This window comes from Apodemus sylvaticus, chromosome 7 (assembly GCF_947179515.1).
Source record: "Apodemus sylvaticus chromosome 7, mApoSyl1.1, whole genome shotgun sequence".
NCBI classification, from domain to species: Eukaryota; Metazoa; Chordata; class Mammalia; order Rodentia; family Muridae; genus Apodemus; species Apodemus sylvaticus.
The window spans coordinates 46,298,488-46,370,576 of NC_067478.1; the positions used below are offsets into that span (position 1 = coordinate 46,298,488).

The window sequence follows — 72,089 nt, forward strand, 5'->3', positions numbered from 1 at the left end:
CACAAAGCTCAAGTCCAAGTGGATCAAGGACCTGAACATAAAACCGGATACACTGATTCTAATAGAAGAGAAAGTGGGGGAATGCCTAGAATGCATTGGCACAAGGAAAATTTCCTTAATAGAACACCAATAGCTCAGGCTCTAAGATCAACAGTTGATAAATGTGATCTCTTGAAACTGAGAAGCTTCTTTAAGGCAAAGCATACTGACAATAGGACAACAGAACAACCTACAGATTGGAAAAGGTCTTCATTAACTCTACATCTGATAGGGGGCTAATATCCAAAATATATAAAGAACTAAAGAAGTTAGACTCCCAAAAAAAACCCCAAACAAACCAAATAAAACCAAAACAACAAAGCAAAACAAACAAACAAAAATCCCCAAATAACCCACTTAAAAACTGAGATACAGAACTAAACCTGAGAATTCTCAACAGAGGAATCTCAAGTGGTTAAGGTTTATGGGACATATGGGGAGGGGAGGGATCCAGGAAAGGGGAAATCATTTGGAATGTAAACAAAGAATATAGAAAATAAAAATATTAAAAAAAAAAGTAAAAAAAAAGTAAAAAAAAAAAAAAGAAGCCCTTAAATAAATGTTCAAGCCCTTAGTCATCAGGGAAATGCAAATCAAAACAATCTTGAGATTCCATCTTACAGCAATGAGAAAGGCTAAGATCAAAAACCTCAAGTGGCAGTACATGCTGGGGAGGATATGGAGAAAAGGGTACACTCCTCCACTGGTGGTGGGATTGCAACTTTTGTTTTCTTTTGTGTAGACTTGAGAATGTTATATATAATTTATTACATGCTTTATTATTTACAAATTGCCCCCCTAAACCTATATGTTTATCATTCCATGTTTGCCCCATTTATGCCTTTACTGGGTACTCTGTGAATTCTTTCAGGCTGGCTGCTTGTGTCATTATGTACTTACAACTGTCTTTGATGATATAACTGGTTCCTATATTTTATTAATGGAATATTCTTTTATACATTCAAGTCTTCTGAGGATCTTCTTCATCTGCTTGATTTATTCTTATTCTTCTAGTTTCCATTTTCTGATTTTTCTTACATTTTGCATCATTTAAAACTTTTTCTTAACTCCTTCCAACTGAGTGTTTTATGCCTTTTCATTCACCTTGAGAGGAAAATTGTTTTGATTTCTGAATGTCCTTTTTTGTTGGTAGTTCACAACTAACCTGGACCCTTGGAGGTTCCCAGAGACTGAACTATCGATGGATAATTTCTATGATACATGAATTACATCTTAATAAAACTTCCAAAAATATACTTAGCATCTCTTGCCAAAAAAAAGAAAAGAAAAAGAAAAAGAAAAAGAAAAAGAAAAAGAAAAAGAAAAAGAAAAAGGAAAAAGAAAAAGAAAGAAAAAGAAAAAGAAAGTACTGACTTGGGAACTTTCACAGAGAATGAAATACTATCATTTCTTTTTAAGAGGGTTGTCTTCAAACTCTTTTTGTAATTTTGGTGCTACTTTTAATTCTTACATAAAAATATTGTATTTTGCCACGTCCTCTGTGTTTAATGTTTAAAGGCTATTGTCTTTTGAGCTCTTATATTACTGTTTCAGAATTCTGGTTTCCCTGCGCAGTTTAGTTGCCCTTTTCTATGGGTAAGACTAGGCAAAATGTTAAGGCCTAGGTAATTGTTACCTGTCTAGCCTGCCATTTTGTGCTGTTACTATGAAACTTTCTCATATGTTGTTCTGTGCTTTGGTGTTTTTGGAAACCGATCATAATAGAAGTCAGTTAGAACTGTTTTGTATAGGTAGCCACAATAAATTTGGACCAGAACCAATGCCCAGGCAGCACTTCCTACACCTATATATAAGATTTTATGATGTTTTTCCTTTATCAGCTGCCCCTGGAATGAACCCCAACATAAAAGATAAAAAGCTATTTGGATTAAGACTTCTATTTTGAACAGGGATCAAGTAAAGTTTAATTTCCAAGACCTCTGTGGGAATTTCTGCTTGGCAGAAAGAGACACCTATGTAGGTAACTGACATCATCGTTGGGAAGTTAAGACATGAATGTTTTGATCTTAGAGCATATGCTATTGGTGTTCGGTTCAGAAACTTTCTCCCTGTACCGATGTCCTCAAGGGTCTTCCCAGTTTCTTTTCTATTAACTTCCGAGTATCTGGCTTTATGTGGAGGTCCTTGATCCATTTGGATTTGAGCTTAGTACAAGGAGACAAGGATGGATCAATTCGCATTCTTCTGCATGCTGACCTCCAGTTGAACCAGCACCATTTGTTGAAAAGGCTATCTTTTTTCCATTGGATGATTTCAGCCCCTTTGTCGAGGATCAAGTGGCCATAGGTGTGTGGGTTCATTTCTGGATCTTCAGTCCTGTTCCATTGATCCACCTGCCTGTCACTGTACCAATACCATGCAGTTTTTAACACTATTGCTCTGTAGTATTGCTTGAGGTCAGGAATACTGATTCCCCCAGAATTTCTTTTGTTGCTGAGAATAGTTTTAGCTATCCTGGGTTTTTTGCTATTCCAGATGAATTTGTTAATTGCTCTTTCTAACTCTGTGAAGAATTGAGTTGGGATTTTGATGGGTATTGCATTGAATTTGTATATTGCTTTTGGCAAAATGGCCATTTTAACTATATTGATTCTACCGATCCATGAGCATGGGAGGTTTTCCCACTTTTTTGAGGTCTTCTTCCATTTCCTTCTTCAGAGTCTTGAAGTTCTTGTCATAAAGATCTTTCACATGTTTGGTAAGAGTCACCCCAAGATACTTTATACTGTTTGTGGCTATTGTGAAGGGGGTCATTTCCCTAATTTCTTTCTCAGCCTGCTTATCCTTTGAGTATAGGAAGGCCACTGATTTGCTAGTGTTGATTTTATAACCTGCCAGTTTGCTGAAGTTGTTTATCAGCTGTAGGAGTTCTCTAGTGGAGTTTTTTGGGTCACTTAGGTAGACTATCATGTCATCTGCAAATAATGATAGTTTGACTTCTTCCTTTCCAATTTGTATCCCTTTGACCTCTTTATGTTGTCGAATTGCCCGAGCTAGTACCTCAAGTACAATGTTGAAAAGATAAGGAGAGAGGGGGCAGCCCTGTCTAAAATGGGACCTCATAAAATTACAAAGTTTCTGTACGGCAAAGGACACCATCCAAAGGACAAATCGGCAACCAACAAATTGGGAAAAGATCTTCACCAATCCTACATCAGATAGAGGGCTAATATCCAATATATATATGAAGAACTCAAGAATTTAGACTCCAGAAAACCAAACAACCCTATTAAAAAATGGGGTACAGAGTTAAACAAAGAATTCTCACCTGAAGAACTTCGGATGGCAGAGAAGCATCTTAAAAAATGCTCAACTTCATTAGTCATTAGGGAAATGCAAATCAAAACAACCCTGAGATTTCACCTTACACCAGTCAGAATGGCTAAGATTAAAAATTCAGGAGACAGCAGGTGTTGGAGAGGATGTGGAGAAAGAGGAACACTCCTCCACTGCTGGTGGGGTTGCAAATTGATACAACCACTCTGGAAATCAGTCTGGCGGTTCCTCCGAAAGCTGGGCACCTCACTTCCAGAAGATCCTGCTACACCACTCCTGGGCATATACCCAGAGGATTCCCCACCATGTAATAAGGATACATGCTCTACTATGTTCATAGCAGCCCTATTTATAATTGCCAGATGCTGGAAAGAACCCTGGTATCCCTCAACAGAAGAGTGGATGCAAAAAATGTGGTATATCTACACAATGGAGTACTATTCAGCCATTAGAAACAATGAATTCATGAAATTCTTAAGCAAATGGATGGAGCTAGAGAACATCATACTAAGTGAGAGGTAACCCAGACTCAAAAGGTGAATCATGGTATGCACTCACTAATAAGTGGATATTAACCTAGAAAACTGGAATATCCGAAACATAATCCACACATCAAATGAGGTACAAGAAGAAAGGAGGAGTGGCCCCTTGTTCTGGAAAGACTCAGTGAAGCAGTATTCGGCAAAACCAGAACGGGGAAGAGGGAAGGGGTGGGTGGGAGGACAGGGGGGAGAGAAGGGGGCTTATGGGATTTTCGGGGAGTGGGGGGCTAGGAAAGGGGAAATCATTTGAAATGTAAATAAAAATATATCGAAGAAAAAAAAAAGAAAAAAAAAGAGAAGCCAATATGTTGTGCAAAAAAAAAAAAAAAAAAAAAGACATGAATGTTAGTTAAGGCTAGTCCTCTGCCACAGGTGAATACCCAAACCAATGGGAACAAGATAAATGTACAACAAAGACATGTTTCTAAGGAAATCAACCCCCTATTCCCAAGTACAGATGTTTTTGGATTTTAGGCTTAAAAGCCCTATAGGATCTTAGGTCAAAGTCACAAGCAGCTTGAGTTAGGTCTTCAGCCCTAATAGATCAGTCTTGGGATGAGTTTCAATAAACATCCCTATTTGACTGAGATTGTCATCTGAGTGGTTTTTGTGATGATTCCCAGACTCTAACAGTCTTCTCTCTTTCAAAATATTGATATGCTTTCTTTTTCCTCTCAGAAACCTTTGATCTTGCAATTCAGGTTAAAACTATAATGGAAAGATGAAAATGTGGGTATAAATACTGGAGGCTGAAACTTTAAACTGGGTTAGGGAAAAGGAATGGTGGGGGATGGGATAAATAATACTAAGGATGTAGGAAGAAATCTTTTGAAACTCAACTACTTTTTAATGTTTTTAAAACATTTTAAATGAGTTTATCATGGTCTGATATTGGGATTTTTGTTAGATGGTCTTTGCTCTTGGAGGGAACATTGTCAGCCCAGATGAGAAAATTTCATTTAAACTCTATTTATATACAAACTTACATACATCGTGGGGATTATTTTAGGTTGCTAGTTAATAGTATGATTCCTTGTAATATTTTCAGACATCCTTACTGTTATTTTACCCTCATCTCTCCTCCTTCTGTGTTTATTTCCCCCCTCTCTTAATTAGAGCTCCTCTACCCTTTTTCTCTGATCAGTTCATTCACACCCTGCTAGTCTCTGTTCTAGTTTTCTTCCCTCTTCCCCTATCAATTGTCTTTCTTTTCCTGGTTTCTGCAGTTGGTCTAGGTCCTAGAATCTAGAATATATACATCTGAAAATTTGAAGCTAGAATCCTCAAAAGAGAGATAGGATGCAACGTTTTTCTGTCTGGGTCTGGATTGTTTTAAGAGGAGTGAGTATATTGTAGGTTTTGGAGTTAGGAAAAGGAAGAGACATTGGTGTAATTATATTATAATTTCAAAAATTAAAGAAATTACAAATAGTTTGAATACACCTGGTTCATTTTTTATTTTATAAGACATTAAATGAAAATCTCAGTACCTATGACTTATTGACAGAGTTCCCCCTCCCTCGTAAAGTGCTCAAAACTGTACAGGCTGATGTAAAGAAATTTTACTCCAGGAACCTGGCTGTTCTGACTATATCCAAAGACCTTCTAGATCTGTGTGATCCAACTGGAATGGAGATGCCACACAGCTTTAATCCTTCTGACTGGAATACAGACACAGCCTTCGTACACACATTTAGCATTTAATTAGATTGTATAAGGACACAGACATGTTTGAAAGTGGCATCTAATTGAGGGACAGACAAATTGACAATCATAGAAAGACTTGACAGAATTCTCAGCCCTATTCTCAGGATTACAGCACAGGAAAGAGAGGCTATTTAAGAACAGCAAGAATGAATCAGTTGGGAGTGAGTGCAATGAGTGCTGTGCAGTGAGGTTGAGTTCATTCCCGAATTCATGCAGTTCAGTGCAGGTCATCAGAGGCAGTTGAAGCAGAAAATAAGAAGGAGCCTGAAGACAAATTGCCAGAGTTAGTTTGAGGCCAAGAAGAACAATTCAGTGGGAAGCCGAGAGAAGCCAGATTGAATGACTCAGCTTTGTAGAGGAGTTTGAGCCAGAACAGCTGAGTTGAACCAGCTAGCCAGAGTTCAAAAAAGACCTACAAAGGATGAGCTTATTTAGCAATAAACCTCTGAGACAACAATTACATCAAGCGAATGAAAGATACTTTTACAGGCAGTTGCCATTGCTCTTGTTGCCCACCGTAACTAGATAGTAAGACGCTATTGTTGAATACATCACTTTGGTTACAAGATGGGGAAAATCAATTGAGCACTGATGAAGAATCTCTATATGCTAGCTACCTCTCCTAGTTGTAGAGGGGACTCCTGGGACTCAAGGCGCCATTGGCACTTGATAACAGCGGAGGGAGTTTGTTTTCTTCAGGAGTGTGGTCACTGTTAAGCTCTCCAGGCACTCGTACATGATTGGTGCCATGTTTACAAGGGCAACACTGATTAGACACAGTGACTTAAAAATGCATTAATTAATCACAGATTATAAAAATAGGACATGGGAGTGAGATGTAAGGGGAGTCTTGGGAAGAAAGTGGGAGGACAGAAGTGAGAGATGGATATGATTAAAATATATTGTTTCTGTTACTTTAGCTATGTAGGAATGATGCATTTATTTGTTGACTTATTTGTAGCAAGAAGTCAATGGATAAATTTGTTTGCTTTTCAAAATTCATGCTAAGAGATCTCAATGCTTCTGTTATGCTCTTTATGTCTGTGTAAGGACTATGATACATACTCAGCCCTTAAGCGGTACATGGTTAGTATACAAGGAAAACAGTCAAGCAACACAGTTTAGTTAGATGTTTTAAGCCCCACTCTCTTTTGAAATTAAGATTTTGCTTAAGAATTATGCTAGAATTGAGTTATGATAGAATATATTCCAACAGGATGTTGATTAGAGGTTAACATCAAAATATAATTTATTAGCTATTTTATGGAAAGAAACATGAAAATTACCTTTTTCAGTTGACTTGAAAAAATCTTAGGTTCGAAGGTTGTTTATATTAACACATATAAGTACTGAGTAATTTTGATTTCATAAAACTCCCATTTTTTTGGTTAGCAAGAATTTATTTTTTAGCTGATGTATTATAGGAGGCTATTCTGTGATGTATTATATGTATACAACATAAATTTGTATTTTTAAGATCATGGATATATAATTTCAGGTCTTTTAAAATATAGTTTCAGTATGAGTGTTCCTTATCTTAGTTTATGATACTGAAAATATAGTGGCGAGATAATATCCTAAGATTGTATTCTGCATCTATGTTTTGTGACTCTTCAAATTTCAAACTTTTTTTTTGTCCTGGTCACTTATAGAAATTTCTTATTTTTGGTATTTTTAGGCACCCAGCTATTATTATTTAATGTTATGGTTATTTTGCTAGGATGTATTTTTTTTTCTGCATCACTTGCCGGCCTGGTGCCTGTGGAGGCGAGGAGAGGTCCCCAAAACTGAAGTTGCATATGACAGTACATTGCTATATGGGTGATGAGACTTAAACTTTGGTCTTCTCGAAGAGCAGCCATTGCTCTTAACCACTGAGCCATCTTTCCAGTTCCATTATTTACTATTACTTCCTTTTTGTTTTCCATCAGTTCATGCACTCTAATTCTAGGTTTAGCCCATTATAGAAGCAAATCTTCAACAGACTCTGTTCATTGTTGTTAATATCAACAATGTGCTTTAAAGATCTATTAGATAATAAGAGAAAAAGCAATTTAAATAGAATATTCAACCTGAAGGAAAATATGCCATGTAGTTACTGTTTATTTACAAGAATCACAGAGCAGTTTTATTATATTTTTAAAGCATTAAATATTATTAAAATAATAGTTTTGAATAAAAGCATGAAGTTCAAGGCCGATGATTATCTTTAAAATTTACAGAGGGGATGGATTGAGGATTAAGTTTATATTTACTGCATTATAAAATAAAGTCTTTTTCTAAAATGACTTTAAAGTTCTTCTAATAAATAATGAAAGTAAAAATCTATATTTAGAATTGGATGATATTTGATTATCATTGAGAAAACTGGCTCATTTGGGTGTTGAAGGAGTTGAACAATATTTGTTTAGTAACCTCCCTCTACAGCAATTTATTATTGTTTCTATATGGTTCTAGCTGTACGTAAAGTCATTTCATTGGGAAAGTATCCTGAACAAATGAAACTCAGGCCCTGGAGCTCCTAAAGCATAGTTTTATGTATATTGCACTCAGATCAAATTTCATGGTTCAGTATGTAACCTAAACTCTCCATGGTCCAAAAATAAAATGCATTTCTAAAATTAGCACCAAGCAGTTAATGTGGAGTTTTGTGAAAAACAGCTTTATAAACCTTAAGGCCTATGGTGCTGTGTGGGGATAATTGTCTCACTTTCTATAATAAATTTATTCTTATATATAATAATGTTCAATTTTAATCTGTATTAAACATCTGTGATAGTTACTGCATCTATGTATAAGGGTGGAATTAAAAAATGGATGTTCAAATTTCTTTTCTTGAACACCCCTATTAAAAATTAAGATTCTGGCATTAAATATTTCATTACTTTTACTGCTATCATTATTATAGAGTTTTGGTTGACATATGGCATATTTTAATAAAATGATTCGTGATCATGAATTCTTATATCTATATATTTTTCTAGTGTGTCTTCTGAGAAATTTGGATCAACAAATAATGTATTTGTTGAGTTTCTACAAAATGAGATATGGCATTTAGCTTGGTTCTATAATATAACCTAACAGAAAACTTTTGAAAAGAATAAAATAGAAATGATAAGAAATATCAAATAATGAGGTTGTAACTATAGAAACTAATACATTTAGAGAATTTGGAGATCAGAACAGTATTTGAGGGCAGAGAACATCCAAAGTAATGTGGGGAATTTGGACATGTAGACCAGAAGAGGTAGAAGATTCAAAAGAAGAAGTTTTCAAAGGGCATAAGAAAGGAATACAGAGGTTAATAGAAAATTTGCCTGGTAGATACAATGCATAAAAAGAAAAATATCATTTTATTAAGACAGAATACTTCATGCAGGATGACTGCAGGGTAAGACATATCACCAATGGTACTGTTGTTCACCTACCCTCTTATTGTTACCTGACAATGCTCTACTATGCTGGTAACATATGGGCATACCTTGGTGATAAACCTTGGTAGATCCTGTGAATAACCATGCAGAAATTTGGTGCTCAGAGAACCACAGATAGACCCTGAAACTTGTACCACTTTATATGGCAATATTTACTGTAGTTGTTATTGAATTAAGCATGTTGACATGCGAAGATTATGTTGTACTATTTTAGTGATTATTTATATATATATATATATATGTCTGTATATATGTACACTCATATTTGTATATTTAAATATAACACTATATGTAATATTTATCTCTATCATCTATCTATCATCATCATTATCTGTCTGTCTATCACCATCATCACCATAATTATCTATCTATCTATCTATCTATCTATCATCTATCTATCTATCCTTAGATGAGAAAGAAACAACAAATTTGATGGCAGAAAAAAGGCAATGTGATGACTAAAGTATCAGTTAAAGTGATGTGGTCACAGCTGAAGATGATGACAGACACTGAAGCTAGGGGAGAAAGGGAAAGGGCTTTTGTCAAAAGGAGACAGAGTTTTGAAATACTGAGTTTATATCTGTGTGACCAAAAGACTCCAGAGCTAAAAGAAAACACATTTCTGTTGTCATATTGTTGTTATAACCAATAGTCATGGCAAAAATACAAAATGTATATGAAGACACAGATTATCAATTTCCCAAATATCTATTTTGAGCAGATGAATTATTATTATTATTATTATTATTATATCTTTTTATAGTCCAGTTGTTATTCCCTCCAGGTCTACCCTCTGACTGTTCCTCATTCCATACCTCCTCCCCCATCTCCAAGAAGATGTCCCTACTTCCACCCCCACCTCACTAGACCTCCCTACTCCCTGGAGCCTCAAATCTCTTGAGAGTTTGGTACATCTTCTCTCACTGAAGCCAGACTTGGAAGTCCTCGATTGTATGTGTTGGGGGCCTCATAACAGCTGGTGTATGCTGCCTGGTTGGTGGCTCACTGTCTGTGAGATCTCTGTGGTTCAGATATGTTGACACTGCTGGTCTTCCTATGGGGCCACCCTCCTCCTCCTCAGCTGATCTTTTATGGAATTTATTTCTTTGTGGTTTCTCAAATCCGAAGATTCATGGATAAGAGTCTTCATCTATAATATCTCAATTATAGTCATTTATAATATCTCAAAGATAAACTCCTTCTGGGTTTTGTTGTGAGATTTTTTTTCTATTTTGAAACATTTCACCTTGAAATTCTCTCATTAAGACATACGATGTTTGCAAGTAGGGGTAACAATAGGAAGTTCTAAGGGAAGATGAAACTATCTATCCCATAGAGAATCTCTTTAAGAGGCCTGAGGATAACTCTCAGACAATTCAAGCTACCTGAAAGACTCTCAAACAAGCAGAGCTGCCTACAAGAGGCTCAGATTGTCCAAGCTGCCTAGAAGAATCATAGACCATCTGAGCTACCTGGGAGAGGCTCAGACCAACAGAGCCACCTGGAATAGACACCTATTGATCCGTTGAGCTTCCTGTGCAATGTGCTCTAGGTTTCTTGATTTTTGTAACCTGCCCTCTGTGCTTGGGTAACATGGAGTGATTACAGATATCTTTGTTGAGTCAGTAAGCGACCCCCTCATCTTTGGTCCTTTAAGTAGCCCAAATCAAAATCATTGTTCACCAAGACATTCAGTAGACCTTGGTGGTATCCCCTCCTTGGTCTGTTCCTTATTTGAGGTGAGTAGATGTTTTTTCATGTCTCCTAGGAATAGTGGCACATAATAAGATTTTAAAAACAATGTCTCCTTCACTCCATGATTCTTCAAGGAGTTCTAGTACTTGGGAAGCAGAAATATAGCATAAATAGATATTGGTATTTTCTTACAGGGAAAGCTTTTCACTGTTGCACAAAAAATAACCCTTAGAAGCTTGTTTCTTCAGCTGTAGAAAAAACAATATTACTCCACATACTTATATAGATCTATTAAGTTCCAATAGATCCAGTTCCTGCATCCCCTGAAACTTGGTGAATATATCCTTTGCTGTATCTTTTCCAATACCTACAATGAGCCTGAAAGCCACAGACTTTGATCTTGGCATTTGGAGTTCGAAGAAATCATTGATTGATTCTCTTTCAAGTTAATGCATTGCCTTTGATCAACTAAATCCTCCTTTTGAATAAGTTCTTAAAACACCCAAAGGCTATGTTTTATCAGTTGTTTACACAGCTTTTGAAAGTTTCTTTGAGCTATTTTACTTTGCATTTCTAACTTTAACATGACAAATTTCTGTAGATCTTCCTAATTTATGGAGTGATGGTAAGATCTAGAATACCAGGCTGAAGAAGCTGGTTTGACAATTCACATAGAGATATCCCAACATTATAAATGAGTATATCATGACTAGTTTCTGAATTCAGTTAGGAGAACTAACATATGTGTCAGAGACAAAGAGTAAATCTTAGGAATCTTTGATATACTGATCAAAATCAGATTATGATGACAAAAACTAGTTATAAGAATCAGCCTAGAAGTGGATCTGTGAGGTAGAATGTTGACCATAGAATAGGAAATTAAGGAAAATTGTCTGTAGGTAAATATTTACCTTCGAAGTTGAGACCTGTGTGTGTGTGTGTGTGTGTGTGTGTGTGTGTGTGTGTGTGTAAACAAGTATTAAAAAACAAGTATAGTAGGGTCACAGATCATTAAGCCCACAATTTAGAGAATTTAAAAGAGTAAAAACCAAACCAAACCAAACCAAACCAAATGAAAATAATTCTCTCCATAAATTCAAAAGATGCCTTTACTATGAGAGGTAAAAGGATAACAGCCAGAACACTGAGAGTCAAAGTTGTGTAGAGGTTGTCAGTGAGCAGAAAAGACAGAAAATTGTAGAGAACATTGGATAAGCATGTGACAAGTAGGAAATTGGAACTGACTTGGTGCTAAGATGAGAAATGAGAGGATGGTTTAGAGACAGAAAAGGTGATGGTCAGAGATTGTTTGCACGTTAGGAGCATGATATTTGGCAGCAAAAGGCAAGTTTCCTGGGTGACAGAATGTGAGTTTGTGGGTGGGTTATAAGACACATAAGTGTCACAGACTGAAGTTTTCAGAGTCCACTGCTAGGTCATCCTGTATCATATCTGTGTATAGAAAGTAATGTGATTCAACAATGCCTAGGAGGTAATGCTCTAACCTAAAACGAAATAGTGAGTGTATATTTCCTCTAGAAATATTTCACTTCACCATGTATATTAAATTGTGCTCAAGAATTTTAATTTTAACTGAAACATCATGTGTTTTCTTCATGAACAGTCTTTCTTTTTAGGATTTGGTATTATCAAAAATTTGGTGTCTTTCAATAATACTCATCTTACTAATAACTTTTATTTTACTTGTTTTATAATTGATGATATCACTTTATTCATCCACTAAATAATAGAGTCGTTGACAAAATACAAGTGCTCTTCCTCACAAAGTCTAGAAAAGTGTATTTGTTAGCTAATATATCCTAGTCACACCCCAAATTATTGTTAAGTGTTAGTGATATATTCTGTAACTATTGTGTATTTAAAATATTGCTCACAAATTTACATGTATTGTAAGTATAACACATATTCTGGATTTTGTAGGTTTAATCAAATATAAAATATCATATAATACCTCTTTTTCTTTTACTGAAAATAGTTTATATATATAAATATATATAAGATATTCTGATGACCATCTCCCCTCTATCTACTCTTCCCGATTCCTTCTAACCTCCTCTACCATCAAGCCCTTTCTCTCATTAGTAAAGAAATAGGCTTCTAAGGGATAATAATAAAATAAAATAAGATAAAATAAAAACTAACACATCATAATAGAAAAACAAACAGAAGGAAAAGAGCCCAAGAAAAGGCACAAGAAACAGAAACACGTTCATTTGCACATTCAAAAATTCCATGAAAACACTAAGCTGGAAGCCATAATATATACCCAGAGGACCTGTAGGGTAAGAACAACGAAGAGAAATGTAACTGCCCGCAGTTACATCAAAGGGGTTACCTGGAAGGGAAGCTGGGGATGTATGGGAAGGTGGTAAAAAAGAGACAGAGACCAAGATAACACCTGTTGTTCAAGGTCTCAAAATTTAATCAAGAACTCCCGATATATATATTGGAAGTTTCTCAGCAAAACTAGTTCAGTTGCTCCACTGGTGGCTAGTGTTTCTCAGGAGACTGCAGGTCCTTGAAGAACAATAGGCTTCATTCACCTATTGTCTGAGCACTCAACCCTAGGCGGAGGGGATTTTGGCTGACACAGGCGTTCCCACTCAGATCAAAGGCTGGGAGAGGAACTTCACATGTGATCGATATCAAGTTCCTGCCTCTGGCATGGCACCTCAATAAGGCTCTCTACAGACAAATATGTAAGTAAAATAAAAATAAAATAAAAATAAGTATCCTTATCTTAAAAGTAAGGTTTTTTGTTTTTTGTTTTTAAATGAAAATGTCCTGACATTATGAGACTAGGATACAGTTTTTTTGTTTGTTTTTTTGTTTTATTCCGAGACAGTTTCTCTGAGCAGCCCTGGCTGTCCTGGAACTCACTCTGTAGATCAGGCTGGCCTCGATAGGATACAGTTGTTTTTTTTTTTTTAATTAATTAATTATTATTATTATTTTTTTTACATTTTCATTTTACATCCTGTTCACTGTAGGCTCCTGGTCACTCCTCTCACAATACTTCCCTCATTCCCGTCCCCTTCTCCTCTGGGCAGGTGGGGGCCCCTAAGTACCTCCATAGGTATCCCCCACTCTGTCACTTCAAGTCTCTGTAAGGCTAGGCACTTCCTCTCCCACTGAGGCCAGACAAGGCAGCACAGCTAGAAAAACATATCCAACATACAGGCAACAGCTTTTGGGATAGCCCAGGGTTGTTCAGGATGCATATATTGTCCAAGTTGTACATCTGCTACATATGTGTGGGGAGGCCTAGGTTTAGCCTGTGTATGTTTTTTCATTGGTGGTTCACACTGAGAGTTCCAAGGGTCCAGGTTAATTGACCCTGTTGGTCTTCCAGGTTAGTTGACTCTGTTGTAGAATTCCTATCCCCTTTGGGACCCACAACCCTTCCTCCTATATTTCCATAAGAGTCTCCAAACTCCATCCACTGTTAGGCTGTGGGTACCTATATCTGTGTGAGTCAGCTGCTGGGTGGAACCTCTTAGAGGACAACATACTCCTAACTGCAAACATAGCAGAAAATCATTAATAGTGCAACAGACTGGTGCTTGCCCAGGGGTTGGGTCTCAAGTTGGACTGGTTATTGGTTGATCATTCCCTCAGGCTCTGCTTCTCCATTATTAGAACACAGGATAAATTTTGGGTTGAAAGTTTTGAGGCTGAGTTGGTAAGGAATCTTTAAAGATGCTGCTGAGTTTATTTTCTGTGGGGTATTCAACAGAAGTAGTTGGGCATGCGGTCTAGCCTTAAAAGTAGTTTCCCCCACCAAGTAAGATACCACTGAAGAAAATTAAATTTCCATCTGCAAGTGGCTATCAATTGCAGATGGCTTCTGGGTTAGAGATGGGTCCACGCTTTCACTTCTTTCAGCACTAAGACATATCTTGTCCAGATCCATGCACTCCTATTGATTTAGAGGGTCTTGGTTATTTGGCTTCCTACATCTCTTCTGTCTATTACATTCTTTCTGTTGCTTTTCTAAAGAGTTTCTTTGGGAACTGAGAGGAGGATTTGATGGAGACATCCCACTCAGGGCTGAAGGCTCCAAAGTCTCTCATGTTCTATATATTGTCTGATTGTGGGTCTCTATTTGTTCCCATCTGCTATTAAAGGAAGCTTCTCTAATGATGACTGGGGAAGGTACACATCTATGAGTACTGTAGAATGTCATTAGGAGTCATTTTATTGCTCTTTTTTTCTTTTTAGAACAGAAGTATTTGGTTTTTCCCTAGGTCCCTGGACTATCTTATAGTCTAGAGTTCTTGGTCCCCCAAGCATTATAAGTTATGGGCTCCATCTCATAAAGGCTTATCTTAAATCAGTGATTGGTTGGCAACTTCAATAAGCTTTGCTCCGCTATTTTCCTAGCATTTCTTGTGTGCTGGCTACCATTGTAAATAAAAGGTTTTGTGGTTACATTTTTCATTTGTTAAACTTAAGAGTACACTCCTGTACTAGAGGTGCTAGCATGCAGGGGTGAAGGCTCTGTGGAGACATCAGCTTGGTGTCACTTATTAAACTAATTTGCTGCTCAAATTGAAGTGATCTAATCAGAAAATTCTAGCTTGTTCTTTTATTTAATGAAACAGTAATTCTGGAGCCCCCAAAATAGGTTGAATCATTTTCTTGTAATAAGGATTTTTTTTTTAATGTGTGTTTATAACACCTGCAAATCCAGTATGGATATATGGCCTGCTGTGATCCAATTATATTTGTGATAGATCCCAGTATCCTCTAATGAGTTACAGTGGGTTTTCTAGTAACATTGTTTAGGCAGAAAAATTATATATTTGCAATTTTGACTATTCCATACATTGTAGGTATAAATGTGATATTTTATTGGGTTGCCTCAGTATTCTCTTTTAGCACTTAAATTTTTATAGCCAACAGTCTTCAATAATTAGGCTCTAAGATGATGAATAATCTCTAAAGGCATGAATCTACATAATAAAATAAGTTCTTGTTACAAATTTTAGTCTGTGACTAAACTTAGTGTCTGTTGAAGTTACTAAAACTATAGATCTATAAGTAAAACCAAAATAGCATAGTAATCTCTTACAATAGATATTAATTAATTAATATCAGAATTTTATTAGGAGTCACTTAATTAGAAATATATTTTATTAAATCTGAATATTTCATATATACATACGTATGTGCATACATATATATATATATATATATATATATATATATATATACTAAGTAGTTTTGATCATATTAATTTCTTGATCATCCCCTTAACTTCTCGAGATCCCCTTTAGACATATAAAAATTCTCTTTAGCCTTTGTGTCTTATTTTTATTTTATTTTAATTATTTTTATAATGGGGATTTTTATTTGTGTTCTCCCTATACTCAAGGGTATAGTGCTATCAAATAGAGTATGGGTGACCTATGAAAGACCAAATCCTTAAAGAAAATTAACTCTTCTGCACCAGAACCTTTTCATTGTCAAAAACAATTAGTTTTCTAATTAGTTAGTTCTGGGGGTTCATGAGCCTCTCACTTCATGTTGGAAAGTTGACAGTCTTGATTTATATTCAAATCTTGTTAGAACAACTTCTTTTCTTTCTTCTTTCCTCCCTTTCCCCCCTCTTAAAAATGTGTTTAATATGTTTAGATAGTAGTACCTAAGTGCCTAATGCATTTATAAAAATTACTCACATATGATATATTAAGTTCCTTCATATTTATCTTTTTCTGTGCTTTCTTTGATAACTTCTTCTAAAAAGTACTACAAATCTTATTTTTGGTTTATTAGATATTTCTGCCATAAATATACCAATTGTTAAAATTACAAAATACCTATTTCACATTTTCAGATTTATTGATAAAGTATGACTGCATTTTAAATTTTAGGAAAATTTTATGTATTATGAAATATTATAAAAATTTATAGTCTTATGTAGTATTTCTCTATCAATCTATATTGTAAGAATAATTATCATATAACATTTTAGAAAAATGATTACTTTTCAGAAAATAATCCCCACAAATGGAGTGTGAATTTTTATTCATTACTAATTATTTTAGCAGATGCTAGACACCAAACTCACATCACTCAGAACTAATCACCCTACTTTATGTGAAGCAAAAAACTTTTCATGCATATTAATTGCTTGATAGATTGTTGTTAGAATTTGCTTATTGAGTCTTTATTTTACAAAGTTAATAAAAGCTATGTTGTTGAAATTTATTAACTTAGCTAAGTTAGTAAAATAGTTTTCATGAAGGAAGCTTCTTGTCTTGTTTTGCTTCCTGTTATGGAATAGTAGTTGGAATAATGGAATAAAATAAACTGATTTGCTATTGAAAGAACTTTATCTTCTCCAAGTTAATATGTTGATTCCCTAACTGTATTAATAACAGGATCTATAGGGGGAACATTCAATGGTCCCTTATAGATAGAATGGGTATCTAGGATTCCCCCCCCTCTCTCTGCTAAACAAAAAAATAGCAAGAGATCTTTACCACGAAAGTACCCATCTGATAGTCAGAAATAGACTCCTTACCTTAAAGTGAACCTGTGACTTCCAGCATCCAAGATGGTCAGTGAAGCTGATACATTCCTGTTGTTTAATCTATCCAGCCTAGAGCATTTTGCTATGGAAGCCTACACAGACTGATGTATCCCTTATATCCAATAGTTCTAAAGTTCAAGTGGTGATTTGCTTTAGGTAATATAAACAGATTTGATATTAAGTAGACAATCAGGAAATCTTTTAATTTTGAAATAGCTTAGGAATTTATCACTGATATTATTACAATAATCTGACTTAAATTGAAATAATGCATGTCAGCAAATTGTTTTAGTGATTGTGAACAACAAGCAATGAATATTACTTAGAACACTTAAAGACAGGAAATAGGTAGCTGGCTTGGTTTGTGTATTTGTTGAGTGACAGGTCACTCCATGACAGCAACTGTCACAGTGAGTGTTCCTAGAAATTTCTTTAAAACCAGTTTATTATTTACCTTCCAGAATGGTTTCTGTGCTGTTTGAATTGTACACAAAATACACTGCCATATAGGAATTATAACCAGGGTGAGAGTAACACTTGTTATTTCTTAAGAAATAATTTCTATTGTTTTTCTACTTTTTTAATTGATTAAACTTGTTCAATGACAATTCCATGCATGCATATAGTGAATGCCTATCACTCCTGTAACATACTCTGTACTCTCTTTTGTCCTCCCCTCACTCCCAGTCATTTTCCACTCTTCCCTACAAACCCCAACGTCAAATTCCTGTGTTTTTCCTCTGCCGGTGATTCATTTGGTTTAAAGATTATTTGTGTGATCATGGGCTTGGAATTATCTTTGGATCACGGTGAGCTCACCAGTGGGCATTCAACTAAAGGCACTGACTACCTCCTTCCAGAATCTCTCAGGACATTGACTAGTGATTTCTAGAACCTATGAGTATACGGACTAGGCTTCCTCTTAGATTCTATCAGTAACCAGCAGTTCAGTGGGGAAGGATATGTCTCCACGACCGCTTCCACCATTCATATCAGGCTTTTAAGAGACTCTTTGTAGGCCCAATGCAGGTAATCTAAGCTGCTGTGACTTCATAATTGCAATGACTATAATCATATGCAGAAGACGGAAGGCTAAGTAAGCATAGTGAGGTATCTAATTCCAGTTTGGATTTTAGCTGTTGTGTATTTGGTTAATTGAAATTATTTTCATTATTGAGTTTAAGTGCATACTATAAATTTTCACATATGAGTTGGGTTTTAATTTTTTAAAAATATTTTGTGAAAATATGTTTTATGCCAAGAATAATGAGTTTGGGTTATTTGTATAATTGTGGTGGCTGACATGACATTTACCAACCTATAGGGATATAGGTTAGTCAAACTTTCATTCATTGTTTAATTTTTATCACTGCTAAGTCTATCTTCTAGCTTATAATTCTTCCTGTCTTGTTTTATAATATTCTGTAAGCTTTATGGCAGATACACACACACACACACACACACACACACCTCTTTAGGGTTCGGTATCCAACCATCATATTTATTTTCAACAACTTGAACAATTCACCACTGTTCACTTTACAGAGAAGCTTCTCTGATTAAGGCTTAGTGTAGCATTTGGCTATGGGTATAAACACAGATGCTTGAAAGGCAGTCATTTTAGCTGAACAAGAGTAATAAGCCTGCCTACAGGGTTTACGATTTCTACAGCCATATGTATTTGATTGAGTTTACAGTGTCAGGTGTGGACGCTCCTATGAAGTGGACCCCAAATTTGGCCAGAGAACACTGGGCTACCTTCATAATAGTGATGTCCCTATTGCACTAGATGGCACACATTTTGGAGTGGGTTGGTACAGTTCATAGGGTTCACAGGTGAGTGAGACCATGTATCTATTTTCTCCCCTTGATGACCTGCATTGCAAGTTCTATTACTATGTCAGCTGTAATAGAAAGAAGGAAGCTTTCAGCTTAGTTTCAGATTGACTGCCCTATATATTTCATCCAACACCTGTAGTATCTTTAGTGATAGTGTTTTATTATCCAGTTCTTGTGGAAAACCAAGTAGACTGACAAGAGCTTGCATTGTTTTGGGGTCCAACCAAATACTCACACAGAGATCTCTTACACATGAAAACTAGGAATTTTGTATAGTCAAATCTTGTACAGTCTAAATCTTTTAGAAGCTTTGTTTTACAGATAATTGTATCTTCTACTTGGTTTACTTGTGTACCTTCTTCATACTCAACACCATTTAAATATAAGAGCTTCTTTGTATCTATAATGAACCTTTCATATTGTCTAATAGATTGATGGTTAATATTAATTTCAATATTACTGGAATTAAAAGAAACATTTAGAGTTAGCTCTATGAAAAGTAAGTAAAATATTAATGGCAATTTTGAATAAAGTTTAAAAGTTACTAGAGCCAATAGGAGATTACAAGATTTAGAAAGTATGACAAGAGCATAGTTAAGGCTACAGTGAAGAATACATCCTTTGGATTATTATTAGAGCATATCTAATGTTTTACTCCACCCAAGCTTCCTAATATCAAATGTGGTATTAATATCCTCTTTGGAATAAGGTATTGTTTCAAAGTAACATTGACATGTATGCTTGTTTATGTGGAAGTGGTTCTTTATTAACATGACCATAGTGAATACATTCCTTATCCACAGAAGTCAGGAACGGAAACTCAATGGAATGGATAGCAACATAAAAAATACTGTGATGCTGAAAACAGTCAGTATGAATCAACATTCATAGCTTAGTTTGCTAATGCTTCCCACTAGAACTGTTTACATTACATTGTCAGTAAACTGTTAAGGTTCAGGAATCACCCAGATTCAAATAGTATGCAAAAGCAAAGACTGATTATTCAGCTGAATTTCTTGCATGCAGGGATCTCCCCATTTGGGCATGGAAACCTCTGTGGACTCCAAGGCCCAACGTTTATTGTTAGGAGAATGTCAGGAAGAGGTATATGCCCTCCCAACTTGATTGGCTAGCTCTATCTCTAGGGTCTGACTGATTCTCAGTTGATTATGCTTTGTAGACTTCCCAGAGATTCCTTACTCATTCTAGCTACCTATTCTTCCTTCAGGCCAGATGGTATAGTGTTCTCAGATTAGCTGCCTTTGGCTGTGCTTGGCTGATCACAGGTTCCTGGATCCAAGTTCTCATTTCTGGGAAAGAGAAGTGTAGGCCTAATATCCCAAACTGCCAGTTTGTAGCCTGTTATGGAGTCAGCCTGGCTCTGGCTGACTCAGTCCTCTCAAAACCTAGATAAACACATTTTTAAAATGATGTGTTTAAGATGAAACACTACTTTTAACTTCTTTAAACTTGCTTTCCTGTAGAATAACTTTTATGTAGCAAATAAAGCTTATGTATCTTGAAATACATTTTCTGGATGACCTGCATACCAGTGTTTTATTTGGAAATAGAACCTGTGCTGTGGTATGAGCACATATTGAAGCTTTAGCTTTTGACTTTTCTTTTTAAGTCCTGGAGCTTTATTGAGGCATAAAAGTTCTGTCTGTCTGTAACCCTCATTCTAGTGGGGCCAGATGTTTTCTAGACAATTAGACAACTGAACAGATCACTAGATGACATTAATTGTAGAAGAGACAGTTGGAATGGAGTGGACACATAGACTCTACCACATGGCATCAAAATAAGTAAAACAACAACAATAACAACAACACAATCAACAAACAAACAAACAAAACCTTGGAGCTTTTACAGTTTCTCAGACCTATAATCTCAGTACTGAGGAGGAAGGCACAGAAGGATCACTACACATCTGAAGCTACACTGACCTACATAGTAAGTTGCGCATTAGCTTGGAGTGAGATCCTGTCTTAAGACATCAGACAACAATTTTGAGACCTTCAGTGAATATCAAATCTTCCAGCATCTTAGAATCTACATCAGGGATAATCACACTCTTGGCATCTTTCTTGTTTCTATTTGGCAGACAAATCAATTAGTTCCCTAATGTTTGGTACTATATAGACATTACTAGTCATTTTTGTTTGTTTTATAATATGGTCTTGGTAAAAGGCAAGTACATTTGCCTTCTTAGTAACCATTTTAAAGTCCCAGACCTGGCATTCATCTTGCTTTACTATGTAAAGATAATTTAATGATTTAATCATACACTATGTGATATATTATAATTGTAATTTTCAAATGTCCATTTCATTAAAATTTTATCTTGCACACAAGTTCCTGCTGCTACAGAAACTTGACAGTCTGGTAACAATATACACTAGTAACTTTCAATTAAACCATTTCACTTATAATATATCAGAATTAAGTAGATCTGCACAAAGAGCTTCTGACTCACGCACAACACAACAGCATGATTATGAAAGTTTGCCTCAATCTCTACCATGTCTTATCTCATCAGAATCAAGAAATATTTATAGATATTTCAAAAATCAAACACTAGTTTTACAAGTATAAGTACTTTCATTTATTTTATGTGCAAAGAACATTTAAATCATGTTCCATGCTCAGAATTCATATCTAACAAGGGATCTAATACAGTTCCATTAGTGGTATGACCCATCATACTCTTGCTCAGGGTAGAGAGAACAGAGAGGATCACCAAATCACCACAGAATAATGGATAACAGTTGCCCAGTGGCTTTATCATTCTGTATTAGCGACTCACAGGCTTGGGCTGCATTTAAGCTGTGTACTATCATTTTATTTCTATTACTTCCCTCTCAGCAGAAGTGATAGTGGAGGAGGACTGGATATGGCACTGGAAGAGAATGTTATGTCCAAAGCAGTTACTATACAATACCTCCCCAATGCATGTTCTTACTCACCTGTCAGAACTGCAGCCTCGTGGATTTCCTTAACCAAGCTTAAAGATAAGACTTGTCAATTCAAAGAAATCAAGAAAGTTAACAATTGGGCTGGAGAGATGGCTCAGCTGTTAAAGGCTAGGCTCACAACCATAAAATATAAGAAAGTTAACAAAGGCCGGGCGGTAGTGGTGCATGCCTTTAATCCCAGCACTTGTGAGGCAGAGGCAGGAGGATTTCTGCGTTCGAGGCCAGCCTGGTCTACAGAGTGAGTTCCAGGACAGCCAGGGCTATACAGAGAAACCCTGTCTCAAAAAAAAAAAAAAAAAAAAAAAAAAGAAAGAAAGAAAGAAAGAAAGAAAGAAAGAAAGAAAGAAAGAAAGAAAGTTAACAAAGATGCAGAACGTGTTATTTCCTAGTCATTCATGCAGTGAAGTACATCACTCCATCTGCTTATATGAAGAATCCAGATGCTTTGGATAAAACTAAATATCACTCTGTTATTAAAAAAAAAGGACAAACATCCAAATTCAAGTACTACATGATTTCCCACACATGAAAATTTAAAAAGTTGTGCTTGCTTTGACAATACATACACTAAAATTTGCACCACACAGAGATTTGCATGGCCCTTGACAAAAATGACATGCAAAATCTGAAACATTTCATATTTTTGCAGTGGATACTTTCTGGAATCTGTGAAGGTGATCTTAGTGAGGGCACCTAATAATGGCAGATACAGAGTTTCGCCTGGCTATCTTGGAGCCAAGCAAGGCTTCCAGTGGAGGTATTGGTTTAAATTCAGTTGAGATATTGATCAAGGGTCCCATGGTGATGTACAACCAACCCAGACTGAACCTAGGACAGAGAGACTCTGCAAACTGACAGTGGGTTAACACTGACCCAGCCACAACATCTTTGACTAACAATCTGCCCTGCCTGCAAGATGTGCTGGGGCAATGCTGGCACAGAATTTATGGGAGTAGCCGACAAATGTCTGATTTTTCTTGAGGCCCATGCAAGGGAATGAACCCCTGTCCCAAAACTGCTTGAATGGACATGAACCAGGATATTGGATAGCCCAGAGAGCTAGGGTAGAACCAAACACCACTGTTCTAAAACAAAACAAAACAAAACAAAACAAAACAAAACAAAACAAAACAAAACAAAACAAAACAAAACAACAATGATACTCTGCTACACTTTGTCCAGTCATCATTACAGAGGTGCATAGCAAAACTTGCAGAGATCCAAGCCAAACTTGGAAAGGGTGAGGGAGATGGAGGGAGGAGGGGGAGGGGGAAGGAGGGGGAGAGGGGTTGAAGAAGATTGGGTGGAGGAAGGGGAAGGGGAGGAGGGAGGAGGTGAGGGGGAGAGGAGAGGGACAGGAAGGGAGGAGTAAAGAGGGAGGAGGGAGTGGGAGGGAGAAGGAGGGGGAGGGGGAGGGGGAGAGGGATAATGAGAGAGAGAGTCAGTCTAAATTGGAAGTCTCCACTGGGTCCCTCTCCTGGGAGCTCTGTGAATTCCATAGAAGAGGGGGCAGGAAGTCTGTAGGACTTGGTGGGGATTGAGGACAGCAGGAGAACACAAACTTACTGAATCAACTAAGCAGGCTCACAAAGACCGAAGCACCAAGCAGGGGTCTGCATGGGTCTGCACCAGGTCCTTTGTAAACGTGTTGTGGGTATAAGCTTGGTGTTTTTGTCGGACTTCTGTCAGAGTAGGTGTGTTATGACTCTTTTGCCTGTTCTTGGGACTCTTGGCCCAATTCTTGGGTTTTCTTGTCCAGCTTTGGTGTGAAGGCTTTCGCCTTGTTTTTTTGTATTTTGTTTTGTCCTGTTGGATATTGTCCCTTGGAGGCCTGCTCTTTTTGACAGGAGGCCAGAGGAAGAGTAGATCTGGAGGAAAGGAGAGGTGGGCAGCTGGAAAGAGTGGAGGAATGAGAAACTATGTTCAAGATGAGAGAAGTTCTTTTGTTTTTGCGTTTTAAATTTTTTGTTTACTTTGCATCCAATTACAGCCCCACTCCCTCCTCTCTTCCCAGTCCCACCCTTACAAATCCCCTATTACTTCCTCTCAGAGAAGGGGAGTCCTCCTTGGCCACTCTACCCAGGGACATCTAGTCCTAGCAAGTCTAAGTACATCCTCCTTTCACTGAGGCCCAGCCAGGCAGTCTAAGTAGAGGGTAAAGGGATCTAATGGCAGGGGACAGGGACCAAGACAGCCTCGTTCGACTTGTTAGGGGATCCACATGAAGAGCAAGGCCAACATTTGCTACAAATGTGTTAGAGGTCCAGCTCCTACAAGCTTCCTGGCTCTGGAGCCCCCAGGTCAGTTGACTATGTGGGTCTTCTTCTTGCTATGTTTGACCCTTCCGACTTGCTCACTTCTGTCCTCTTTCCATAAGACTCCCTGATCTCCTGATATTTGGCTGTGGGTCTCCCCATCTGCCTCCATCTGCTGCTGAATGAAGGCTCTAAGAGACAGTGATCCTAGGTTCCTATGTGCCAGCTAAGCAGAGTATCATTATGCTAGGGATTAGCTCTTTCACATAGAATGGGTCTCAAGTCGGGGCAGTCATTAGATGACAGTTCCCTCAGTCTCTGCTCCATCTTTATTCCTGAACATTTTCTAGGCAAGACTGATTTGGGGTTGAAGGTTGTGTGGGTATATTGATATCCACCTCCCTTCTCTGGAAGTCCTGCCTGAGAAACTGCTAAATTGACTTCCAAAGTGGTTGTACCAGCTTTCACTCCTACCAGCAATGGAGGAGTGTTCCCCTTTCTCCACATCCTCACCAATATGTATTAATGTCACTTGAGTTTTTGATCTTAGCCATTCTGATAAGTGCAAGATGGAATCTCAGGGTCATCTTGATTTGCATTTCCCTGATGATTAAGTACATTGAGCATTTCTTTAAATGTTTCTCAACAATTCAAGATTCTTCTGTTGATAAATCTCTGTTTAACTCTGTACCCCATTTTTATCTGGGTTGTTTGGATTGTTGGTGTCTAATTTTTGAGTTCTCTATAAATTTTGGATATTAGCCCTGTGTCAGATGTACGGTTAGTTAAGATCCTTTCCCATCTGTAGGCTTCCATTTTGTCCTCTTGAAAGTATCCTTTGCCTTACAGAATATTTTCAGTTTTATGAAGTCCAATTTATCACTTGTTAATCTTAGAGCCTGGACCATTGGTATTCTGTTCAAGAAGTTGTCGTCTGCACTAGTGAGTTCAAGGCTATTCCACACTTGACGGTTCTGTTAGCTTTAGTGTATCCAGTTTTACATTGAGGTCTCTGATCCACTTGGACTGAGTTTGTGAAGGGTAACAGATATGGGTCTATTTGCACTCTTCTACATATGTGCTTCCAGTTAGACCAGCACAATTTGTTGAAGATTCTTTCCTTTTTCATCAGATACTTTTGTCTTCTTTGTCAAAAATAAAGTGTCTGTAGCTATGTGGGTTTATTTCAGGGTCTCCAATTAGTTCCATTGATTACAGAAAATAAAATTACTGCAGATTTCAAAAAATTGCAAGAAAATGTTTTAAAAGTTTCCATCACTAAAATGATAAGTATATAAAAGTTTGAATAGATGTGCTTAATTTGGTTTATATATCACACAAAATATTTAAACATTACACAATGTACACATTTTTTAAAGTACCACCTGGTACTTTTTTAATATCTCCATTTTGTTTTTTAATTAATTAATTAATTTTACACTCCATATTTTACCCTCCCCCCAGTCTACCCTCTTACTGTTTCACATCCCATATCTCCTCACCATCCCTATGTCTCCACCTGGATGTTCCCACCTCCACCCCACGTGACCTCTAAACTCCCTGGGGCCTCCAGTCTCTTGAGGGTTAGGTGCATCATCTCTTAATAAACACAGATCTGGCAGTCTTCTACTACATATAGTTGGGGGCCTCGTATCAGTTGGTGAATGCTGCCTGCTTGGTGGTCCAAGTTTGAGATATCTCGGGGGTCCAGATTAATTGAGACTGCTGGCCCTCCTATAGGATTCCCACTCTCCTCAGCTTCTTTTAGCCTTTCCCTAATTCAACCACAGGTGTCAACTGCTTCTGTCCATTGGTTGGGTGCAAATATCTGCATCTGACTCTTTCAGCTACTTGTTGGGTCTTCTGGAGTACAATCACTCTAGGTCCCTTTTTGTGAGCACTCCATAGCCTCAGTGATAATGTCAGGCCTTGGGACCTCCCCTCTAGCTGGATTCCACTTTGGGCCTGTTGCTGGATCTTCTTTCCCTCAGGCTCTTCTCCATTTCCATTCATGTAATTCTTTCAGATAGGAGCACTTATGGCTCAGAGTCGTGACTGTAGGATGGCCTCCCTCTCCCTCATTTGTTGCCCTATCTTCCTCTTGTAGGTGGGCTTTATAAGTTCCCTCTCCCTCTCAGGCATTTCATCTAAGGTCCAAAACCATTTTTATGTTTTTATGTAACAATTAACATTAATTTTGAATGTGTATCGAAAGAGCAAACACTCATACAGTGTTGGTGGGAGTTTATACTATTTAAGCCACTTTGAAAAACTATCCTGGAGATTTCTAAATATTTGAATAAATGGTACCACATAACTCAGTATTACCACTACTGGGCATATACTGAAAGGACTTTATAGCCAACTATAAAGACACTAGTATACTTGTACTCACTGTTTATGTATTTACAATAATGGAGAACAGAAATCAACTTAGATGGTCTAGCAACTGATCCCTAGATGAAGAAAATATGGTGCATTTTCACAATGGAATCTATTTTGCAGGTAGAGAGAAGGGCCTGAACTATATTGTACTGAGTGACGTTACTCAGACCAAGAAATACAGTTTTATATGTTGTGTTTCACATGTGGGTCAGAGATTCAAATATTTAGTTTTGAATTTTAACTTGGAGAGCACCTGGAAGCCAGGAAGCTAGAAATGGTCCACTGGAGGGAGCGTGCATTAGGAAAGAGACATAGAAGAATACAGGTAAAAGGAAATTAGGGGCAAATACTGGAAACAGGAAGATTTAAGCGTGGATGAGCATGGTCAAGTGGCAGAAAAAAGGGCCAAGGAAGGGGTTAAAGAAAATGAAAAGTGGATGAAAATGCACCATCGGAAACTTATTGTCTTAGAATCCAATTAAAAATATAATTGAAGGGAATAATAGAGCACGTGATATGAAAAATGTGTGGAAGAACATTGGAGACTAAGGATTAAACAGTGATGAAGAGCAGGGGGAATGGAAGAGAGGAGGGAATGGAGGATTGGTTAACATAACTGTATTAATTCCTTTTTTAGTGCTGCGAAAAAGTTCCATGACTAAGGCAACTTAGAGGAAAAAGAGCTTAGTTGGGGTTTACAGTTCCAGTGGGATAGGAGTCCATCGTCATCCTAGCAGGACGCATGGCGGCAGGGCGGCAGACATGGAGCCGCAGATGAGAGCTCACATTCTGATCTACAAATGAGAAGTAGGAAGTGCTGGAAATGTTCTGAGTCTTTTGAAATTTCAAGGCTGTCCCCAGTGACACACCTCCCAATCCTATACCCTCTAATCCTTTCCACATTTCCACTAGAGCAGACCATGTATTAAAACATACATAGCAATGGGTACCATTCTCATTCAAATTACCAAACTTAGAAAATAGAAAAAGCCTATGGAAACTCAGTAGTTTGTATGATAATTCCAAAATATAATGAAAATGGAGCTTGAGCAGTAGGGTCTTCAGTAGGTGGACAGTGGTACTCCAAAGGGTATAGGATTTTAAATGAAAATCTCAGTGTTAGATATTGGATACCTCTCTACGAGTGTTTGGCTAGGGAGGCCTCGGAAACCCTCAAACAACATAGACTACTGCCATTGCTCTTGTTTTCCAGCCACAACTAGATGGTAAGTTCTTAGTAATGCAAATACTACACATTTGGATTGCAGGTCATAGGTAAGTCAATCTCAAACCTGATGGGAATATTCCTCCTGCTGGTTAGCTTTCACAGTGACAGAAGGTGCTGTGAACATTTCTAAGGTAGAAGACACATCAATAAACTTATTTAGAGTTGCACTTTTATACAATAGTATTGAACTGATGGTCAAGACAATGTTTACTGATTCTGTGGGACATGACTGTTGTGGTGGTATCCAACCACTTTCTCGTAGTGTTTGAGAGCTTTCCACATCAGGAAATTCATGCATAGACCTGTGTCTCTGATACAAAGCCCAGGAGTGCAGAATTCAGAGGTCCTAGAGGAGGATGTGCTATAATGTTTTTATAAATGTTTATGTTGTTAAACTGCCTTCTAAATGGCTTACAAATATTTAGATTATTTCCTTCAATTGTGGCTTCTATTACTGATTCTATTTTATCTTTCTTCTCTTTACTTGGTTTGTAAGGTACCTGTCATTTCTTTCTAACAGATTTTAAAATCTGACATTTATCACTGCTATTTTGATGAATTTTTTTTAACCATTGATTCAGGTTTGAGCTTATTTTTGTTTTTCCTTTTCGGCAAATATATGCTTCTCAGAAGTGGTAATTATGACCTCAATTAATATAGAAAGAATTTATTAACCAAAATACATAGCATCCATCTTTGTATGGTTTCTCTTTCACATCTAGAAAATCTTGCACCTATACTTAATTTTGCTTGGTTTCAAACTACTGTATGTCCGTTATAAAAATTACAGACCACTTGTGATTTGAATGAGAATGCCTCCCTCAGACTCATATATTTGAATGCTTGGTCTCTAGCTTGTGTAACTTTCGGAAGGATCTAGAGGTGTGGTCTTGTACCACATTTTTGTAATCTGGTAAAAAATTGCTGAAAAGTGGAAGGAGCAGAGAGATCTCCTGTCCAGCAGGGAGTCATCATCCCAACTCTAAGGAGCTTTAAACACCCTGATGAGCTCAAAAGATCTGTAGCACTGTGAATAATAAAAGCCAGAAGCTCTTCTGCTGATGTCCTTCCAAGGAGTCCCTGAGCAGTGAGTACTCACTCAGTTCCCTGCTCTTCAGTGATTTTGCTATAGAGATATGAATGGTGTTAGCTTCCTAAGCTCAGAATTCCAGTCAACAAGGGAGACAAGCATAGGGAAGAGATGGAGCATTCACACACAGAGCAGCAATGCAAAGGCACACCCTTTCACTACCACATTTTGTTGAGACCACCCCGGTCCCTTCTCTTTCTTGCTCTCCTCTGCTGCCTTATCCTGTGTTCCTTGGGGAGTGGCTTATTCTGAGTTTCTCTTGGTTTTCCTTTATATACTTTTCTGTTTATGCTTAATAACCATGACTTTACATAATCTTTCCATCTGCCATTAAACCTCTATGTTTTGTTTTGCTTTAGGGGTGCTTTGGCTTTGAGGGAGTTCTTTTATCTTTTAGTAGCAATTTTCAGTAACTGTGGCCCACTTACTACATAGTCCTCCTTGTCACGAATACTCTCAAGCTTGGAGATGGCTTTGACTGCGCACAGTAATTTGGAGGCATTACATCCTTAGTTCTTTTGTTTTGAGATTGAGTGTTGTAAATCCAGACTGGCTTCAAATTCAAGGTTCTCTTGCCTTGTACCAAATGTGGAGATGAAAATTATGTGCCATCATTCCAGATTACAAATTTTCATATTCTGAATACAACATAATCTTCATATTTATCCATTTAATGCTATTTTGCATTAGAGTTTTATAACTTTCCCCATTACTTTACACATACTTTATTAAGATTATTTGTCTGTATTTAAAAATAGATATTTTTAATATTTTTCTATTTGTTCCAGCTGTTTAAAAATATAATATAATTATTATTTTATCTTTGTATTATTGCATGTGGAAATTATTTTTAATAGTTTACTGAAATACTTTGGTTCCTCTAGTGATGTATAAAGGGTTCTTCCATTACAAAAAGCTTTGCAATTACATCAAATTTTTGATCTAATTTTTTAGTTCTTTGATGCTATTGTTCATAGTTTTAATGAGCATGTTTTGTTTGCCTTATGTTTGTTTGTTTACACTGAGGATTAAATCACTTTTTATTTAATTTCTCATGTTTTATTTAAATTTTTCTCAGTATAAGTTCTAGTTAGATAGATCTTATTTTGCAACTCCATTTCCCACTCCTCTCTCGGGGGCATGAGAACATCACCAGCATATATCAACCCAAGGCCTGGATTTCAATCAGAGCAGGAAACCTGCCTTTACACAATATTTATATCCTCTTATTTTTTGAACTTCATTTTGTTTTATTATGTCTTTGTTTCCACCTGCTTCTTTCTACTCTCTCAATCCCCACAATACAATTCTATATTGATCTTAGGACACATTTCATATCTATGAAATACCAGCAAATGAGGCAATTGTGAAGAGATGCATAGCTCTTTCGGAACATAATAAAAGTAACAGCTGTGTCCCTAGACTTTGGTGTAACAAGCCCCACTGGATTTTATATCGCTTCCTCACTTTCAAACTGAAAACTCTAATCAGCCTTTTTATTTCTCCTGTTTTTCTTATTTAATGCTGATAAATTTTTATCTTGATATATTTTTTGACATTTTATGTCTTGTTTATTTCCCGAAATAAATCAGAACTCTCTCAAATGTTGTTTTATCCTGCATCTGACATCTTTACATTGTCCCAAGAAACTGAAAGAGAAATGCATTACCAAGGAATGCATTAGAAAATTTCATTTTGATTAAAATTTATAATGGAATATAGTGTTTCTTCAAGAAGTACTGAGAAGAAATGGAATACGGTTTCTTACTTTTATCATTCAGCTATGTTCAGCTTGTATTAAAAACACCTGTCAAAGCTACCCATTAGTTGTCACTCCTTGTCATATGATAAATGTAGAAAGTATTTCTTAACTTGGCGATGATTTCTTCTGACACTCCTTTTCTTCAGCTTGCTATTAATCCCTCTTCACATCAGTCTTGACACTGACATTGTGAGATGATAGGTTAGCTGCAATCAGTGATCATCTGCTGAGGCTTATGAACTGAGGGCGATGGGATTGGGGTGAGGGAAGGGGAGAGGGAGAGGGCGAGAGACAGGGATAGAGACAGAAAGAGAGAGACAGAGACAGATACAGAGAGAGAGAGAGAGAGAGAGAGAGAGAGAGAGAGAGAGAGAGAGAGAGAGAGAGAGAGAGAGAAGGGGGGCATATAGGCAATCTTCAGATTTTCCCTCTTCTTTATAAAACCCAATCTTGCAGTTTCATGTTCTGAAATGTCTTCTAGATACAGCCGGCATGTTGTACTCTTAAATTTACAGTCACTGTTGTTACTTGCACAAGATCTACATATACTAAGTCAGTAAAATTTCAAACATAGATGGGAAATGGATTCCCAAGGCCCCACCACTGACTCTACAGTGGTTAGTTTTCTTTAAGGGTGTGTCTGCCAGTAGTTAGTTATCCAATACTCCAGTAGATGACCCCACATTCCCGGGCACATGGACAATACTAATCTGTCTCTGAGGTAGAAATTTCAGGTTGGGTCATGTGATGTAGGCTGCCCTGGTCAGGCTGACTTACGTGGTGTTTTGCTGAGGCAAGACTCATGGGAGGACACATGATGTTGGGAGAAAATATAAATAAGACTCAGTAGATAGTGATAGTGGCATTTTTCAATGTTTTGTTTGTCTCTCATGTTTGTCTTTGCTGATCTTTGCTTCACTGAGAGAGGCACATCAGAAAACTTGTAGCATCCTGGCTGGTGCTGGTTGCCCTTGCTAACTCCTGCTGATTCAGAGGCAGGGGATTGGTGGTTTCTGTTATATCATGACACTACCACTGCTGATTTGTGTTTGGTGTCCTCACACTACTGAACTGGACTGCTGATATACTGACAGAGAGATTGGGATAGCCCCAAAGAATTACTTCTAAATAGGTCCTCATCCCCTTTGTCCTACTTACCATCGTTTCTTCCCTACCTTTGCATGGTGGGCGTTGAAGTATTTGAGAACCCTTATAAAGAATGGGTTTAAAAGATTCTAAGTCTAGAGGTCTCAGTTGATTATAAAAAAATAATCAAAGAATATGAGGACATGAAGATTGGACAAGGGCATATTGAGAGCGTTCAATGTGGCAGTGAATGGAGAGATATGATGAAAATAGAGTTTATATGTATGTGAAATTTCGAAAGCATAAACCATTAATAATGAGCTTTGAAAAATTTCCCAGAAAAACTTAAGAAAAAGAGAAGGGTGATCACTGGAGGTGGGGAGGTAAGAATGGGGCGTCTGCTGAGGACAGTCTCCTTTAGTGATGAGTACTTATTCGGGAAATAGAGAATGGCAATGGCTATTGTAACTAAGAGCATATTGAAGCACACTAAACTATGTGTTTCAAAGAGGTGAGCTTTATGGAACAGGGATTGCATCTCAATAATCTACTATTAATAAAAAGTAAAACAAATCTCCTCTAGTCATACTCAGCAACGATAGAGCTGCAAACTGAACTGTCAACTTCTCTTTTTTTAAAAATGAATTATTTATTTATTTTATGCATATGAGTAAACTGTTGCTGTCTTCAGACACACCAGAAGAGGGCATCAGATACCACTACAGGAGGTTGTGAGCTACCATGCGGTTGCTGGGAATTGAACTCAGGACCTCAGGAAGACAGTGCTCATCACCTCTGAGTCATCTCTTATGAAGTCCTTTCCAAGTGACTTTTTTTGAAACAATTCTCTCTCTCTCTCTCTCTCTCTCTCTCTCTCTCTCTCTCTCTCTCTCTCTCTCTCTCTCTCTCTCTCCCTCCCTCCCTCTCTCTCTCTCTCTTTCTCTCTCTCTCTCTTGCCTGACACAGGAACACTGAATTGAAATTTTGTCAATAATCCCATATTATAATGCAGAAAGAATCTGGAAAGGAACAAGTAACACTGTTATTATGTTTTGTTTCATTTAAATAATCTCCCTTAAAACAGAAAGAAAAAGAACCTTCTACTTCTTTCAGACCAGGAACCTTGACCACATCAGCTGGGATGCCAAATGTAATTTTTTCTATCACCAGGGGATCTTCATTGTTATTTGCAAAGACACAAATTTACAGAGCAGGGAAGTAGAAAGTGAATATTTGCATCACCCCTTCCCATTTCATTGTTATTTCTGCATTAAATAATAATTATCTAATACATAGTAAATATGCTGTTCTATAGAGCTAACTAAAGGTATAAAGAATGGGTTAATAAATGATAAAAGACTTTAGGAAAGGATTGGGTTGTATCTAGGGAACAAGGCCAGAAAACAGCTGAGCTATTAACATTTCACATTCAACTTCTGAAACCCAATATTGTCTTCCCTTTTTGACCTTGAATGATTTAAATTCAAAAGAATCTGCTTCCAAAAATGATTTAAAGGTATAGCAAGTACATATGTAAGCAAAAATATGCCATAATTTTCTATTGTAATTTAATTTAGCTTCAAATGACAAGGATAACCGTTTACTATAAATTTTTATTTTCTTGTATATTTAAGCCATATTTATTTGCAAGTTCAATTAATTCTTCTAAAAATAATGTATATTGAAAGTATAGCACAAAGTGACATAGGGGAGAAGGCAAAATTGTGAATTCAACAGGTAACATATTTTATAATTTATATAAGGAATTTTCCATCCAGTATTGAACCATATCACCATTAAAATTAGTAGGGACTATAAATTTCCCATTCTATATTGAACCATTTCACCATTAAAAATTTGTAGGGGCTGTAAAGATGGCTTAGTTGTTCAGAACACCACCCACTATTCCAGAAACCTTATGTTTGATTCCTGGCACCGACATGGAAGCTCATAACCGTCTGTGACTCCATCTCAGAGGATCTGATATCTATCCTTTTCTAGCCTCTGCAGGCAACACATGCATACAATGCACAGACATACATGCAGGTAAAGCATCTATCACACAAAATAAAAATAAATGAAGTTTTTCACTTGCTAAAAAGTAGATATCGAATTTAGAGCTGTAACCTGAGCCTCTTTCTCTCAGAACTTTTCAACTATGTATTTCTTCATTGACTGCTACCCACTACAAAAAGACTTGTTTGATCAAAGTTGGGAACAGCTTAGGACTATGGGAATAACAATAACATTTAAAAGGCAATTTTACAACATGTCCACTTACCGCAGTCCTTACCTTATGCTTGTGACCTCCCTATCTCTAGGATTTTGACAAAGATTATGGTACCACATATGAAATTTCCTCCTTTTGGGTAGGCTTCAAATCCACCAGAATGTGGTTAGTCACCACCTCACTGAGGTTCAGGTAGCAAGGTGGTAAAAGAGTCATAAAGAATATAAAAGATGGATAATGAGTACAAGTACTATGAAACAATGCCTTCTGAACATAATGGCAACCCCAAGCTCATGGTAGCAGTGTTACCTGTGTAAAAATGACCCAAAATCAAACCAGCGAAATTCCAACATACTTGGATCGACTAGATGATTTCTAGGCTCTGCTCCATACTGAAGAGCAATTGGAAGTAGCTAGTAACTGGGGAGTAAAGTCATCCTTTACTGAGGATATGGTCACTAGTAGGTTTCTCATGCTCTAGGGAGTGGCTCCACACTCAAGCAGTTATGGAAAGATCTAACTGAATTTAGTGGATTATCAAAAATACAAGTGATAAGAGTGGATAAACAGGAAAAATTGGACAGGGGTCTTTAACAGGAGAGGAGGAAGAAGATCATTACAAAAGTAGAGGAGGGAGGAGGGACAGATAACACCAGAGTTATTTAATAATGTCTCAAGAAATAATCATTTCATACTTACTTAAAATTTTATATAGTACATATAAATATTTGTTTATAATCTTTATTCTCTATCCTCTATCTCTATATCTGTCTGTCTGTCTGTCTATCCATCCATCCATCCATCCATCCATCAGCCCACTCACCAACCCACCACCCACCCACCCATCTATCTATCTATCTATCTATCTATCTATCTATCTATCTATCTATCTATCTATCTATTGTGTTTTATAAAAAAAAAAAAAAAGAAGTAGAGGGAAGCCGGGGATATGTTTGATAGAGGTAGGGTAGGGCGGGGAACAGGGTGCCTTGGTAAGCCCATGCTGAGGCATCCCTTCCCCCTGAGGTACCAGCCACATGATGGCAATATATAATAGAATTTATAGGCATGGGGAGGGCAATTCGGGGGTAGTAGAGACAGAGAAAGGAGGGAGGGAGGGAAAGAGTAGAGGGTTAGAGGCTAGCCATGAGTGTCTGGAGAGAGAGGGGTGAGGGGAATGGGGAGAGAAGGGACAGAGAGAGAAGAGGGGAAGAGGGCAAGACAGCATGAGACTGAGGATGGAGCAGAGTCCCTTTTATACTACTTCAGGCATACCTGGCTGTTGCCAGGTATGGAGCCTAGAATAAATGCTAACACTGTCTGTCTGTCTATCAATCTATCTATCTATCTATCTATCTGTCCATCCGTCTTTCTACTATCTATCTATCTATCTATCTATCTATCTATCTATCTATCTATCTATCTATCTGTCTGTCTGTCTAGTCTTAAATGACAGTGCTCTGCACAAGAGACATAGAATACTTAACAAAACTCCACTACGTGACATGAAAACTTCTACTGCAGAGGTTGAACAGGGTAGTACAGATGACTTAAGATAGACAGGCCATCAATCTGAGAGGGAATCGGGGGATAAGGGAAAAGTTGGAAAGAGCGAAAATAAAATGGATTAGAGAGAGGAAAAGGCAGGGAAGAAGTGATGCAATTAGATTTAATTCAAAGTAAGATCCAGAAATGCAAGGACTTTACCATGTGTTTATGTCTCTTAGTTGTAAAAATCTCCATCCATAGTCTCAGCAACATAACTGCCCAAACATGAGCTGCAAAAAGATTACAGCACTAGATCTGCTAAAGTGTATGGGGAAAGCCCACACAGTGAGTCATAGTCCTACACAAGGAACTGTAGGCAACTGAGGAATGCATTTCCTCCAGAAAGGAGAAATAGCATTTGCCAAGAAAAGCATACCAATTGGTTATCTAATACTGAATGGTCAGCCCTGATCACAAACATACAAGTAACATTATACAGACTGAAAAGTTATATTTGGAAATATAACTTATGCATACACAAATATGAATGCAATAACAAGAAAGGGGACATGAATTTGAAAGAGAGCAAGGGGCTGCATATGATATGATTAGGAGGGAGAAGTAATGTGAAAAATCTTAAAATTATAATATCAAAGATGAAAAACTGAAGGTGTAGAAAAGGAGCTGACAAGAAAAGTGTGGTAAATCTCAAAAATGATACCAGAGTCTCAGGACACAAGTAGGTCTTTGGTCTATAACTTCAACTATAGACTATGTATTGTACATACATTTTAATAACAGAATAAGTGTACCTGAACTCAAACTGTTATATATTGTGCAATGACACACACACGCATACACACACATATATGTGTATGATTTTATAAGTTATTTGATCAACTATTGAAATAGGGATGACCAATGTATTATTCAACATTTTAACTTTCCAAGTCTTATATCACCAAAAGCTGTACCTTCTGAAGGAGAGACTAGTCACAACATCTGCTATAAATTTGATGTTGGATTAATATAGGAAAAGAGAGATGTGTCTATAGTAAATTCTGTGGCTACCATCACAACAGGAGCTTGTGTTTTAGGGTTTTATCTCATTTTTGGGGCCCTATCATCTCTATCCATCCATCTATCTATCTATCTATCTATCTATCTATCTATCTATCTATCTATCTATCTATCTATCTATCTATTTACCTATCTATCTATCATCTACTTATCTATCTCTATCTACCTATCATCTGTTTGCTTGTCTATTATAATCTAAATCATACATATATTTATTGACTTTTGTTCTCAATGACTAATCCCTGTTATGAACTGTAGTATTTCTATATGTTCTAGGAAGGTAGATTAGCAGATTAGCTCCAAAAAGAGCCCCCAACTATGGCTGGCATGACTACAGCACACTGGTTTAGAGTTTCCATTTGACATCTGCACAAATAAGAAAACTACAGCTAATACGTCTCAAAGAAAGTATTTCTAGTTTGACCCAAAGCCTCTGCAAAAATATGAGAGAATTGAAGTTTCAAGATAATTGCAGTTTTACTATGTTGTTGAAGACTGAAGTTGCACTGAAGATGAAGTTTTAGTGTCTTTGTCTAAAAGGGAGACGTTTTCCTTCCATTTAACATCAGGCACTTTTTAGTTCTGCACTGAGTGGTGCAACATCATCATTTATGCCTCTCATTTACTTTTCCCACTTAATAACCCCGTGAGAAGCTGGCATCACTTAAGTCAACCCAAACATCAGACAAAAAGGCAACACTAAGCATTAGATGTTCAGCACTAAACTCCTGCCTTGTATTTCAGCTGCTCTGTCAATTTCTCCTTGGCTCACACTTAAAAACAAAATCAGAGTTAACCATTCTTTCTCCCCAATTTTTTAGAATAATTTTTAAAGGAACACATTTAGGTTCACAAAAACGTTGAGAGGGAGCAAAACTGATGGGTACCCCTAACCCTTGTATTTGTAAACACAATCTCCTCCTTTATATACACCATACAGACTGGACAGGGTATATGCATGTTTTTAAGAGTATTATTGTATATACATATGTGTATATACCAATAACTAATGAAAAAATATCATGGGATTTGAAATTGAGCAAGGATTTGGAGGAAGGAAAGGGAAGGGGAAATGATGTAATTATATTATAATCTCAAAGAATGAAAGAAATAATGGAAAAACATGAGGCAGCCGAGTGGCGTTCTTTTTACAAGTAGTGAGCCTACATTAACACAACATTATCAGCCAAACTTCATAGTTGGCATTAGAGTACACTGTCAGACTGTATAATCTTTGGATTTTCTCAAATGTGATGATGTGTCTCTACCATCATACATTGTACAGAGTAGCTTCCCTGCTAAAATCCCCTGAGCTCTGGCTGTGTATTTCTTCTCCTCTCCCACCTAGCATCTAAAAATACCAATCTATTATTATTATTATTATTATTATTATTATTATTATTATTATTCCATTGTTCTAATTTTCCAGAATGTCACTTAGTTAGAATGAGAAAACACAGATTATTACAACTGTGGTTTTCACTGAGGTAATGTGTATTTAACCAACGCCTTTCCATGATATCTCCAACATGATAGGTTGGAGATAGCATAGACTTCTTAAAATTAATTAATAATTTTTAATTAGTATTAAATAATAGTCTTCTACAGTTGCCACAACATACCCAGTAGATTTACTGACTCGCTCTTTGTTTTTTTTTTTTTTTCAAGTTTGGACAATTATGAATAAAGTTTCAGGGTTTTATATGGACAAAAATTCTCCACTGTTCCCGTCATATTTATGGTAACACATTTATTCTCATATCATTAAACTATGTTCTGAAGTGCCTGTACTATGCTATAACCCATCAAAGTGGAAGGACATTTCTTGTGGTTCTTCATCCTTACCAGAATTTGAGTTTTTCCAATTCTAGACTTAGACCATTATGATTAACAATAAGTAGCATGTTGCCTTAATGTGCATTTTCTTGGTTAAGTGTACTGTGAGACACCCTATCTTGTCCTGATTTTTAACCAATGTCCTTATAAGTTGTCTTTCAAACTGGCTTACCAAGTTTTGAGTGATTAATTTCTTATTATTGAATTATATATATATATATATTTTGTATATTTTGGAATACAGTCTGCAAGGGGTCATATCTTTCAAAACTATTTTCTCCCATATGTGCCTGGAGACAATCTTTTTAAATCTAATGAAATCCAGCATAGTAATTCCTTCTGCTGTTTATCATGATTTGGTGTTCCCAACTAAAGAAATCACAAAGTCCAAAGTCATTTATATCTTCCCCTCTGTCACCTTTTGGAGATTTTGTATTTTACTTCCTTCTCCATGCTTCATTATAGTATATTTTTCATGAGAGACATAAAAAGATCTACTTATATATTAATGTCTAATGAGGTCTCAAGTATCCCCAGAACATTTTTTTCATTCATTAATTTATTTATTTACTTTACATCTGGATTGCAGCTTCCCCTCCTTTCTCTCCTCCAAGCCCCTCCCTCCCCCCACTCCCTCCCCTTTATCCCCCTCCCTTTATCTTCAGAGAAGGAAAGGCCTCCCATAGTTATCAACCCGTTGGCATATCAAGTTGAAGTAGGACTAGGTACATCTCACATATAGGTGTTAGGGAAAAGGAAACTAAAGGCAGGCAATAGCGTCAGAGACAACCCTTGCTTCTACATTTGCTGGGGTCCCACATGAAGACCAAGCTTAACATCTGTTGCATATGGTAGGGGACCTAGGTTCATCTCATGAATGCTCTCTGGTTTGCAGTTCAGTTTCTGTGAGCCCCTAGGGGCCCAGATTAGTTGATTCTATAGACTTTTGTGTGGTGTCCTTGACCTTCTAGGCATCTTCAAACCTTCTCTCCCTTCTTCCACAGGATTCCCTGAGCTCCATCTAGTGTTTGTCTATGGGACTCTGCATCTATTCCCATCTACCAGGTAAGGCCTATCAGAAGACAGTCATGCTAGGCATCTGTCTCCAAGTACAGTAGAGTATCACTAATAATATCAGAGACGAGTTCTGTCTCTCATGGCACAGATCTCAAGTTGGGCCAGTCATTGGTTAGCCAATCCCTCAATTTCTGCTCCATCTTTATTTCTACACATCCTGTAGACTGGGCAAATTGTGGGCCCAAGGTTTTGTGGTTGGGTTGGTGTCCTATCTGTCCATTGGAAGACTTGCCTGGTTACAGTAGATGGCCATTTCAGATTTTATATCCCCTATTTCGAGGAGTCTTAGCTAGGGACTGCCTCATAGATTCCTGGAAATTTCATTTGTCCTGCGTTTCTAGCTTGTCCCAGAGATGCCTGACACCCAACTCCAGTTCTTTTCCTAAATCCTTCCCATACTTGATCCTCCTTTCCCTTCTCCTCTTCTTCCTTCATCCAGCTGTGATGTCTATTTTATTTTCCCTTTTCAGTGAAATTCTAGCATCCTTAGCTTCTTTGGGTCTGTGGATTATAGTATGGCTTTTCTGTACTTTATAGCTAATATCCATTTATAAGTGAGCATATACCATGTTTCTTTCTGGATCTGTGTTACCTCATTCAAGATGATTTTTTTCTATTTCTATCCATTTGCTAGCACATTTCATGATATCATTGCTTTTATACCTGAGTAATATTTATTGTATAAAGGTATTTTATTCCGTTGTATAAAATTGTTTATTTTACAGGTGAGGGACATTTGGGTTGTTTCCAGTTTCTGGCTATTATGAATAAGGCTGCTACAAATATAGTTGATTAAGTATCCTTGTGATATGGTGGAGCATCAATTAAGTATATGTGTGGGAGTGGTTTAACTATTCTGAATTTTTCAGGAAACTGCCAAATTGATTTCCAAAGTAGTTGTACAAGTTTGCACTCCCACCAGCAATGGAAAAGTATTCCCCGTGCCCCACATCCTCACCAGCATGTTCTGTTACTTGAATTTTTAATCTTAGCCATTTTGGAGGGTATATGATAGAATCTCAGAGTTGCTTTGATTTGCATTTCCCCAATGGCTAAGAATGTTGAACATTTTTGTTAAGTGTTTCCCTGCCATTAGACAGTCCTGTGTTGAGAATTTTGTTTACTTCTGTGCCCAATTGTAATTGGGTTATTTGGTTTGTTGATGTCTAATATCTTGAATTCTTTATATATTTTCAATATCAGCTTTCCGTTGGATGTAGCATTAGTGAAAATCTTTTTCCATTCCACAGGTTGCAGTTTTGTTCCATTGATATACTTTGCTGTTCAGTTTCATGAAGTCAAATTTATTGTTCTTAGTGACTAAACTGTTGGATTTCTGTTCATGAGGTTGTCTCCTTTGCCAATGCATTCAAGCCTATTGCCTGGTTTCTCTTTTATTATATTTAGTGTATCCAGTTTTATACTGAAGTCTTTGATCCACTTGACTTGAGTTTTGTACAGGATAATAAATATGCATCTATTTGCATTATTCTAAATGAAGACATCCAGTTAAACCAGCACCATTTGTTAAAAATACTTTAACTTTTCCATTGTATGGTTTTGGCTTCTTTGTAAAAATCAAGTATCCATGAGAATGTGGATTTAATGGGTCTTTGATTAGATTCCATTAAATTATTTGGGTTTTATTACTATTGCTCTATAGTACAGCTTGAGGTCAGGAATGGTGATACCTCAGCAAATTCTTTAATTTGTACAAGTTTGTTTTAGCTAAAATTGGCTTTTTGTTTTTCTATATGAAGTTGAGTATTGTACTTTCAAGATCTGAAAAGAATTGTTTTTGAATTTTGATGGGAATTGTGCTGAATCTGTAGATTGATTTTTTTCATTTTTATTGGTTATTTTATTTATTTACTCAAATGTTATCCTCCTTCTCAGTTTCCCCACACACAACTCCCCATATCCTCCTCTCTTCCCCTGCCTCTATGTGGTTGCTCCCCAACCCTCTTACCCACTCCTGCCTTACTGCCCTAGCATTCCCCTCTCCTGAGCCATCAAGCCTCCACAGGATCAAGGGGCTTCCTTCCCAGTGATTCCAGATGAGAAAATCCTCTACTGCATATCCAGCTGGGGCCATGGGTACTGTTTGTTTGGTGGTTTAGTCCCTGGAAGCTTTTGGGGGTCTGGTTGGTTGATATTGTTGTTCTTCCTATGAGGTTGCAAACCCCTTCAGCTCCTATAGTCCTTGCCCTAACTTCCCCATTGGGGTCCCCATGCTCAGTCCAATGTTTGGCTGTGTCCACCTACATCTGTATTGGTCTGGCTTTGCCAGAGCCTCTTAGAACAGCTATACCAGGCTCCTGTCAGTAAGCACTTCTTGGCATCAGCAATAGTGTCTGGGTTTGGTGTCAGCAGATGAGATGGATCCCTAGATGGGGCAGTCTCTGGATGTCCTTTCCTTCAGTTTCTGCTCCACATTTTGTTCCTTCATTTCCTTTTGACAGGAGAAATTCTGGATTAATAGTTTTGAGATGGGTAGGTGGCCCCATCTCTCAACTGGGGATTGTGCCTATCCAGTGTATATTGTCTCTATCTCCCCTTTGTCAGGTATTTCGGCTAAAGTCCTCCCTGTTGGGTCCTGGGAACCTCTTGGGTTCCTGGCATCTGGGTCTTTCTAGTGGCTACTGCCCAGTTCCCCCTCCCCCACTACTATACACCTACTTTCAAATTCTTGACGCTCTGTACTTCTCACCATCTCCTTCCATATCTGGACTGGCTCCACTTTTCCCTCCCCCTCTTCTTTTCCTCCCAGATCCCTCTCTCTTCTATTTCCCAGAGATTAGTTTCTTTCTCCTAATGAGTAGTACTGTAGCATCCACACTTTGGTGTCATCTTCTTTCTTCTTGGGTTTCATATGGTCTGTGAGTTGTATCTTGGATATTCTGAGCTTCTTTTTTTGGCTAATATCCACTTGTCAGTGAGTGCATGAGTGCATACTGTGTGTGTGTGTGTGTGTGTGTGTGTGTGTGTGTGTGTTTTGTGACTGGGTTACCTCACTCAGGATGATATTTTCAAGTTTCATCCATTTGCCTGCAAATTTCATAAAATTCTTGTTTTTAACAGCTGAGTAGTACTCCATAGTGCTACTCCACATTTTCTGTATCCATTCCTTTGTTGAGGGACATATGGGTTGTTTCCAGCTTCTGACTATTACAAATAAGGCTTATATGAACATAGTGGTGAATGTGTCCTTATTACATGTTGGATTGTCTTCTGGGTATATGCACAGGAGTGGTATAGCTGAGTCCTCGGGTAATACTATGTCCAATTTTCTGAGGAACCACTAGACTGATTTCCAGAGTGGTTGTACCAGCTTGCAATCCCACCAACAATGGAGGAGTGTTCCTTTCTCCACATCCTGGCCAGTATTTGTTGTCCTGTCACCTGAGTTTTTTATCTTAGCCATTCTGACTGCTGTGAGGTGGAATCTCAGAGTTGTTTTGATTTGTATTTCCCTGATAATTAAGGATGTTGAACATTTCTTTAGGTGCTTCTCAGCTATTTGAAATTCCTCAGTTGAGAATTCTCTGTTTACCTCTGTACCCATGGCCATTTCTACTATGTTAACCCTGCTGATCCATGAACATGGGAGATCTTTCCATCTTTTGATAACATTTTCAATTTCTTTATTCAAAGACTTGAAGTTCTTATCATATATGTTTTTTACTTGATTGGTTACAATTATCCCAAGATATTTTATCTGTGGCCATTACAATGGTTGTTGTTGCCCTACTTTTTCTCAGGTCTTTTATTGTTTGTATAATGCATTAATTTTCTATTGAGCCACTTTGCTCAAGGTATTTTTTAGCTGTAGGAGTTTTCTAATAGAATATTTAGGGTCACTTATGTATATTATCATATCATATCATATCACATTCATGGATTTTGGTTTGTGGATAAATCTGTGCATCCCTGAGATGAAACCTACTTGGTCACAGTGGATAATGTTTTAGATGTGCTCTTGGATTCAATTTGCAAGTATTTTTGCATCAAAGATCAGAAGGGAAATTAGTCTGAAATTCTCTTTCTTTGTGGAGTCTTTGTGTGGTTTAAATACAAGGGTGACTGTTGCATCTTAAAATGAGTTTGGCAATGTTCCTTCTGTTTCTATTTTATGGAACAGTTTGAGGAATATTGGGATTTGTCCTTTAGAGTTTTTTTTTGCTAAAATCATTTGGTCCTGGGCTTTTGTGTTTGGGAGACTTTTAATGATTGCTTATAATTCCTTAGGGCTTATAGGTCTATTTAAATTGTTTACCTGATCTTGGTATAACTTTGATAAGTAGTATCCATAAAGAAAATATTCCATTTCATCTAGATTTTTCAGTTTTATGGTGTGCAAAGGTTTTTTGAAGTAAAGAATAATAATTTTTTTTGGATTTCCAGGGTGTCTGTTGTTATGACTCACTTTTCTGTTTGGATTTTGTTAACTTGGATATTATCTCTCTGCCTTTTAGTTAGTTTGGCTAAAGATTTGTCTATCTTGTTGATTGTCCCAAAGAACTAATTCTTTATTTTGCTGACTCTTTGTATTGTTCTCTTTCTTTCTAATTTATTGATTTCAGCCCTGAGTATTGCTGTCTACTCTTCTTACGTATGTTTGCTTTTATATTTTATTTTATTATTGTTTTTTTTTTACTAGATCTTTCAAGTGAGCTATTCTTTTAGGCAGTTTAGAAATATTTTTAATTGAATATTTTATGTATTTACCTTTCAAATGTTATTCTTTCCCGGTTTCCCCTCTGGAGCCCCGCTCTCCCATCCCTCCTCCCTCTGCTTCTATGTGGATGCCCCTGCTACCACCCACCGACTCCCACCTCCCCTCCCTGGCATTCCTCTACACTGGGTAATCAGGCCTTCACAGGAGCAAGGGCTTCTTTCCCTATTGATGCCAGACAATGCCATCGTCTACTACATGTGCAGCTGGAGCCATGGGTCTCTCCATGTGTACTCTTTAGTTGGCGCTTTAGTGCCTGGGAGCTCTGGGGGTACTGGGAGGTTCATATTGTTGTTCTTCCTGTGGGGTTGCAAACCCCTTTGGCTCCCACTGCAGACTGCAAAGCTGCTATTTAGGAAATTAATTGAACACAGCTGGCAAGTTTGCTCAGCGTTTAAGGCACTTTCCACCCAACCTGACAACCAGAGTTCAATCCTTGAAACTTACATGGTGGAAGGAGACAACTGACCTACAAACTTTCCTCTGTTCTCCTATCATACATGTGCACTTACACTGAAGAGAAGTGGGAGGAATAATAGAAATGATGAAGGAAAATTAATTGTACAGATTTAAATAATGTGAAACACTACTAGAATCTATTTAATTTTGAGTATGCTTTATGAAGGAAATGCTTGTATGTTTGTATAGTCTTATATGGGAGCAAAGAATATGGAGAAAAATTGCTACCACAAGTAAGGTATATTAACAAGTGAAGCCAAAGAAGATGCATGGTCAGATTACTCTTCTGAGATAATCCTTTAGTGGTTGGAGTTTAGTGGGTTTAGAGATCATTATTTAAGAATGAGAGCCTATGACCTCAAATGAAACTTCAGATGATGCCTTGTCTTCAATAATAGTGGTCAGTTCTGGAAATGCAGGGATGAAAATACCACAGAAAAGAAACATTGGCATAAGACGAGTTAGGATGAGTCTCTATAAATTATATAAATTAATGGAGACCCAAAATACTGAGCACCAGGGAACTAAACCATACCATGGGAGGGAAGATCAGCTGACAAAGAGTGAGGAAAAAGAATTGTCAGAGAAATAAAAAAGTAAAAAGGGAAATTGTGCCATAAGAACAGAGTGATGAGCTATGTCATATGCAGTAAGGTTCAGGAAAGAGCCTACCTGAGGTAAAGAGAGTCTTTGAATATGGCTGAGCGGAATTCATTTATAACCAGGACAGAAGCACTTCAGAGGGAGGGAGCAGTGAGTTGAGAAGCAAATGTGAGGAGAACACAATTAAACCCTGACAGAAGCAAGACAGAAATGGAATAGAGGCGTGGAGAACAAAAGTTGGAGCGAGATGAGGGGACCATGATCCTCTTAGTCTGCATAAGATGGTGAGTTCTGTACCATGATTCAATAATGAAATATTTCACAGGGTAGCATGATAATACAAAAGTTAGGGAATATACAAAAAGTGAAAAAAGATGTGTGAAGTCAGGAAAAAGACCCAAAGCATAATGTAGGGACTATGTTTGTATGGAAGGAGAGACCCGTTTTATTTAGGATGAAATAAAGGATGAGAGGTCACATTCTATTGTCTGCTTTGGTGATGGCTTAATTTTTAAGCCTCCTATAGATAACTCTAGTATCTTAAACACAATAAAATTACCCAATAAGAGAGTGACATATATATATGCATATATACATATATACATATATATTCCACTATGAAAATCAGTATTTCAAGAGGAAAAAAAAAAACAAGAATTCAGCAGACCATTCTTTCTTTTCTGCACTCTTTGAATAAAATGGCTTTAAATAAACACCCATGTGGATTGAAAAATAAAATAAATTGTTTTACAGTCATAAATCTGTATTTAAGACCCAAGATACCCACAATTCTCAGTTCCTTGGTCCAGACTCAGCATTCATGTTGAACGACTGCAGCCATCATGCCGGTGTATATTTGTTCTGTCTTCCTCACCAAAAGGGTTTGTAAAGCTGACCACTTTTTGTCAAAAATTATTAAATTGGGTGCATGTGAAAATATTGCTCTAGATTTTAAAAATTTATATTTTAAAAAGTGTAAAAGGAGATCTGAAGAGATGACTCAATGGTTAAGAGCACCTGAATATTATGTACATATATAGTATATTATATATACTAGAAATATATTTTTCTACCATATATATATGGTAGAAAAATATAGCTAGATGGTTGAGAGATAGAAATAGATATGATTATAATGTTTCAAGAAATATGGTGGTCCTGGAAACAAAAACAATTCTCAGTTCCTTGGTCCAGACTCAGCATTCATGTTGAACGACTGCAGCCATCATGCCGGTGTATATTTGTTCTGTCTTCCTCACCAAAAGGGTTTGTAAAGCTGACCACTTTTTGTCAAAAATTATTAAATTGGGTGCATGTGAAAATATTGCTCTAGATTTTAAAAATTTATATTTTAAAAAGTGTAAAAGGAGATCTGAAGAGATGACTCAATGGTTAAGAGCACCTGAATATTATGTACATATATAGTATATTATATATACTAGAAATATATTTTTCTACCATATATATATGGTAGAAAAATATAGCTAGATGGTTGAGAGATAGAAATAGATATGATTATAATGTTTCAAGAAATATGGTGGTCCTAGAAACAAAAACTGAAGACTTGCCTGACGCCACATCACATATACGAGAAAGTTCACATCAGTTTGTTAGGAAGCCTTGCACATTATGTACTTTGCTTAAAAGTACATCTGTTAATAGCTTGCTTCTATTTTTTTAAAGATGTATTTATTTATTATATGTAAGCACACTGTAGCTGTCTTCAGACACACCTGAAGAGGATGTCCAATTTCATTACAGATGGTTGTGAGCCACCGTGTGGATGCTGGGATTTGAACTTAGAACCTCTGGAGGAGCAGTCGGTGTTCTTAACCACTGAGCCATCTCTCTAGCCCCGCTTGTTTCTATTTTCATTCATATATCATTGAAGTCATTGTCTGACCAGAATTGTTATCAATTAACCAGCACTTTCTCTCATTATTGTGCAAGCTTAGATTGTTTCTAATGACACTCAATCGTTTATACCATCATTTTTTTTAGTTAGCCATCTTTAGTTTAATTTTAAAAACAAGCTATTCATTAAAACAGTGCTACAAAAAACATTTTTGAACTGGTACCATATGTGTAATACTACAGTACAAATAGTACAAGAGTAGAAAGTGAGTACAATTTATTTTGTGCTCAAATATTTCATTTAATCAAACTAAGAAGTTATTAATCAGTTTCTACTTTCCTAGGTGAATATCTTTTTTTTATTTTTTTATTCATTTTCTTTTTTTTTAATTTTATTCGATATATTTTTTATTTACATTTCAAATGATTTCCCCTTTTCTGGTTCCCCACTCCCCGAAAGTCACATAAACCCCCTTCCCTCCCTCTGTTCTCCCACCCATCCCTTCCCACTTCCCTGTTCTGGTTTTGTCTTATACTGCTACACTGGGTCTTTCCAGAACTAGGGGCCACTCCTCCGTTCTTCTTGTACCTCATTTGAAGTGTGGATTATATTCTTTGTTTACATTCTAAAAGCTTTCCCCTTTCCCAGTCCCCACCCCCCCATATGTCCCATAAGTCCTCTACTCTCCATCCATTTTCCTATCTTTCCCCCTCCCTTTTCTCTTTCCTGGTACTCCCCTACAATGCTGGATCAAGCCTTTATAGGATTAGGGCCCTCTTCTTCCTTCTTCATGGGAATCATTTGATATGCTAATTCTATCTTCAGGATTCAGAGCTTCAGGGCTAATTAATATCCACTTATCAATGATTGCATTCCATGTGTATTCTTTTGTGATTGCGTTACCTCACTTAGGATATTTTCCAGTTCCATCCATTTGCCTAAAAAATTCATGAATTCATTGTTTTTAATTGCTGAATAGTACTCCATTGTGTATATATACCACATTTTCTGTATCCAGTCCTCCTTTGAGGGGCATCTGGGTTCTTTCCAGCTTCTGGCTATTATAAATAAAGCTGCTATGAACATAGTGGAGCATGTGTCCTTATTGCATGCTGGGGAATCCTCTGGGTATATGCCCAGGAGAGGTATAGCAGGGTCCTCCGGAAGTGTCATGTCCAGTTTTCTTAGGAACTGCCAGACTGATTTCCAGAGTGGTTGTACCATCTTACAACCCTACCAGCAGTGAAGGAGTGTTCCTCTTTCTCCACATCCTCACCAACACCTGCTGTCTCCTGAGTTTTTAACCTTAGCCATTCTGACTGGTGTGAGGTGAACTCTCAGGGTTGTTTTGATTTGCATTTCCCTAATGGCTAATGATGTTGAGGATTTCTTAAGGTGCTTAATTTCTTCAGGCAAAAATTCTTTGTTTAGGTCTATACCCAATTTTTTAATAGGATTATTTGGTTCCCTGAAGGCTAACTTCTTGAGTTCTTTGTATATATTGGATATTAGCCTTCTATCAGATGTAGGGTTGTTGAAGATCTTTTCCCAATTTGTTGGTTGCCGTTTTGTCCTTTTGACAATGTCCTTTGCCTTACAGAAACTTTGTAATTTTATGAGATCCCATTTGTCAATTCTTGATCTTAGAGCATAAGCTATTGGTGTTCTGTTCAGTAACTTTTCCCCTGTGCCTATGTCCTCAAGGGTCTTCCCCAGTTTCTTTTCTATTAGTTTTAGTGTGTCTGGTTTTATGTGGAGGTCCTTGATCCACTTGGAGTTGTGATGCAGAAATATGTTCGTATATTTTAGTCCCTAGCTTACTGTGTACCTACCCCAGACTTTAGCCCACTCTTGGGGAAATGCCACAGCACAGTGGCCTTGTGTGCTCATATATGCCCATTCCAGTTTTGGCATTTACCCCATCTGTATTATATTGAAATTGTCGTACAAACACACACACTGCTCTAGAGACAACAGTTCATTTTTCAACAGAGGACAGGCAAGACTAGGACTTCTGAAAAACAAGGATAGACACCCCCCATGTCAAATTTAAAAGACATAAAGGATACACAGTCTGATATCTGTTCCTTTAAGATGGATCCTAATGGGATAAAAAGATAACATCATTTATGGTTTTAAAAATCTTCCAATGTAAAAAGATTGCAAAATTGTCATTTATATCTAGTGGAAAATGTAGAAAATAGTTGATCCTTAATACCTTCATAAAATATTCATTAAATTTACATTTTTAAAACATTATCTTTCAGAGTTCATTCAGGATTAGTGTGGAATACCTGAAACTGCATAATTCACTAAGAGAGACTTTAGCCTCCTTTATGAGGGTACATGTCCCCATCATAAGAGTGGAGCCTTCACAGCCTGATTACTTCTGGTAGAACATCTCAGCACTAGCGTCTTGTCTTCGGGTGTTATACTCCAATATAGGATTTAGAGGGACATTCATCTTCTAGCTGATAGTATTATTAATTATTTTCTTTAAAGAATGATTATTTTCATGGTTTAACTATTTTTATTCTTCCAGTTTACATTCCATTAAGCTCAGTTTCTTTTTTTAATTTTCTTTTTTTATTTACTTATATATTTTTATTTTCTATATTATTTGTTTATTCCAAATGATTTCCCCTTTCCCAGTTCCTCCCTCCCCATATGTCTCATAAACCTTCTTCTCTCCACTCATTCTCCAATCACTTCTCTCCTTTTTCTCAGTCCTTATATTCCCCTCCAATGTTAGATCAAGCCTTTCCAGGATCAGGACTCTCTCCTTACTTCTTCATGGGAATCATTTGATATGCTAATTGTGCCTTGGGTATTCAGAGCTTCAGGGCTAATTAATATCCACTTATCAGAGATTGCATTCCATGTGTATTCTTTTGTGATTGGGTTGCCTCACTTAGGATGATATTTCATCCTAAATATCAGTTTCTATTTTTATTCATTCAGTTTTGAAACAGTATTATATGTTTTCTTTCTTGATAGCTTTCCATTGACTGAAACGTCCACTGTCTCACTTCCAATTTTAATTATTAATTAACTTTTGAAGTCATACACTTACATCTACATATAAACTTTAGCTATCTTAACTCTGGTAGGCATATAAACTTTGTTTCTCATAATTTCAATGATCTGTATGTAATTTGAAATTTAGTTTTCAGTTTGTTTTAATCAAGGGATTTTATTTTTAAAGGCATTAATCATTTCTAGTTTTTGATTGCTCATTTTCAGACCAATTAAAATTATGATCAGACTATGACTCAATAAATTCTAATTTTTTTAGTATGTGAGTTCAATTTATTAACTTAGAGCAGCAGTGCTTATTAACAGCCTTCAATAATATAGTGTTCTTCGATCTGCTGGTCACTACTCATGAACTTGGAGCAGAGTGTTTTCAACCATGTCACTGCTTCCTCATTGTTGGGTGTCTGGATATCAGAGTTCTGCCTATTGTAGAATATGAACAGCATCATTGCTTTTTATCCACTGGTGGGCAGTAGCATTTTGTCTCAATTTGTCCCTGATTTGCAATTACCAAAAAATTGTTATTCAGAAATTTGTCAGTTGTCCTCTAGGTAGTATAATATCATCTACATCTGAGTATTACTGCCCCAGGGGGAAACAAAAATGGATATCTGATCTTCTTTAGCTAGCATTCAGGTTGATTACATGTCATTGATGTTACAAATAAGATAGTAATGAACATGGTTGAGCTGGTAGAACTGGGGTAGAATATAGAGTCTTTGGGTATATGTTAAAGACTGGTATAACTTGGTGATATGGTAGAAGTATTTTGGCATTTTGAGGATTCTTCACATTGATTTCCAGAGAGCTTGAAGTACTGTGAAATCACATAACAGGGAATGAGGATCTCCCTTTCCTCATAGTCTTATCAATATTTGTTGTTAGGTTTATTTAATTGTTATTAGTTCTTTCCCATTCTTTTTTTTTTAATTTTTTTCTTTATTGATATATTTTTTATTTACATTTCAAATGATTTCCCCTTTTCGGGGTCCCCACTCCCTGCAAGTCCCATAAGCCCTCTTCCCTTCCCCTGTTCCTCCATCTACCCCTTCCCACTTCCCTGTTCTGGTATTCCCCTATACTGTTGCACTGAGTTTTTCCAGAACCAGGGGCCACTCCTCCATTCTTTTTGGACCTCATTTAATATGTGGATTATGTCTTGGGTATTCAAAGTTTCTAGGCTAATATCCATTTATCAGTGAGTGCATACCATGATTGATCTTTTGAGACTGTGTTACCTCACTTAGTATGATGTTCTCCAGCTCCATCCATTTGTCTAAGAATTTCATGAATTCATTGTTTCTAATGGCTGAATAGTACTCCATTGTGTAAATATACCACATTTTTTTGTATCCATTCCTCTGTTGAGGGACACCTGGGTTCTTTGCAGCTTCTAGCTACTACAAATAGGGCTGCTATGAACATAGTGGAGCATGTGTCCTTATTGCATGCTGAAGAATCTTCTGGGTATATACCCAGGAGTGGTATAGCAGGGTCCTCAGGAAGTGTCATGCCCAGTTTTCTGAGGAACCGCCAGACTGATTTCCAAAGTGGTTTCACCATCTTGCAATCCCACCCTTGCAGTGGGTGGAGTGTTCCCCTTTTTCCACATCCTCGCCAACACCTGCTGTCTCCTGAGTTTTTGACCCTAGCCATTCTGACTAGTGTGAGGTGAAATTGTTTTGATTTGCATTTCCCTAATGATTAATGATGTTGAACATTTCTTAAGGTGCTTCTCAGCCCTCTGAAGTTCTTCATGTGAAAATTCTTTGTTTAGCTCTGTACCCCACTTTTTAATGGGGTTATTTGGTTCTCTGGGTTCTACCTTCTTGAGTTCTTTGTATATATTAGATAGAGGACATGGGCACAGGGGGAAAGTTCCTGAATAGAACACCAATAGCTTATGCTCTAAGATCAAGAATTGACAAATGGGACCTCATAAAACTACAAAGTTTCTGTAAGGCAAAGGACACTGTCAAAAGGACAAAACGTCAACCAACAGATTGGGAAAGGATCTTCAGTTCTTTCCCATTCTGATTGGGATAAGAGAACATCTCAGAGTAGTTTTAATTTGCCTCTTGTTTTTCTAATTAAAATGTTAAGGATGATGAACACTTTAAAATATTTCTTGGTCATTTTATTTCTTCCTTTTAGAACCATCTGATTAGCCACACAGTTCAATTTTAATTGTGTCATTTATTTTCTTGGCTATATTTTTATTTTGGATATTTTATGTATGTCCTCTAGCAAATGTATATCTGAAAAATATATTTTCTCACTCTGTAGGCTTCCTAATAACTGGATTGATTTTATTTATGAGGTTCAGTTTGCCTATTGTTGGTCTTAGTTTGTGAATGAATGAAGTCCTATTTAGAAATTCATTTTCAGAACCTTCATCTTTTAGGGTATTGTCCAAGTTTTATTCAAGATATTCTAGCACTTCACATTTTACATTGTTATCTTTGATCCACTTGGAGTTGATTTTGCTGCAGGGTCTAATTTGATTCTTCTGTATGTGGACATCTAGTTTTCCCAACAAATTTGTTGAATTTTCTACCTTTACTCCTGGATATACTTTTGACACCTGTCAAATATGAGATGGCTGTTATGTGTACTTACATTTGGATCTTTGTTTACTTGTTCTACATGTTTATGCTAGTAGCATCATGCTTTATTATTATGGTAATTTATTATGTTTTGAATTCTATTATTGGTAATCCATGTGGTATTGTTCTTTTTGCTAAAGATAGCTATTTGGTGCCGTCCTTTGCTTCTATATGGTTTTTTTAGGATTAAAATAATATTTCTGGCTATATCTGGAAACTTTTGTGCTTTTATATTAATTTTTAATGTTTGTTTCATCTCTGTGAAAAATTTTATTGGGATTTTTATTGGTATTGAACCAATTCCATATATTGTTTTTGGCATAATGGTAATTTACATGTTATTAATTCTACCAGTTTACAAGCACAGAAGGTCTTTCTATCTTTTAGAACTTTTAGATTCTCAATCTCTCCTCACCCCAGGATTTAAAGTTTTCATTTTGTAGGTATTTTATTTTATTTATCTTTTGGTAAGTTTATTTCTAGATGTTTTGTTTGTTTTGATTTTCTCAGACTATTGTGATTAGGGGTCTTTCCATTGTCTCTTTCTCAGCATGCTTGTTATTGGTACATAGGAAAGCTAACAATTTTTGTAATTTGATTTGGATATCATCAGTTAGCTGAAAACATTCATAACTTTCAGAAGTTTTCTCACGACAGTTTTGAGATCTTTTGTATATAATAACATATCATCTGAAAATAGGATAATCTTTCTAATTTTTCTATTTGTATTTCTTTATTTCCATCTTCAGCTATAGCTTCAAGCACTGAATTGAGAAGGAGTGGGACAGTAGCCAACACTATTACATCCTGGTTTTAGGGAGATTGCTTTGAATTTTCTTTCATTTATGATGTTGTCTAAAGGCTTGCCACATAAAGCTTTGATTATATTTAGATATACTTCCTACAGTTCATTATTCTTCACGACTTTTATCACAAAAGTGTGTGGATACCTTTGGTGGGGGAATATTAGACTAAATTTATTGCAATAAGATATATAGATTTATAACAGTACAATTTTCCTAGATGTAAAATATTGACCCAAACTAGTTTTAAATGTTTATTGTCTTTTTTAACAAAAAAAATATAATAAAGACCAAAACCATCTTATCAATGTTGAATGTGATGAGAACAGAAGAATAGTCCCAAGAGCAGGCACAGGAGTCAGAGACCCACTTGATTGCACACACTGAAGTTCTATAAAAATACTATGCTGAAAGCTACAATATAGACACAGAGGAACCTAGTATAGATGCATGCAGGCCTTGTTATTTCTTCTATAGTCTCTGTGAGTTCATATGAGCATTGCTCAGTTGATTCAGAGCACCCTGTTCTCCTGGTGTCCTCCACCTCTTCTGGCTCTTATACTCTTTCTATATCTACTTCTGAGAAATTCCCTGAGCTTTGAGGTAAGAGGTTTTGTGGAGACATTCAAATTAGAGCTGAGTGTCCTATGAACTGTTTTTCCACATCATGGTTGGCTCTAGGTCTCTGCATCTGATCTTTTTTTTAAAAGACTAGTAGTGTTTGCTTTTACTCTAGGTTTCTTGGTGATCTAGTCTCTGATGCTTAGTCACTCATGGGGTATTAGGTATGCATTCTGCTTTGTGGAATGTATCTTCAGTCAAATCAGATATTGGTTGGCAACCCCAACAAGTTCTGTGTCACCATTGCCCTAAGATATCTTTCACGCAGGACAGATTGTTGGCCAAAGTTTTATGGATAGGCTAGTGTTTATGTTTTTCTTTTAGTAACCTGCAGAGTACCTTTGCACACCAGACACTAGAATGTAGGGGTAAAGGTACCAGCATGACCTGATGTTCAGTGAATTGTGTGGCTATTGTCCTTGTCAATGGGGCTCTGCTGACAGAGAGCAGTATTTTTTCTTAGCAACAGAATTTCTACAGTACCTTTGCCTAACAACTCAATTGAATTCAAACCAGTCCTTTCACTGGAAGCCCTTTTTGGGTGACAAGAGATCCCAGTTAGGACTCTATCTCTCCACTCTTATGAGACTTTATTTAGATCATATATATATATGGAGTTTCCACTTTTCTAGGTTTCCATACCATCCCTCAAATGCCCCACCCCATTTCCAGGTTTCTCTTTTTGCATTTCCTCCATCAGCTCTGTCTTCTTTCCTTTGCATCTGTTTCTTCGGTTTGTGTCTCCACCAACCCTAAGTACACCCATAAAAACTATCCTACTGTCCCAGGAAGACCCATGAGTTCTCCAACTACTCAGTTCCTCTGTACCTAACCTCTCTAGGTCTATGAATTATAGGTTGATCATCATTTATTTAATGACTTACATCCACATATAATGAATATATACTGTATTTCTCTCTGGATTTGGGTTTACCTCATTCAGAATGACTTATTCTAGTTCCATTTACCTGCAAATTTTGTGATGTCATTTTCTTCTTTTCTGTGTCTGGTGACATGAACATGCAATTTTTGTTTTTAAGTCAATTTATGGAATTTATTACATTTATTGACCTATGTATATTGACCTATCAACTCCTTCTCTGAGATAAAGCCATCTTGTTGTATGTAATCTTTTTGTTACATGGCTGGACTTGGTTTAAAGTTATTTTATTAAGAGTTTTTGCAGGTATATTCATCATGTATATTCGTCTATAATTTTAATTTGGTGTTTGTATGAGTATTTACCTGATTTTAGTATTCGTAGAGTAGCAGCAGTAGCTTTGGTATGTTTCTTGTCTTTCATATTTGAACACTTCAAGGAGTATTTGTTATAGTTCTCTCATAGAATTTTATTATTAATGAACTTGACCTGTTCTTTTTTAAGTTGGAATCCTTTTTATTACTGGTTCATCACTTTGTTTGTCATGGGTTTGTTTATATTGCTGAACTCTTGGTTTAAGTTTAGTGGTTTGAGTGAATCTGGAAATCCACCCATTCCTTTTGTGTCTATCTTAATGTCTTTCACATTTTAAAATATGCTTATCTGATTCTATTAAGTCTCTCACATTTCTTTTCCTCATCCATATTCTCGTGGTCCTTCCCCTTCTCCTTTTTGTCTACTATCTCTCTTCCTCCAATTTTTGTTGTTGTTAATTGTGGTAATAATCTGGTAATCTTATATTACTTTTCTAAAAACTATATCTCAGATTCATTGATTCTATGTATTTTTTAAATTTCATTTTTATTAATTTTTATCTTATTTTTCTTTTATTTCTATATATCTGTTGGTTTTGGTTTGGTTGTTCTTATTTTTCTGAATTATTTAATTACACAAGCTGTTTTTGTGTTTCTTCAGTTATTTTAAATATATGGGATTTAAAGTTATACATTTCTAATCAAGAGCCCTTTTATATTTCCCAGAAAACTTGTGCTGTATTTTGTTTTCATGTTTATTTTAAACCAGGAAATATTTTTATTTTCTTGATTTGTTCTTTGACCTATTCATCAGTTCAGTAATGTACTTGTTTAATCTCCATAAGTTCATGTAGTTATTAAAGATCTGGTAACTTCAAAACTTAGCAATGAAATTAGAGAAGATGTAGGGGCTACTTCATTTTTTGTTTGTTTTAAGTATTTGTCGAAATTTATTTTGTGCCCTATTATGTATTCTGTTTCAGAGAAAGTTCCATAGGCTACCGAGTAGAATGAATATTCTTTAATATTTGGGTGGAATATCTGTAGATACCTGTTAGGTTCCCATGATGCATGATGCCATTTAATTCCTATGTTTCTAGATTTATTTTTTGTGCTAACAAGGTGTCTGTTGCTAAAAGGGTATTGGAAACTCTTACTATTACTTAGTTAAGGTTAATTGTGTCATAAACCCCAATAGCACACTACTTATGAAATAGAGTGCATAAGAATTTGGTGCATATATGTTTAGAATTACTATGTCTGCTCAGGAAATGATCCTCTTGGTTAAAATGAATGATCCCGATTCTTCTTTATCTCTTTAGACTAATTTTAGTGTGAAGGAGGCTTTTGTCCAATATGAGGATAATGACATCTGTATTTCTCTCAGTCTATTTTCTTAGAATATTGTTCTTTTATTATAATGTGGTTTCTACCATTGAAGTTGTCAGTTTCTTAAGGCATCAAAAAGATGTATATTTTCAAAATCTACTTAGCTAAACTGTATTCTTCAGTTAGGGAATGAAGGTTATTAGTATCTAAGGAGATTATTAAAGTGTATATGTTGGTTGCTGTCATTTGGTTTTTGTTTTTCTGTTCGTGTAATTAGTCATATATTGTCTTTTGGTAATTATATATTCATTTGCTTTTTTTATTTTCTATATACTGTTGGCTGTGTTCATTCCTTTCTCCAGTCTGGGGTATTGTTTCCAGTGTTCCTTGTGTAGCTGTCTTGGTGTATATGCATTCTTTATCCATGATTGTATCACAGTTTTTCTTTTTGTTTCAACTGTGGCTGATTTTTTTTTGGTGGATTAACTAGTCTAGGTTGACATTCAAAGCCTCTTAGAATTTACATTAGTACATTTAGTACATTTCTTCAGACTCTTCTGGGGTTAAAGTTTCAGTTGAAAAGGCAGTTGTTAACCTGATGTATTTTCAGATTTTTACTCCCATATACTCTGCTTACATGGTCTCAATTCTCTGCTTTTCTGCCTGTTATTTGGTCAATGCACTCCACTGGTAAGGTTTTCCCTTTAGGATCTAACTGGATTATTGTGGTTTTCAATTCCATCTTTATTTCCACTTGGGATTTCTTCAGTATCTAACTCTTCACTGACATCAGTTTTCAGACAATAAATTTTCTGTCATTTCATTCAGCTGCACATGTGTATTTTCTTGGACTTTACTCAGGATTTTATTCCTATTCTCTTTTTATTAAATTATTTTATTACCTACATTCAAAATGGTGCTCCCTTCCTGCTCCCCCTCCCAGAGTCCTTCACACCCCTATCCTCTTTGCCCTTGAGAGGGTTCTTTCCCAACCATTTTCACATCAACACCCCTCACTGACTCACCCACCTTCACCTCACACCCCTAGCTTCTCCCTTTCCAGGAGCATCAAGTCTCTACATCATTAGGCACATCGTCTCCCAGTGCAGCCAGACAAGGCAGCCCTCTGCTACATATGTGCTTGCAGAAGATGTGGGACATGGAACAGCCCTTGTATGCCCTTTGGTTGGTGGCTTAGTCCCTGGGAGCATTGAGGGGTCCAGTTAGTTGATATTGTTGTTCTTTCAAAGAGCTTGCAATCCCCTTCAGTTCCTTCAGTCCTTCCCCTAACTCTTCTGTAGGCATCCCAGACCTCAGTTCAGTGGTTAGTTGTGAGTATCTGCATCTGCCTCAGTCAGCTGCTGGTAGAGCCTCAGAGGACAGCCATGGTAGGCTCCTGTCTGTAAGCACAACATGGCATCAGTAATAGTGTCAGGGTTTGGTACTTGTCCATGGGATGGGTCCCAAGTTGGCCTGGTCACTGGGTGGCCTTTCCTAGTTTCTTTAAATTCATTGAGGTATTTATTCATGACTTCTTTATATTTCTTGAAATTTGTGCTGAAATTTGTGATTGTTCTTTTAAATTCTGTGTCATGGGGTTCATCTAGGTAATAGTCATTGGAGAACATTTCTATGGAACTGGTGGGATTAACAGGGACATACTAACTTGGTATTTCATTTTATTTTGTTTTAGCAATGGGACCTAAACATGTGAACTTCTGCTGGATTGGGGTGTCTGATGCAAGATTCTAGGCTGACTCTCTTGAGTCAACGTTTTGCTTTGTTTCTGTTGTTGCTCAAACTTTGTTTTTAGATCAGGTATAAGGATTTGGTAAGTTAATTCTTCAGATACTCAGTGTTGATTATTATTTGGAGAAACCGGGGCAATTCCAACCCTATGTCAAGGATAAAAGCATGGGAATAGGAGAATGGGCTGTTTCTGCCTAGGCTGGTACAAAAGGTTCTACCCTGTAGGGGTCCCTTCAAGTGCCACAGCATGCAGAGAAATGATCCATGAAGAGACAAGAGGGAAATTTTGATTTAGACTGGCTTTGTCAGCCAAGTTGGATCAAACTTTTGGAGTCTGATGCCAGGCAGTTTATTGTCAGCATATTTAAAAACAGTCCAATTCTGAAAAAAAAATTTCTGGTGGAATACAATCCCTGGTGCACAAGCAGGCACAAGGACATCAAAACTTAACTCAAAGTACATGCGATTTCTTCTAAGAAGACCGAGTCTACAGAGATAGGCTCCCCATATTATCTTAAGTGTCTATGGAAAGTGGTCTCAGTCAAACAGATAGCTTAGCCACCTCCAGTTCTGTGTGGGAGCTTTGGGAGTCTCTGGCTATATATAAAATACGAGGGTTATTTAATCAGCTTGAGTCCTGGGTTGGGGAGATTGATATATCCTGGTCCTTTGCAAAATGCTCATCATCAGCTATTAAACATCTCAATTCCAGTCTTTTTCTCCAGTTTTTCTCCATCTTTTTTTTTTGGAGAAGATAATGTTATATGCTTAACATTTCTGGTCTCTGGTGATCTGTGGGTAGTACAAGGATGTTTGTACCCACCACTCTGCCCTATAGGTGGGAGAAGTTCCTAGAACTTCTACTGGCTAGTTCAGTGCACATAGACATGATTGAGGTTAGGCCTGGGCCATGGAGGATAGTGCAATTATAAGAGTTTAGAAGCCGAGCATGCAAGACCTGCACTAACCATGGAGGATGGGGGTCATTAATTTGCATCATTAATTTTTTTCAGTTTCAGAGTTAATACTCTAAAATTTATTAATATTTCAAGCAAAAACCTGAGTCAAACATAGGTATCAGAACTTAAAATGGTGTCTTTCTTCACCAAACCATATACTGGCCCATTTCCTTTCTTATATATTCTACTTCTTTTAAAATCCACCTCCATCTATCATCAATATGTTCTCTAGAACAACATGCTGCTCAGATCTTTTGCCTCCTCAAGCATCTACAACATTTCAGGTACTATCAGCTTTCCAACCCAGGAAAGACAGAATCCAAAACATCATGACTTCTTTCCTTTCCCAAGAAAAGCTGAGAATTTTGAGTTTGCTCATTCATCCCACACTGAACCAGGACAAATGACTCGGGACTTACATGCTGACCAAACTCCCCTTGCCCTTTGTAGTCCCGAATATAGCCTGTTAGTACTTTGATCCAGGTAAGACCGAATGCTATAGGGGATGGGGGGCTCTCTTGGTGCTCCCAATAGAGCTATATAGAACTAAAGGGAGATTATAGTTGAAGTATGGCTTCAAGAAGTTCAGTTATCCACAAGACAGGAATCCTGCACTAGTTTCTTAAAGTTTTACCAGAATTGATACTGAAGCAACATCTTTATGGAAGGAAGGAGGAAGAAGGAAGAAAGGAGGAAGACATCCTAGTCTGTCCCTTATTATCTCAAAAATATTCTGTTCTTGGATGTTCCAACAAGTGAATGGTTAAGGGGATTTCTGACAGTCACTCAGACTAAAGAGTAGACTGAGAATAAGTCCAGGTCTCTGGTTTCCAGGCTTTGACATTTAAACAACTACCATACACAGTGACAGAGTAGACAAAATGTCCTGATTGTGTGTTTTAATAATGCAATACAAACTCCAGTTAAGAGTGTAAAGAAAGCCAATGTCTGAGATTTCATTCACCTTCCTTGTGACTTAATATACTTTGCTTCTATTTACTAGCTACCAAAATTACTAAAATTACTAGTTTACCTATTTAAGTACTCATCTTATGCATGGGGCATCAAGAAAACAGAGGCTTTCATGTTGTTTATAGATATGAAGGCAGAGTTATTTTAAGATCTTGATATTCAATATTTTTACAGAAGTTTTTGTTTTGAAAATAGCAACTAAAATCCACAAACACAGACATATATCTACTGTCTGTTATTCTTGAGAAAGGATAGAGCTGCACATCTTATTTCTCTGTTAAGAGTCTATTCAAAGATGACAGGAAGTTCTGTAGTTTGTTTACTGCAGTTCAGATTTATCTTTCAAAGACTACCTGATGAGGCATTAGGAACAAAAGATTGAAAACCTCTATTTTCTTCAGCAGATCATTAGACAGAGATGGGTCTCTTTGTTTCTCCTTACTTAGTGCAGGACAGTGATTTAATTTTGGTTACATATGGACTTAAATAAGAACAAATTATCCTACCTCAATTATTTTTCATTTTGAAGTATTTAAATATAGTACCCTCATCACATTGTCGAAATTATGCTAAAGGATTATAAGGAAATGTTAGGATAAGGCACATACATGCTGTTCTAATATATGTTATATGTGCAATTTATTTAAACAAATAACTGCTGAATGCTAAATTTTTGTATTCCAAAAATATTTTTGATCAAGGGATTTATTGAAGTGTGATTTCCTTTAAGTAAACAAAAATTCACAGAGATCCAAGGCATTCAGATGAATGGCAGTAATCATTCACAAGTTATTGACGTTTACTAAATCTACTGCATCTTGCCTGGCACCCAAGATTATAAGATGTGACAGGGGGAGAGAAGGGGTCTTATGGGACTTTCGGGGAGTGGGGGGCTAGAAAAGGGGAAATCATTTGAAATGTAAATAAAAAATATATCGAATTAAAAAAAGACAAAAAAAACCCCAGTAACTGAAAAAAAATGTGTTTCTAAAATAAAATTCTAAATAAATCAGATAACTAAAAGTTACTGACCTATTAATCTTGATATACTTCAAGTGTCCTTCTGTTCTAGATTTTTTTTCTGTTCCTGTGGCAAAACATTGACCAAAAGCAACTTTGGGAGTAAGGGATTTATTTAAGCTAATGGATTATTGTCCCTCATTAAGAGAAGCCAGAGAAGGGGTTTAAGGCAGGAACATGGAGGAAGGAACTATAAAGCAGTGAGCCTGGAGGAATGTTGTTTTCTTTCTGGCTTCTCCATGGCTTGCTCTACTGTCTTTCTTATTCAGCCAAGACTCACAAGGGCAGGAATAAAGCACTCACAATGGGTTAGGCCCTCCATTACCATCAGCAATCAATAAAATGCCCTGATTGGCATTCTTACAGATCAGTCTGATGGAGGCAATGTCCCAACTGAGGCTCCCTCTCTCCAGGTGACCCTAGTTTGTATCAAGTTGAAAAAAAAAAACAAGATGGGGACTTGCTGCCAATCTTGATGACTTAAATTTAATCTTCTTAGAACTCACATAGTACAAAGGGGACTGACTCCTTCAAGATCTCCTCTGACCTCCTCATATATATCATGGTATAAACCCACACACACACACACACACACACACACACACACACACCTACCTCTAAAAGTTTTTGTTTTTGTATTTTTTTAAGAAAAGAAAATATAGTAAAGAATGCAGAAGAGGGCAGGAAATGTATTTAAATTCACATGACACATTCAAGGAGCAACTCCATCAAGAAGAAAATGCAAGTGTACTTAAAGATAGATTACCCAAAGGAGCAGACAGACAGTCAGATAGACAGAGAAGAGAGACAGACAGACAGACACAAACACACCAAAAGATAGAAAGAGAAAAAAAATACCAGAAGATTTTAGAGGACAAAATACTAGTCTCTATTATCCTAAAAAAATAGATGCCAGTGGTCTGTCTCTAGGAAGGCTCAGGTATCCAAATGAGAACCCATTGAAACACAATGGAACAATAATGGAGAATATTGAACAGTCCATCTGGGATGATTGTTCATAGGAAACATTTACAGATGGCTATGAACACAGTGCCAGCCACCTGGTGGATGCCATAGAAGATCACACTGAACCGTTCTACAGAGGATCTCAGCAAGCAGCCTTTGCACACACATGCCCTGAAGCTTTCATAGAAGAGGTTCCCCTAATGTTCCTCAGATAATACCCAGAAGCTTGCGATGACGAGTGCAGTAGCAGGTCTCAGCCATCTCTAAGTACAGTCCACAGAGAGGGCCTGCCATCATCCAAGCCCTGCACCGATACGGAAGCCTAGAGCTGTAGCTTCTCCTCTCATTTACATGCTCCAGACACCAGCTCTCTGACTAAATTCATTTGCCCACACTTCAAACCCAAGACTACTCCAATACCAGGAGTAAGGCATTAATCTGAGAGGTGGAGCTGCTGTTGTTCCACAGATGCCTATTTCCAAGACCTGCAATATGACTGTTCTGTAAGCATCTGAAACAAATTCAGTGAAGGAACACCTGTAGCAGGAAAGCCCATTGCTTTGGCCTTGAAGCAACCATTGATTGGGATAAGTCTGGGTGTTAGATTTTGACTACTAGGAGTAGTCCATAAATATCCACATGTGGAACACAGAAGTAACTGCTGACTAGAAACAGCCATGCCTTATATCCTACAGCCACTGGGCCTTCGCTTGTGTCTGTGATCTTAGCCTTAGGTCAACCTCACACAGTGGTCATCTCATGATTGCCACATATTATACACCAACGTTAATACCACAGCAAACCCCACTAATGCAGGGACTGTGCGTGTGCTGTAGAGCAAGACCTGACACTTGGGTCATAACTTTGAGAGTAAAAAGGATATTTAAAAAAAATTGTTTACTTAAGTGAAACAGCAATTGCATTGTGACAGGTAGAAATTTTAGAATGAAAGCAATTATAGTCACTCAGGAATTCAAATACATCAGTGTTATTGAATACTTAATATATATCTGACATATAGGGAATACAGACCAATACTTAATACATAGTTAAAGTTACTGAGCTGCTAAATGATTTAGCATATAGACAGTGAAGGGTATTTTGAACAGAAACCTTTAAATCCATGGCCAATGTCATCTAGTACTAAATATAAAGGCAGGTAGAATTTAAAACATTCACATATATACTAGTGTAAGAGCCCCCCTTTTATTATTTTCAGAATGCTAAAATTTTTATTTTAAAATTCTATTATACTTAGTGTTTTAGATATCGTTTTAGTGTTATTTGCATGCAGTCAATTGAAAAGCTGTCTTTCAGATTTGGTCATTTGGTTACAGACCCCATGCTTTTAGACTATTCATTATGCATTCCTCCTTATTGTTTTTATTTTTAAGACTGTAAATTTCTTGCTTCAGCTAGTAAAGTCTATTTTTAAACAAGCTATATATGATAAAGTATTTTCTAAGTTAAATATTTCCTTCCTTTAAAAATATGTCTATTGAGATATATTTTATATATAATAAAATGTATCCTTTTCTTATATATTCATATAGCCATCAATAGAATAAAATAGAAATTTCCATGTCCTGGTGTTTTCTTATTGACCTTTATTGTCAGGTCTCTACCCCTTTCCTGGCCCCAGGCAGCTATTTTTCTTTTTTTCTTTCCTTTTCTCTGTCAATATAGGCTAGACGAGTTATTTTTAGGACATCCTGTGTGTTTAATTATAAAATAGGGACTTTCTTGTGTCTAGCTTATTTTTCTCAGGAAATGCTTTTGAATTTTAATGATGCTCGTTCTATAATTTTTAGAACTAAGTGATACTTAAAGCCATTTTGTCTGTCTTTTAAAAATAACTTATTATTTCAGATATACAGTCTTCTGAATATATTGTGGTTATTTGATGATATACCCAATGTATAATGATCAAATCAGAATAGTTAATATTTCTATATTCTCAAACTTAAAAAATTGTCAGCATGTGAAATATAATTTATGCATTATAATGTTCTGAGAAGTATTTCAATTCTATTGGCACAATGTCTTTATCTAGTCACATTTGGTGAGTGTTTGGATTTATTTTTACCAGTTCTCTACTATCGTTAGCAAACCATGTACAAGTTTAGTTAATTACTTAAGTATAGAATTCTCTAGGCTACATGGTAAATTTGTGATCAACTTTATATGGAATGCCAAATGTTTTCATATGGGGATGTCTTGTTTTCTTGTTGATGTGACAGATTATGCTGACAAAAATAGGGAGAGATAGTTTATTCTGTTGCACAGCTCAGGGATACATTTTGGTGAGGAAGTCAAGGCAGGGGGGTCGTGGAGCAACTGGATGCATGGCATCCAGAATCCAAAAAGAGAGCAGTGAACGAACATCGCTGCTTAGCTCTCTCTGCATTTACAGTCAGGATGCCAGCCCAGCAGAACAGTGCTACCCTCTGTGGGCGGATACATCCAACTTAAGTACTATAATCAAGACAATGCCTTCAGGAATGCCTAGATGCCAGTCTTCCATTTGATTCTAGAATCTGTCAACTTGACAATTGACACTAACCTAACCATCACGTTGGTCATAACATTTTGTGTCCCTGAAGCTACACATAGTAGGGGAACATATTGAAGAAATAAGCATTGGCAGGATTCTTTGAATATGCTCTGTTGGCTCAGAAAGTTGAAGCAAGAAACTGACAAACAGGAATTCATGAAACCATAAAATGTCTATACAGCAGAAGAAATATTTACTGAATGAAGTATCAGACTAACAAATGGAACAACATTCTTTGTTACCTTCATTAAGGACTGACATCTATAATACTCAAAGAACTCAGAACATTAATGCCAATCTAGAAATGGGCTAATGAAATGAACAGTCAGTTCTCAAAACAATGAAGAACAAATAGCCAATAAAATTTAAAAATATATTTTAACATGTCTTACTTAGGGTTACCATGCTGTGATGAAATTCCATAATCAAAAACAACTTAGGGAGGAAAGGGTTTATTTCATTTACAGTTCTATATAACAAGTCATCATCAAAAGCAGTGATGGAAGGAGCTCAGATAGGCAGGAACCTGTGACAGGAGCTGATGCAGAGGCCTTGGCTTGATTTCATGACTCGTTTCAACCCGCTTTCGTGTAAAACCCAGGGTCCCCAGGCCAGGGATGGTACCCCCCACAAAGGGGTTGGCCCTACCACACCCATCACTAATTAAGAAAATGTGCTGTAGGCCTTCCTATAGCCTGATCTTATGGAGTCCTTTTTTCAGTTGATGTCCTCTCCTCTATGATAATTTTAGCTTCAGTCAAGTTGACATAAAACTAGTCAGCCCATAGCATGTAGCCATCAGTAAAATCCAAATTCAAACTAGACTGAGATTAATTGTATTACATTCAGGATGGCTATCATTAAGAATACAAACAACAACAACAAGAAATAACAGATAGCATAGAGGATTTGGACAAAAGGCAACCCTCAATACACTGCTGCTGGGAAGGCAAATGGATCCAGCCTCTATGGAAATCAGTATGGAGATTCCTAAGATATATATATATATATATATATATATATATATATATATATATATCTATTGAACTACATATTACACAAATATACAATCCTAGATGTATTTCTTATATTTCTGAAGGATTCTAATTTAATGTACCACAGAGATGCTGTATATCTATGCTTATCACTGCAATGTTCACAATATAGAAGTAGTGGAATCAGCTTATATGTTTATCAACAGGTAAAGAGATACAGAAAGTATGGTGCATATACACAATGGGATTTCATTTAGCTATAAGGAAAGATGAAACGATGACATTTTCTGAAAATAGAAATAACTACAAACAATCATATTAAGTGAAGTATATCAGATGCAGAAAGTTAATATTACTCTTTCTCTTACTGATGGGTTCTAAAATCTTCATATATACAGATAATTATATATCTCTCTATATGCATTTTTGTGTGTATATGTATAAACATGTAATATGAAAGCTGGAAAGAACATAGTGGAAGGAATGAGATTAACAGGAAGAGAGATAGGATAGTGTGTATGGTACATGATATATCTGGAAGACATCATCTCTATGAAATACAATATATGTACAGTGAATATATGTAATTATAAAGGAAAAGTAATATCCATATATAAATCACAGCACCAAAATGCTATCAGACAGAAATGACTCTCTGTCCCCAGTTTCCACACCATAGTTTTGTTACAATATCAAAAAGGTTTATTACATAGAATAGTGAAATCAGTCTATCTTAGATTATGCATCTCTTTCTGAATTTAATGGGAAGTTAAAGGAAATAAAGCATTGTTCGAATGCATAACAATCATGACCCTTTCCACAAAACTGAGTTTGGGTAGCTTGTCTCTGGTTTTCAAACACCACTTATGAAATATTGGGTAAATATCAGCTCAGAGGCGAGTTGAAAGTGGTTTGACCATCTGATGTGGTTAATACACCGTTTCTATGTAAAACTATTTGTAAATCTTAGAATCCACCCAATTCTTCACCAACTCAAAAGACTGAATATCTGAACTTCTGTAAAGTGTCAGTAGAATTGAAAAACTTCAGACACTGTAAACAAAGGACTAAGCTTGAGGAAATCTGGAAGTTTTAGCGGCAAAGGAATGGATGAAAGAATAATTTTGGGTAGTGGCCAAAGACACCTCCTTCTCATCTTGCTAACACTCATTTATTAATTATGACTGTGTGTTAGAAACCAAGATTGCTTTCTCTCAATTAAAACAGGAAGCAAATTATGCTCACAAAAGTCACATAATTCCCAGAGTCATCTGGACAATTAATCACATATTTATAAAGGAAAAATCTGTTTGGGTACCTTTTATCACAATTTACTATTACTTTTATTCACATAGTTTAAACCATTTGACCAATATAATTATAAATTACATGGGGTGCAATGGCTATGTTGTATTGTTCAATATGTCAATGAGGAGATAAGGTCACATTTCTGGTTATAACTGTTAGACACCCAGTCCCCAGCCCTCCAAAAAAACCTTCAATTCCCAGAACTTCAAAAATAGTCCAAAAATCCAGAAATGGGCTCAATCTGTACTATATGAGGATTTCTGGCAGTTAGACAAAAGCTGTAGTCATCTGTGGCCTCATTCTCACAAGTTAGCAGGTCACCTGGAAGGAAAGCTGGGGATGGGAATCAAGTGATGAGAGAAACATAGAGCCAAAACAAGATTTCCTGCTCAAGGCTAAAATTTACCTGGGGTCTCCAAATATATAGATGAGGGAAGACCCTTCCCCCAGAGGCTGGAAACAGGTCTGCAGAACTAGTTCTGCTTGCTCTGCAGAAGGCTGGCTAGGTCTCTCAGGAAAGGCAGGTCCCTGGAGAACAATGGGCTTCACCTTGGTCCCAGTGCTCAGCCCCAGGTTGGGGAGACTTGTGACTAACCGAGGTTTGGAAATCCTTGCTCAGAGAACTGAGGTAAGGGGGCACAAAACTACTCTGGCAGAAAGGACACATGGCCACCTGTGGTACCTATTAACATATTGAAACTCATAGGAACCTCAGGCTCCCTCAGTATCAGGAATTCTTGTTACAAGTTTCAAAGTCCATTTTAGCACCCCTGCCCTTCTCACCTATTCCCCTCTCTTACACTCCTTCCAGCTCACAGGTTTGTTTCCAACTACTCACTCTCCTTATACATAACCCTACTATTCTTGTTATGTTCTCTGTGTGCTCTACTCCTGCTTTTCTCACTGTGCTTTTGCTATTCTCTCTTCCCTGCTATTCTCTCCTCTCTCACTGGTAGCCCTGGCCATGTGCAGTCTGCTGATCATGCTTGGTCTATATCTTCTTTCTCTGCTCTGGATTCTTGCAGACATCTTTGGCTGTTCTTTCTCTAATAGCTGTGATAAAAATCTTCCTCTTAATCATATCATGGCACAATCGTATCAGCATGTTAAATAATTATTAAGGAGAGTAATGCCACAAATAATAAAATTACTAAGGGACCTCACAGATTAATGAGGCCTCTTCCCCTTTGTAAACTAACTGAGCATCTTGTAAAAAAAAAAAAAAAAACTCAAATGCTTACTTGAATTCATTGATTTGTTAATTGAAACAGTGCTGTAATTGTACCATTCAAATGTACTGAAATTCCATTTATACGCTTGATTATTGAAGACTAGGTAGATTATCTTGGATATTATAGTCCTTAAGTTAATCACACACACACACAATCACACACACACACACACACACACACACACACACACACACACACACACACAAATATACATATGCATGCACACATAGGAGTGTGTGTATATTTTTGAAATAAAACTTTCTGTAGCCTAGCATGGCATTAAACACCTGATAGATACTCCTTCCACTATCTTCCTAAGTTAAATGTTGGTGTTAAAGACCTGCCTTAAGTTTCCTGGTTATATTGGTCACTCTCTTTTAGAGCTTACAATTTTGTTTTTGGTAAAAACATAACCCCTTAGAACTACTGAGAAACTATTTTCTCTTGGGTCAGAATATAATTACCTATGAGAGCAGAACAGAACTCTGTTATTGTCTGGTCTCCAAATAATTTCCAGAGCAATCTCAGAAGAGAAAAAAGGAGAACTTTATCTAAAGATAGAGAATGAGACATGTAGAAATAAAAAAACAAAACCAAAAAGCAAAACCAAAAAACCCCTCTTTTGTTTCTTGTTGCTTACAAAAAGCCAATTAGGATATAAGAAAAAAGTAAAAAAAAAAAAAAAAAGAAAGAAAAGAAAAACAAAAACAACTAAATTCACATAAATCCTAAGTACAAGATGAAATTCTCATTATATATTGTGTAAATATGGCTAAAATATTTTACAGAAGTCAGAGTGAGAAAAGCAACATTAATCCTGTTTCTGAGTGGACTCTTTTAAGAGACATTTGTTCAATTATCAAATTTTAGATATGACCCATAGATTTTGAAGGTCATATTAACATTAAAGGAATAAAATAACTCTAAAAGCATAAACATATAATGATCCTACAATATTCTTTATATTGTTAGTGAATCAGTTTTAAAATATATTAAAGGAAGAGCCATTGTTGAATAGCACTGGCGAAAACCCCACAAAATATTTTAGCAAAAATACACCTTCATATTCATACTTTAACATAATTCATACCTAAAGAATATAATGCAGATAAAATCATTTAAAAATCAGGTTACTCTGAAGCTATATGTTAGCCTGACTTTCGTTCATTGTGTTTTTAGTAGCTAATTGAAAGGCTAGTCAGCAGACCCTGCAGCAATCACTCAGTGGAAAACCCACATCTTTATGAAATAGAACTGTTTGTTTATCTGATTTATGTTCTTGTTGCCTTCTACTAGTAAATTGAAAATGTACTAATTTACAAAATTACATCATATAGTAATTTGATTTTATGACAAGTTCTTGATTTTTTTTGATGATAATCATGTCTTCACACTGGAGTAAACCTCCTTTTTTGTATATAAGTATTGCTCTTGATTTCATTAAATAACAGATAATGTCAGAAAAGATCTAATGATGTTCATCTCCATGTAGGAAAGCAAGAATGAGTCAAATCCAAAATCAGTAAAATGAAGTTAATAATAAAGATCAGTAAGAGAAAAAGGTGAACTAGATATTAAAAAGTAAGTATAAGGATCAACAATCTGATAGATAAACTCTACAACAGACACAGAAGATCTAGTCAGTTAAAAATGATAAAAGCAAATTTTTAATAGTTCTAAAGTCTATGCTTTCATTTGAGAATTTTTTTTATAACACATATGACAATAAACTGGAAATTATAGAAGAAAAGGAAGTACATGTCTCGTTAAAACTGAACAAAGAAGATTATATATATATATATATATATATATATATATATATATATATATACATCAGTAATAAGACAATGGCAAAGCTGTAAAAGTATCACAATAAAGAAAAAGCTGGTACAGAAGGGATCCACACATTTTTAGCCAGGACTGTGATGAAGCACTAACAGCAATGCTCCCCAAATTATTGCATATAATAAAAGTGGATGGAGTATTTCCTGATTTAATCTATCAAGCCAATGTTATCCTGTTATGAAAACTCAGTAAGAACAACATATACAAGATAGTGAAAGCTTTATCTGAATTTTTTTGGTGAACACTAGTGCAGAATATTCTTCAGTGAAACAGTTACAAACTAATTTGGTAACATTAAAAACATCATATGCCATCATATAGTTGCTTTCATTCAAGCATGCAATGACAATTCAATGAACACAAATCAATAAACAATACAGGATATAATAGAATCAAGAATTAAAATGACTTGATCCTCTAAATGGATGCAAAAAAGGGCTTTGTATAAAATTGAACCTGTCATCATCATAATAATCGAGAAGTTATGAGATATACAAGATGATACCTCAATATAATAAAGCATATCTATGACAGACTGATGCTAGCATCATATGGAAAGGAGAGAAAATGAACACACATCCAGGAAGAAGGCCAGGGATTGAGTCTCAACATTCTTCATCAGTGTAGTACAGGATACACAGACACGAGAAAGATGAAAACTTGAATGGGGAAACTGGAATTATCATCATGGAGGACTGTATAGCTGCATTTCTAGACAACTGCAGGGACTCTCCCAAGAGTCAAACTCCTCAAAGTATCAGGATACAAGATTAGTAGCTTGTCTATATGTCAAAAATTATCTGCTCAGGAACAAATCAAGAACATAATTCCAGTCATGATAACATCATTCATAAAAGAAATTATAAAACACTGGGTAAAAGAATAGCTGGAAATGCTAAATGTTACCAAACTTGCTCATACATATGGCTTCAGGGACATTTTTTTTTAAATTACTATTCTCTCAAAACAAATCATAACCCTTATCACAAGCACACAGTGGAATTATGCACATAAATAGAAAAAAACAATCCTAAATTTTATGTGGGATCACCAAAGGCCTTGCCTAGTCAAGACAATCCTGAGCATGTGTAACAATGCTAGAGATAACACAGCCCTGAGCTCTTAATGCTACACAGCCACAATATCAAAACCACATGGAATTGGCACAAAAACTGATATATAGATCACTGTGAAAGAATAGAAGTCTCAAGAATACATCTCTTCAATTATAGCTACTTGACTTTTGCAAAAAAACACTAAAACACTAAAAACTATTCTCCACAATGATACCTTCTTCAACCAAGGGTGATCGGGAAATGTCGAAGTTGTTGTTTGAACTATATTCTTGCTCAGTACATCGATAGACCAAAGACCATAAAGAATAATCACAATGCATTCTCAAACTTCTAGAAGTAATCTAGGGAAAATTCTTCAAGATATTGACATAGGTATGATTTCTTGAGGAGCAGGACTCAAATGGCCTAAGAAACATAAGAAAGAATTGATTGTTAGGTTTATAGGAAATCAAAAACCTTCTGGCCAGCAAAGAAAACACTCAACTGAGAGAAGAGACAGCCTATATATTGAGGCAGAGACTTTGCCAGGTATTCATCTGACACTTATAAAAATGTAAAACCTTAACCA

General features: G+C 36.6%; 1 non-coding gene across 1 annotated transcript; it reads left to right on the forward strand.

Moving 5' to 3' along the window:
* Window positions 1-22,630: 22,630 nt before the first annotated feature.
* On the forward strand, window positions 22,631-22,732 carry LOC127690270 (U6 spliceosomal RNA). Its single transcript, XR_007979001.1, has one exon. It is a non-coding gene; the product is annotated as a U6 spliceosomal RNA (small nuclear RNA).
* Window positions 22,733-72,089: the final 49,357 nt, after the last annotated feature.